The sequence below is a fragment of the Entelurus aequoreus genome, linkage group LG19, assembly GCF_033978785.1.
Source record: "Entelurus aequoreus isolate RoL-2023_Sb linkage group LG19, RoL_Eaeq_v1.1, whole genome shotgun sequence".
NCBI lineage: Eukaryota > Metazoa > Chordata > Actinopteri > Syngnathiformes > Syngnathidae > Entelurus > Entelurus aequoreus.
The window spans coordinates 34,332,877-34,404,965 of NC_084749.1; the positions used below are offsets into that span (position 1 = coordinate 34,332,877).

At 38.9% G+C, this 72,089-nt stretch overlaps 4 protein-coding genes across 5 annotated transcripts in view; 2 read left to right on the forward strand and 2 right to left on the reverse strand.

Annotated features, from left to right (window-relative positions):
- The first annotated feature begins 8,797 nt into the window (after positions 1-8,797).
- On the forward strand, positions 8,798-9,495 carry LOC133634957 (cornifelin-like). The gene is made up of 3 exons (XM_062027621.1): positions 8,798-8,864; positions 8,946-9,133; positions 9,208-9,495. Exons 1-3 carry the CDS (start codon positions 8,798-8,800, stop codon positions 9,493-9,495), a joined length of 543 nt encoding a protein of 180 aa, XP_061883605.1.
- A 20,086-nt stretch (positions 9,496-29,581) lies between these two features.
- LOC133635312 (cornifelin homolog B-like) lies at positions 29,582-36,482 on the forward strand. Its single transcript, XM_062028387.1, has 4 exons — positions 29,582-29,644; positions 34,964-35,033; positions 35,104-35,291; positions 35,360-36,482. The coding sequence occupies exons 2-4, from the start codon at positions 34,967-34,969 to the stop codon at positions 35,549-35,551; spliced, it is 447 nt and encodes a 148-aa protein (XP_061884371.1). The 5' UTR covers positions 29,582-29,644; positions 34,964-34,966; the 3' UTR covers positions 35,552-36,482.
- A 3,212-nt stretch (positions 36,483-39,694) lies between these two features.
- LOC133635311 (tetratricopeptide repeat protein 4-like) lies at positions 39,695-59,843 on the reverse strand. 2 transcript variants are annotated; one of them, XM_062028385.1, is made up of 10 exons: positions 59,507-59,843; positions 56,691-56,808; positions 54,803-54,964; positions 54,581-54,658; positions 53,109-53,233; positions 50,839-50,925; positions 50,498-50,730; positions 48,172-48,256; positions 40,287-40,369; positions 39,695-39,936 (listed from the first exon to the last, which is right to left on the reverse strand). In XM_062028385.1, exons 1-10 carry the CDS (start codon positions 59,609-59,611, stop codon positions 39,837-39,839), a joined length of 1,176 nt encoding a protein of 391 aa, XP_061884369.1. In that variant the 5' UTR covers positions 59,612-59,843; the 3' UTR covers positions 39,695-39,836. The 2 variants fall into 2 exon arrangements, with proteins under 2 accessions (XP_061884369.1, XP_061884370.1); XM_062028386.1 differs by lacking the exon at positions 48,172-48,256 and having other exon boundaries at positions 39,733-39,936.
- A 5,667-nt stretch (positions 59,844-65,510) lies between these two features.
- LOC133634912 (probable proline--tRNA ligase, mitochondrial) overlaps positions 65,511-72,089 on the reverse strand; it is a 19,187-nt gene continuing 12,608 nt past the window's right edge. The window contains exons 3-4 of the mRNA XM_062027568.1: positions 70,799-71,044; positions 65,511-67,765 (exon numbers count right to left, since the gene is read on the reverse strand). Coding sequence (XP_061883552.1) covers positions 66,884-67,765; positions 70,799-71,044 — 1,128 coding nt within the window. The 3' untranslated portion in view covers positions 65,511-66,883. The remainder of the gene's footprint in view (positions 67,766-70,798; positions 71,045-72,089) is intronic.

Sequence of the window (72,089 nt, forward strand, 5' to 3'; positions counted from 1 at the left end):
CTCATCTTTAAAACTCATTTACACACTCTAGCCTTTAAATAGACCCATTTTTAGAACAGTTGACCTGCCGCTTCTCTTTTCTGCTCCGACCCCCTCTCCTGCATTGAAAAGTTTTTCAGGTGGCCACGGATCAGTTTTCACAGAGGAGCGCTAGCTGTTCCAAGGCAGGACCTGGGGTGGACCACTCCTCTATACATCAGTTGGTAACGTCTCTGCACTGCTGACTCTTCCCCTCGCTACATCATCCAAATATCGTGACTGCATTCACATTGCGTGTTTAAAATGTTTTAAATTGAAAAATGTATATATATATATATATATATATATATATATATATATATATATAAATACACTTTTGTTATTTTTAGAGCATACTATACATATTTTCGTGCCTAAATCAAGGGTTGATTTAAGCCTTATTTATGTATCCTATATATTACAGTGCAGTATTTGTTTTATTTTGTTGTGGCAGCGGGACTTCTATTTCCGAGTTAAGTGTGAACACTGCTAACAACAACTACAACCATAGTTGATGTGTGTGCGTGTGTGAGTGGGCGGGTGCGTGTGTGTGAGTGTGAGCGTGAGTGTGTGTGTGTGTGTGTGTTTGTGTGTGTGTGGGAGCGAGAGAGAGACAGTGACACACAGACCCTACTGCAGCACATACTACTTTTCGACATTATTCACGTTCTTCTAATGAACAGTCAGTGGCCAGGACTTTCTTGAAAGATTCAACACCAGCGAGCTACGACTGAGCAAAATGAGCTTTGATCAATAATACTTTGTTCTTTTAATAGTCCAGGCAAAACAAAGTCCACCTGGGCCAGACAAACACGCTCATGGCCGCATGAAGGTGGAGGCGAGGCCAAGGAATAATTGCCCAGGTGGCTTTGGTACATCAAGGCGATCATGGGCCACCATGAGTGATGCCATTGACTGATGATAAGGAATTTGTGTAACTACCGTATTTTCCGGACTATAAGGCGCACCAGTATAGAAGGTGCACCCACTAATTTTTAGAAGTAAGAAAGATTTTTAATATATTAGCCGTACCAACTATAAACCGCAGATATATTCAGACAGGTTGTGAAATGAGATATTTAAATAGAAAAGATTTTGTGAATGTTTATTTACATACCTTAATTGTTTCCATCCATCCATCCATCCATTTTCTACCGCTTGTCCTTTTCGGGGTCGCGGGGGGTGCTGGAGCCTATCTCAGCTGCATCGGGGCGGTAGGCGGGGTACACCCTGGACAAGTCGCCACCTCATCACAGGGCCAACACAAATGGCAGTAAAACAGCTGATCAAACAAAACATAAAAGTCATTGATGTCTTTATTCATCCTCCATGAGATGAATACGATTTTCTCCTTTTTAAATAAAGTTCAAGATGTTTATCGGGATTCTTCTTCCTTGTAATTTGTAAACACTTTGAGTTTGAACAGTTTTTTAAAGTGGATCATTTTAGTACATAGTTTGATTTATTTGCATAATCCAATCCATAATTTAGCTGTTAGCAAAGAAAAAATCATAGATTAGCCACACCTTTGTATAAACCACAGAATCCGGAAAAAAAGTAGCGGTTTATAGTCCAGAAAAGACGGTATTTAAAACTATAGGATGTGTTGCTAGCTAAAATCATTATATTAACATTAATATCTGAAGTTAGTTTTTATTTTACAGTTTGAGTTTTTGTTCCAGATTAAAACACTCGAAGTCAGCATTCTGACGGCTGTTGTTGCGTCCGACCAGTCTTCCTCTCAGGGAATAAAACACACTGGTCAATCCCAAATTATTTTGGATGACATATATGTTGAGTAAGAAGGACCACCGAAACAGAATAGTATTTGGCCAAGTTTTACTAAAGCTTTAGGAGACCAGCCCTTACAATGCAACAATAGCAGCACCAAGAAGTGGCCTAAACTCAAACTAAAAGAGTCATCTTATTTAGTGCGAAAACAGCTTCTCTCACCCAGAAAGAAATACAGCTTTTGTTCTAAACAGATAAGGCTTTCTCCACAGAAAAGGAGTACTTTATACTCCCAGCGCCTTCAAGGCGAAACACAGAGTTCACTAACAAACATAATGTAAAAACTCAAAGTGTACATATGGGAAAATATTAGCTGCTTTAAACATGACTATGGATGAAGAAAGAACACTTAAAAATATATGCATTCTCCACACCGTATGCAGTGATTAAGAAAAGCCATAACAGTTTCATGATGAATCCTAGCTAGGAGTCAGCTTGACAGGTCATTAGACCCGTAAAGACAGACAGCATGTCGCCAGCTTTGAATTTGAAACTGTATCGAGTGTATTTAAATGTATATTTGCAAGTTGCAACAATATTCTAACACTACAAAAGATGCACATTTTACAGTCACTTACAATGTTACAACAGGGCTGTTAATGTTAGCATATGCGCAGCTAAAATATAAAAAAAAACATCTCCAATTCCCCGCAACATTTTTTGCCTAGTTGAAAGTGGAATTATTGTAGGCTGAAATGTGAACATTTCTACTGACGCAGAAAAAAGTAGCTATTCAAATAGTTAATTATTCAGTTAAAAAACTACTCAAGTACTGATTAATTGGTGACTAACTTCTGATTTATTTAGTAGATATTGTCACGGCTCGGCATGGTGTTGAGGTTTGGGATTCCAAGATGCAGAGGAGCAGCAGGCTAGGCAGAAGCAGAGTGCAGGCAAAGAAAGTGTTGAATCCCCAGAAGCACCGTAAAACACAAAGGTATTTTGTCGAAGGGATCCGCACGAGAAGTACAGCAAAAGTCAGTGGCGGGCTGTGTATTTCACACCTAGGCCTTAAGTGATGCCCTATTTTGATCGACTTCAAGAAATACCTCTCATGATACCATCATTTATGATGGGAAAATACTATACAGAAACACACTTGTGCACTACTGCATATTGAAACACCTCAATAATGTACAAAACAAACTATTTTCCGGCACATCAAAAAATCAATAAACCTGCATCAGCAAGTAAGACATATCTCTATGTGGTGCTGTCAAAATGAAAATAAGTGTAAAAACATTAAATATGAAAAAATACAATATTTAAACTCACAATTTGCAGCACACGGCGGAATTCGGAGGCAAGGTGTAGCACTCATAGTTGGTTGATTCAATTGGAAGTGGCGGACATACTGTACACTTTCACCGGCTGGGACTGGTTTGTTAGATTGGGGGTCAGCCGACCTCGTCTCACGAGATTTAGCTTCTCTTGAAATGTCCTTCTTGAAAATGGCCTTGCGAGTATATCTGCAATTTAATCAACTATTTGCTCTCCTTCTGCCATTTTAAGTTAAAAAAAAAACCGAGTAGATATCAGATTCATTCATTCAGCGTTTGCAAAACAAGCTGGCTGATTTCTGATTGGATAAAAGCAAACATAAAAACAGCAACACCGGAGCCTAAAATGACATGAAGAGAATATGACGAATACTTTTAGATATTTAGGGGAAGTTCATTAAAAATGAAATGAACTTTTATCAATTTATGATTATTATTTATGTTAGGCCAGCAGAGAAGGCCTTGCTGGGCCTGATGGCCCACCACTGGCAAAAGTTAACGAGGAGCGTGAGCAGTAGCGAAAAAACAACAATCAACCAGCCCTGAATGAACGGTGAGACTGGTTATAAAACCCTCTGATTAGTCCTTTGCAGCAGGTGAGAATAATAACCCCTAATCTTTAGCAGGTGGTGAAAGAGTGCTTAGAAACCAGGGTGTAGTCCCTGAGAGACAATGCACACAGAACAGGAAGTGGGAACATAAAATAACAGTGCCAAACAGGAAATAAGCAAAAAAACTATAACAAAACTAGAATCACCAAAGGTCATCACAAATATTTTTTTAATGGTACTTGCACTACAAACATTGTTGTTGTGTGTTTGACAGAGACACTACTACAGCATGTACTGTAACACAGTGTTTTTCAACCACTGTGCCGTGGCACGATAGTGTGCCATGAGATACAGTCTGGTGTGCCGTGGGAGATTATTTAATTTCATTTATTTGGGTTAAAAATATTTTTTGCAAACCAGTAATTATAATCCGCAAATAATGTGCCGTTGTTGAATGTCTGTGCTGTCTAGAGCTCGGCGGAGTAACCGTGTAATACTCTTCCATATCAGTAGGTGGCAGCAGGTAGCTAATTGCTTTGTAGACGTCGGGAACATGGTTTGTAATGATCACAATATGAAGACGACAGCTGGAGGCAGTGTGAAAAGGCATCTAATGCTTAAACCAAAAATAAACAAAACGTGATTGCCCCTAAAAAAAGGAATTGAAGCTTAGGCATGGCTATGCAGAACGAAACTACAACTGAACTGGCTACAAAGTAAAAAAAAACAGAATGCTGGACGACAGCAAAGACTTACAGCCTGTGGAGCAGATATGGTGTCCACAATGTACAGCCGAACATGACATGACAATCAACAATGTCCACACAAAGAAGGATAGCAACAACTGAAATAGTCTTGATTGCTAAAACAAAGCAGGTGCGGGGAATATCGTTTAAAGGAAGACATGAAACTGCCACAGGAAAATACCGACAAAAGAGGAAAAGCCACCAAAATAGGAGTTCAAGACAAGAACTAAAACACTACACACAGGAAAACACCAAAAAACTCAAAATACAGTTCTTTGAGACAGTATAGTGATGCATGGTTGGTTATGGATTAAATTAATATTCAACAATTGCGACGGCGACTTTTTGTTGTCAATATCGAGTTAAATTTTTCAATGATTTCTGCTGGTGGTATGCCTTCGTATTTTTTAAATGAAAAAATGTGCCTTGGCTCAAAAAAGGTTGAAAAACACTGCTGTAACATATGCATGGTCCTAGCAGGCAAATATTAGCATATGTGCGGCTGAAAAAAAGAAAAAACAAACATCTACAACTTACAGCAACATGTTTTCTCGAGTTAGAAGTGGAATTCTTGTAGGCTGAATAGCAACGTGAACATTTCCTTCATACCGACAGCCATCAGACTGTATAATGCATATCTTCCTTTTGACTGTACATGTACTGTAAATGTATAATGTATTTATATTATTCACATGTGAATAATGCTGTATAATAGACTGTATTTATGTTATTCACATGTGAATAATGCTGTATAATAGACTGTATTTATATTATTCACATGTGAATAATGCTGTATAATTGACTGTATTTATGTTATTCACATGTGAATAATGCTGTATAATAGACTGTATTTATGTTATTCACATGTGAATAATGCTGTATAATAGACTGTATTTATATTATTCACATGTGAATAATGCTGTATAATTGACTGTATTTATGTTATTCACATGTGAATAATGCTGTATAATAGACTGTATTTATGTTATTCACATGTGAATAATGCTGTATAATAGACTGTATTTATATTATCCACGTGTAAATAATGCTGTATAATAGACTGTATTTATATTATTCACATCTGAATAATGCTGTATAATAGACTGTATTTATATTATCCACATGTAAATAATGCTGTATAATGGACTGTATTTATATTATTCACATGTAAAAAAAGTGTTTATTGTCTATTGTAAGCGATCTGTGGTGCTGAATTTCCCCCAGGGATCAATAAAGTACTTTCTATTCTATTCTATTCTATTTCTACTGACACAGATGAAAGCGCATGATGTTAATGTTCTTTGAAATACTTTGTAAGTAAACGTTGAATAGTCGCGCTGGCTCGTCCGACATCATGTTACTTTTTACCTTGTGGAAAGCCACAGATATTGTATGAAGGGATTCAAATCGTGGCTAAAAGTAGCGGTTTGTAGTCCAAAGTACAGGAAGTGACCAAAACTATTAGTTTCTTAATATATTATGCACTGCCATACAAATAAAATGCCATGCATTTCCTCATATTGAATAGTTGTTATAGTAGGTCACTCTTTAAATCTCATACTTTTGACTACATAAAACTTTCCTACAGAAAGAATGGTCAGATTTGCAATATTCTATTATGGTTTAAGTTTATTTCGAACATGCATACAGTTACAACATGATGCATCACTGTTTTTTTTTTGTTTCTCATTACAACATGTTCGTAGAGGAGTAGGAAGAAGCCGAGCTTATTTAATCCTACCTCTCTTCTATTTCATAGCAGTTACTAACACTTTTATTAACTGCCTGTTCTCCAATAATACACAATTTACTCCACAATTAAATAATATAGTTGTCAATAAACAATTAAATCATTTGATTAAGTCATCATGATGAGATGACTGAGATGATCTAATTTTTAATAGGGGCTCAAATAAGTCCCCTCCCCCCCATTGTCAAATAAGTCCCCCCCCCCTCCCCATTGTTTACCTGTATCTCACCTTTTTGTAAGGGATCATTTTTGCGACTACTCGGCTGCAGAAGAAGTGACAACAAGCAGCAACAGTTAGCGATCGTTTATTTTTTCCTCTCGCCTGGACTTTTACCATGGAGGATTACATATCTAAAATAAAACCGTTTTCTAAACTGGACTTTCAATCGAAGCAGGAGGTAATAATTAAAGGAAGATCTCCATCAAGACAGAGAGACTTTTAAAACTGAAGAAAGATAAGGAAGACTTCTATAAACAAGTTATCGATGCTTTTGTTCAGAAGGAGCGGCGCATGGACTTCATTTATAAGTAAAGGTAAGTCCATAATTTTTTTTTTTATTAAATGTGATTTTTTGTGTGCTACAGTTTGTATGTGTAATGTTAAAGTTAAGTTAAAGTACCAATGATTGTCACACACACTAGGTGTAATGAAATTTGTCCTCTGCATTTGACACATCCCCTTGTTCACCCCCTGGGAGGTGAGGGGAGCAGCGGGCAGCAGCGGCGCCGCGCCTGGGGAATCATTTTTGGTGATTTAACCCCCAATTCCAACCCTTGATGCTGAGTGCCAAGCAGGGAAGAATGCTGGTATGAGCTTTTAAATATAACCGTTAACTGCTGCCAATGAAATGGTGAATAAGATACTCTTTAGGGTTCATATGTTTGTAAATCTGACTGTGATGAAGTCAGTTCCTCACCAGCCATGAACCTCACCGCACGTCACTGGTGCAAACAGATTCCTGTTTGGCAGCATGTTATTAGTTAAGTGTGTGCACCTAATTTAATGTGTGCACTCCTTCCATCACTTATTTCAACTTCACCAGCAACAAGACCGCATCCACCTGTATAAGGTAAGAGTCTGCAAATAAAGACTATATTATTCTCATATAACTGCGATAAATACAATGACGGTAGTCGTTCATATGTTAGTATAGAGCCAGCATTCTACAAATTGAATGTTTCTTCACCCCTCTAAATATTTATTTTGATTTAAAACTAATTTGACAACAAACAACCCTGATTACTATGCATGAAGCAGGCAATTTTCCAATCGTTTATTTATTTATTGGTATTTTATATTTTCTAATATTTGGAAGGAATATAAGAAAGGGATATTCAACTAAATTGTTTAAGGGGCCACATTTCCAGAAAGCTATGGACCGTAGGGCCGGACTTCACCCGTCATTATTATTCTTATTTTGTATATTCCAGAGAACCAGTGTCTTCTGCAGTGGATATTTGATTTTTGTCAAATTATTATTTGAAGAATTGATTAATGCATTTTGTGCAGGAGCACTCTACTGTTTTTTAAGGACCTTCTGCAAAAAGCTCGTCATAGATCATTTTTTGTGAGAGCACTCTAGTGTTTTGAAGAATGTGTTGCAAATTTTTTTTTTAACTTAGCGCCACCAGTTGAATAGCCTAAATGATAAAAACAAAAAAAAGAGAGAGAACCTAAAATAGAACCTTTAGGTACAACACTAGAATAGCTAAAGAAGTTGAAGAAATGACTACTGACTGCATCCAAAGTAAACAAGCGACAATATTCTGACTTAAAGGTGTGCCTTGAGGAAGGCTGCAGCTATGCAAACCACAAGTTTGGCAAGCAAGGTTAAAATGTCAAAGCAAGGACCTGCCAATGTATTTACAATGTTAAAGTGAACGTACCAATGATTGTCACACACACACTAGGTGTGGTGAAATGTGTCCCCTGCATTTGACCCATCCCCTTGATCACCCCCTGGGAGGTGAGGAGAGCAGTGAGCAGCAGCGGTGGCTGCGCCCGGGAATAATTTTTGGTGATTCAACCCACAATTCCAACCCTTGATGCTGAGTGCCAAGCAGGGAGGTAATGGGTCCCATTTTTATAGTCTTTGGTATGACTCGGCCGGGGTTTGAAGTCACAACCTACCGATCTCAGGGCGGACACTCTAACCACTAGGCCACTGAGTAGGTTGGTCCAATGTCCAATGGTCCAAGTTCCTCAATACAACAGGGCTAATCCTAATGTTTTCAGGAATTTGCTGCAAAAAATGTCGGTCTCCCGTGTTTTGAACTGAACTGCTGCTATGGTGTCAGTTGAAAAGCCCTGCTCTAAGGTCCATCCATCCATTTTCTACTGCTTGTCCCGCGGGGGGGCTGGAGCCTATCTCAGCTACATTCAGGCGGAAGGCGGGGTACACCCTGGACAAGTCGCCACCTCATCACAGGGCCAACACAGATAGACAGACAACGTTCACACTCACATTCACACACTAGGGCCAATTTTAGTGTTGCCAATCAACCTATCCCCAGGTGCGTGTCTTTGGAGTTGGGAGGAAACCGGAGTACCCGGAGGGAACCCACGCAGTCACGGGGAGAACATGCAAACTCCTAAGTGTTTTTGAAAATTGTGATTGTATCAATATTAATGTCAGTTTTGTTCTCGTTCAAGTTGCGAACATGGTCTCTCTCCCTCTCAAAGACTGGAATAGTGGTCTCTGTGATTGCCTTGATGATGCACATACATGTAAGAGACCAACAACACCCGTCAATGACAAGATTGGCTCCGCTTCACACTGATAATAATTTGTCTCCATGTGTCGTTCAGGCTGCTATGGATTCTGGTGCTGCCCCTGCATGGCTTGTTCAATTTCAGCGAAACATGGAGAGAACACATGTCTACCACTGTGTGACATCCTCAGCCCTGCCATATTGTCAACTTGTGGGATCCCAATGTGTGTGCCTCCTGCAGCCTTGTCCTTGAGAACATCCATTCGTAAAACCTACAATATCAAGGTGTGACGCATAAAGATTGCAGCCATGTTCTAAATAAATGCATTGACGACTCAAATACATTTTTCCCCCCACAGGGGTCCCTCTGTAAGGACATTATTGTTTCCTGTTTCTGCATGTGGTGCAGCTGGTGTCAGATGCATCACGAGGTTAAACAACGATCAACGCCTGTCGTCAATGTTAATATTCACCAAACTGTTATCCAACAACCTGCTCCTATGATGGAGCAAAGCCCACCTGGCTATTATGTAGGTCACCAGAAAAACTTTGCCCAAATGCAAAGCCCAGAGGTCTATTATGTTGGTCATCAGGAAGAACTTGCACCTGTGCAAAGCCCACCTGAGTATTATGTCGCTCAGCAGTGAGACATTGCCCAAGTGTTAAGCCCACCTGCTTATTAAGTTGATGACTGAGACAATTAACTTAACTTACCCCTGTGCTTTTCTAGAATTGTATTGGGCTCGAAAGTGGGACGTGGAAACGCAATGCATTGTGGTTCATGCTGGCCTCTGAAAAGCTTATTTACATGGCTAAAGTCCGAAAGTTATTTTCTTTTCTTGAACAAGTTCAAAACATAGTGCGAACACTGCGACATCATTAAATGTCACAATGGTTGTCATGATTGTAGTGGATTGTCCGAAGCTTAAACAGCAACAAAAGTGAATTTAGTACAAAAAGTTTATTTACCCATTGTCAAAAGTGCATAAGTTGGATTGTTTTGTCCATGCAAACAAACAGACGTCCTCCGGAGGACACACGGATCAAGCAATCTCTCCGAGTCCTGGTCTCCTGGCCATTTGTATCTGTTTCCCCATGCCCCAAGGTCCCGTTGTTTTCGACATGTTTGTTTTGCAACATCCTTGAATCCCTTAGTCATGCTTAGACAATCAAAACATTTTGTAGACTGGTCGGCACGACTTCATATTGAACTTTGTCCTACATCTGGTCTATTCAATGGTATAGAATAGAAGAGAAATTAAATGAGCAGACATTCTTAATAGACACGAAATATAGTTCAAAGGTCAGAAATTCTACTACATGATCGCGTCAAGAAAAAAAAATATTTTGTGAGATTTTTCTCAATGCCAGAGTAGAAGTAAAGCCAAATAAGTTGGGTGAGTGAGCTAACCTACTCAGTGGCCTAGTGGTTAGAGCAGGCCTGGGCAATTATTTTGAGTCGGGGGCCAAATTTAGAGAAAAACATGTGTCTGGGGGCCGGTATATCTATTTTTAGGAACACTAATCCAAAACCTCACAATATTGTCTGATTGAATGCTAAAAACTTTATGACAGACCGTCTTAAAAAACGGACTGGAATTTTACTTCTTTTTACTGAATGAGACACCCAGAATGTACATGACAATAAAGAATGTGGAATTTACAATATTAACTATGAACGATAAAAACATTGATAACTTATGAACGTCACACCCCCTCTCCGTCGACATATTTTGCCATCAAGCGAAACGCAACAAAAACATGAATGCAAAAGGTAAAAAAAAACCACCTACAATTTGATTTATCATTAAGCTTCAGAACTTTGTTGTAAAAATGTCCTTCCGCGTCTGTCCCTGACACCCGCATTTCAGGCTGGCCGCTCTGGAAACACTCTGTGGAAACGCTCCCCACCCACACTGCTTGGTGCCTCGTCTGAGCTGTTGTGACTTAGATTACCATAGTAACTAATTAGATTGAAAAGCTTAACGGGCCGCATGTGGCCCCCGGGCCTTAATTTGCCCAGGGTTAGAGTGTCCACCCTGAGATCGGTAGGTTGTGAGTTCAAACCCCGGCCGAGTCATACCAAAGACTATAAAAATGGGACCCATTACCTCCCTGCTTGGCACTCAGCATCAAGGGTTGGAATTGGGGGTTAAATCACCAAAAAATTATTCCCGGGCGCGGTCACCACTGCTGCTCATTGCTCCCCTCACCTCCCAGGGGGTGATCAAGGGTGATGGGTCAAATGCAGAGAATATTTTCGCCACACCTAGCGTGTGTGTGACAATCATTGGCACTTTAACTTTAATAAAGAGATGATGAATAGTCTGGAGAGCAGCCATAAGGTGATCAAACATTAATTTTAACGCCATCACCTGGTGCAGGTTGGTGTGTTCACGGCATTTTCACACCGGTAAGTTTTAATCAAAGCCTGTTTCGTTCTGTTGCACACACAGCATTTAGTAGCTAAGCTAAGCTAGCTGCGGGTTAGAAACAACGAACGGTATTTGGGGAAAAAGCTATACCCCTGTTCATCGGTCAATAACTGAGAAGACTTTAAATGTTTCCCACATTAATGCACAGTGTATTTCAGACTTGAAATATATTTAGTTTGAAACTAATTTCTCTAGGAGACCCCCCACTGTGACAAGTCCTGTTGACTTACCTCTGAAATGACGACAGTCTTCTCTTTCTGACGTAAAATTATAAGGTCTTGCACACACCCAAAGTTGGTTTGTCCATGATCCTTTACCGATTTTGCATTGCGAAATATTTGGCCCGTATACAAACTGACTCTGTTGACGGCCGAGTTCAGCACCTTGCTCAAATCTCGTCTATTGGACTTGCTCATTTGGATCAATTCCACCAATTTACTTTTTTTTTTATTCAGTTTGTTGCTCTCTCTCAAAATACAGCTGGTTGAGTACAGCCATGTAAACACAAACTTTGTCCAGCAACGATGGCTACCCAGCCCCCACAATGCATTGCAAAATGAGGTGCGCTTTCTCGAGCCCTATGGTAATTATTGGTGATGGAAAAATTTGGAATTTTACAAAATCTATGTCCTGTATATCTTTGCAAGAGCTGATTACAGGAAGTATCAAAAAAAGCAATACCTTTCCACCAAAAGCGCAGGAACCTCTAGTTCCTGGAACTATAAGTTCCTGCAGAAGTGTTGAGTTGAGATTGAGTTGAGTTTGAGTTTATTTGGAACATGCAAGCATACAACACGATACATCACAATTTCCAGTTTCTCTTTTCAACATATTCGAAAATGAGTAAGAAGAAGCAGAGCTTATTTAATCCTAGCTCCTTTTCTTTTAAATAACAGTTGCTAAAACTTTTGTTCACTTCCTGTTCTCAATTTATTCACAATATACTCCATAAGTAATCACAAAAAAAAAATTAAAAAAAATAAATAAATACTCGGTGAAGTAAGTTACTTTTCATATAGTGAGATGAGTAAGATTATTTTGAAAATGAATGGATGGATGAAATACATTCAGAATGTTTATCATGGTTCTTCTTCTTTGTACTTTGTAAACACTTTAAGTTTGAATTTAAGTGGTTTGTGTTTTCCACGGATGACGTATGGAGGAGTGGTTTAGTATATTTCTACACTGATACCATGTAAATAAACAGACCATGTTAGAACAGATTTACTTTATTAAAGTGTAAGTAAATTAAATACAAAGCAATGATATACATAGCGATATGATTTATAAAATAAAGTGTACCGACCCGTTCATAAAAAGTCAGGCTTTTGTCCGCAATGTCCAACAGTCAGAAATTCGTCCTCTCAATAAATGGAGAATTCATGAGGGTCAGTCGATTCTTTTTGGTCCATTTGGTCCTAAAGGTTCCTAAAGAACTAAATCTACCCGGGTAGTTGGAGAAGGGCCTATTCACAGAACTAGAAAAGATAACTAATTGTGGAATGCACATTGTTCTCTATTTTATATATATTTCAGAGAACCAGTGTTAATTACAGTGGGCATTTGTTGTTGGAGTTATTTTTTTTTACTTTTACCTTTACAATGTCAAATGTTTCTTTCTTGTTTAATATTGCATCCAGAATGATGAGCCGTTCACCAAAATGATGAAGCTTGGTGTGCCTGCCTTGACAAAAAACAACACCAAGAGAATGCATCATCAAGGCTCTCAAGGAAGCTGGGTCGAAAAATGTTTACCTTGTCACCGGTTTGAAAAGACAAAATGTTTTGTGGTTTACTAAATGTAATTGCAGGGGATGACACACCTTAAGAAACAAAGCCTGAACAATCTAAATTATTTAGAACTTATTTTAAACTTCCTGCTACATGTCTCTGGCAATGTGACTCATTCAAGTCACCTTCATAATATGTGTTCAACTATACCTAACACACCTTAAAAAAAGAGATTCCAACAGCAAAAATATAAACAACACTTTTGTGGGCAGCCTAAGGCACACCTGTGCAATATCCATGCCGTTTAATCGGAACACTTGATATGGCACACCTGTGCGGATTATCCTGGAAGTGAACACAGATTTAGACAGATTTGTGAACAACATTTGAGAGGAATAGGTATTTTGTGTGTATAGTAAAAGTTTTAGATCTTTGAGTTCAACTCATGAAAAATGAGAGCAAAGAGTGTTGTGTTTAGATTTTTGTTCAGTGTATGTTGCCAGGCTGTTGAGATCTACCAGTGCACATATGAAGCTGCATTGTTAGAAATATAATAGCAAATGTACACTTAAACTCACACATTTGAACGTCTTTGGAAAGAACAGCGGACCTCAGCAGCCTGTTGTTTTGGAGATATTGATGTGTGTTGTAGTAAGTCTAATCCGTGGGTCCGCAACCCGCGTCTCTGAAGCCGCATGCAACTCTTCTGCTTCTTTGTTGTGGCTCAGATTTTTTTTTCTCACAAGTTTGCGTTTTTAAAAAAAGTTTTTATAATTTCCCACTGTCTGTGAGGCCATGAACGCGCCCACAGCCTGAGTCTTGAGGGGCACGGTGAGCAAGTCAAAGAGACTGGAAGTCAGTTCAGTTTATAGAGTGTGCAACCTTTTGGTAAAGCTCACCATGAATACCAAAAAAGAACAGAGAAAATACCTTAATATCATAAAGACAGATTGCCTTTTCTGCTAAATAAAAGATAAAAGGGTATAAAAGTTTATAGGCCGCGTTGCGTTCTGCGGCTCTATACTATTTTTACTTAGTGGAAGAGGCAACAAAACGTCTCTTTTGATAGTGTTACGGCTCGGACTCCTGCCGCCGCTCATCCATCTGTGCGCTCCAGTGAGAGCACCGCGGGCCACGCCCACGGGCGTTCCCTATCCGCTGCGGGCGCGCCTTCGCATGGCTGCAGGAGATCTGCAATCAGCGCACCTGCCTGTGATGAGCGAGCTGCCTTCTTAAGCCTGCACAACCTGCCATCCCTCGCCGGAATATAATCTTCTGTTGGCGTACAGTAAGCGATCATCTTATGCTTGATGCAATCTTGCTCTCTCTCTGTTTTCCCCTCCGTGTTTCATTGTCGTGTCGATCCTACTGCAGACCTCCGTTCCCGTGTCGACGTTGCTGTGTGTCTCGTCATTCCTCGTCGTCGTTCCCGTGCTTCCCGGACTGCCTCTTCGATCTCAACCTCCCACTTGGACACGGAACTCTCGACGCCTCTCTCTCGCCCTGGATCATCTGCCTGCCCAACGGACCGTCTTCCTGCCTTGTCCCTCCTCTCGCCCAACACAACACTAGGTAACACACACTACAGATAATCACACACATAGCCACACACCACGTACACTTTTGGATCTAGTTCACACTCCATTTCCTTAGTTTATATTATTATTGTTTTATTATATATATATATATATATATATATATATATATATATATATATATATATATATATATATATATATATATATATATATATATATATATATATATATATATATATATATAAATATATATATATATATTAGTGACTATATATAATAAATACATAGAGCTATACTGCCCCCTGGTGTCTGTGCCGTCTCAACTCCCTCCAATCCACAACAGATAGTAAAGGTTGCAGACTCCTGGTCTAATCACTTGTAAAGAATAATGTCTCCGAATGTAACCTCAAGTTTTAAACTGTCTTCAATGTCTAAAGAATGGCACAAAGGTTAAAATCTTAAAAAGGAGGAACAAGCCTTAGATGTGATTTTTTTTATTTTTTATTATAATAATTTTAATAAGCTGCACATCCTTTTGACAAAAATTCCCCTTATCGATGGATGGAACCACTCACCACCCTTTTTATCTCTGCTTTTTCCTTGGACTGGCCCCACCATGGTCTTGTCGACCCATTTGACTTATCGTCTCTTTTTCTATAAAGAGAGTAAAGGATTCTTCACCGGGGCTCACTTTTGCAGAACTTTGCTTGTACAGGCACCCACTCGTGGTGTTTACGTACACAATCGACAATGCTCTTTCGGGAGTGAGACCAACGCTGTAAAATTGACCTATTTTACTAAATACTTCGGAAATCTTCTCAAAGACCCGACCTCTTATAGTTCAATAAAAGAACGTGGGTATAGTCTAACACAGGGGTGTCCAAACATTTTGACTTGGGGGCCGCGCATTGGGCTAAAGAAATGTGGTTGAGGGCCGAAAGGTGACTGCATGTAAACTAATATATATATCAGGGTTTCCCGCCTAAACTAAAGTCTTAACAAGCTGCTCAGCTTAGTTCTGCCTCTGCCTCTGTCAGTACGTCTCTGCAGCATTGTCCCACCCACACAACCATCTGATTGGTTACACGCAGAGCGGTAACAGCCAATCAGCAGTGCGTATTCAGAGCGCATGTAACAGCCAATCAGCAGTGCGTATTCAGAGCGCATGGAGTCAGTGCTCAGGCAGGCAGACAGGAGAGACGGTGGGATGAGCAGAAAGGTGTTTAGCAGGTGAGCATAATGCAGCGGACTCTCCCCAAATTACAAACCCCGTTTCCATATGAGTTGGGAAATTGTGTTAGATGTAAAAATAAACTGAATACAATGATTTGCAAATCCTTTTCAACCCATATTAAATTGAATGCACTACAAAGACAAGATATTTGATGTTCAAACTCCATCCATCCATCCATCGATTTTCTACCGCTTATTCCCTTCGGGGTCGCGGGGGGCGCTGTAGCCTATCTCAGCTACAATCGGGCGGAAGGCGGGGTACACCCTGGACAAGTCGCCACCTCATCGCAGGGCCAACACAGATAGACAGACAACATTCACACTCACATTCACACACTAGGGACCATTTAGTGTTGCCAATCAGCCTATCCCCAGGTGCATGTCTTTGGAGATGGGAGGAAGCCGGAGTACCCGGAGGGAACCCACGCAGTCACGGGGAGAACATGCAAACTCCACACAGAAAGATCCCGAGGCCGGGATTGAACTCACGACTACTCAGGACCTTCGTATTGTGAGGCAGATGCACTAACCCCTCTTCCACCGTGCTGCCCATGTTCAAACTCATAAACTTTTTTTTTTTTTTTGCAAATAATAATCAACTTAGAATTTCATGGCTGCAACACGTGCCAAAGTAGTTGGGAAAGGGCATGTTCACCACAGTGTTACATGGCCTTTCCTTTTAACAACACTCAGTAAACGTTTGGGAACTGAGGAGACACATTTTTTAAGCTTCTCAGGTGGAATTCTTTCCTATTCTTGCTTGATGTACAGCTTAAGTTGTTCAACAGTCCGGGGGTCTCCGTTGTGGTATTTTAGGCTTCATAATGCGCCACACATTTTCAATGGGGGACAGGTCTGGACTACAGGCAGGCCAGTCTAGTACCCGCAATCTTTTACTATGAAGCCACGTTGATGTAACACGTGGCTTGGCATTGTCTTGCTGAAATAAGCAGGGGCGTCCATGGTAACGTTGCTTGGATGGCAACATATGTTGCTCCAAAACCTGTATGTACCTCTCAGCATTAATGGTGCCTTCACAGATGTGTAAGTTACCCATGTCTTGGGCACTAATACACCCCCATACCATCACAGATGCTGGCTTTTCAACTTTGCACCTATAACAATCTGGATGGTTCTTTTCCTCTTTGGTCCGGAGGACACGACTTCCACAGTTTCCAAAAATAATTTGAAATGTGGACTCGTCAAACCACAGAACACTTTTCCACTTCGTATCAGTTCGTCTTAGATGAGCTCAGGCCCAGCGAAGCCGACGGCGTTTCTGGGTGTTGTTGATAAACGGTTTTTGCCTTGCTTAGGAGAGTTTTAACTTGCACTTACAGATGTAGCGACCAACTGTAGTTACTGACAGTGGGTTTCTGAAGTGTTCCTGAGCCCATGTGGTGATATCCTTTACACACTGATGTCGCTTGTTGATGCAGTACAGCCTGAGGGATCGAAGGTCACGGGCTTAGCTGCTTACGTGCAGTGATTTGTCCAGATTTTCTGAACCCTTTGATGATATTACAGACCGTAGATGGTGAAATCCCTAAATTCCTTGCAATAGCTGGTTGAGAAAGGTTTTTCTTAAACTGTTCAACAATTTGCTCACGCATTTGTTGACAAAGTGGTGACCCTCGCCCCATCCTTGTTTGTGAATGACTGAGCATTTCATGGAATCTACTTTTATACCCAATCATGGCACCCACCTGTTCCCAATTTGCCTGTTCACCTGTGGGATGTTCCACATAAGTGTTTGATGAGCATTCCTCAACTTTAACAGTATTTATTGCCACCTTTCCCAACTTATTTGTCATGTGTTGCTGGCATCAAATTCTAAAGTTAATGATTATTTGCAAAAAAAAAATGTTTATCAGTTTGAACATCAAATATGTTGTCTTTGTAGCATATTCAACTGAATATGGGATGATTTGCAAATCATTGTATTCCGTTTATATTTATATCCAACACAATTTCCCAACTCATATGGAAACGGGGTTTGTATAATAAACACAAGTCAACTACTAGTAACATCACTATGAGCCCATTGACGTTCTAGAAACATAAGCGGCAGCTCAGCTCGCTCGCAGTCCTTGAGGTGAAGGCTAATTAGATTTTAGCGTAACGTTAGCTCACTGTGCAGTGTGCGTGCGTGCGTGCATGCATGCGTGCGTGCGTGCGTGCGTGTGTGCGTTACAGACAGCAAAGCCCTGTCTGTCTGAGAGAAAAACAAGCATTATTGACCTACAGTTAACAACTAAGTTATTTCACTTGACCTTTTTCTGTGTTGATTGAGCTGTGTTGAAGCAGCAAAAAAGGACATTAGGTTAAATGAAGAGTTTCCTGAAGCTGTCTCTGATAGTTGATATAATAATGTAACTGCATCAACTACATGAACTCCATGGTGTTCAGGGATGAATAGTCTCTCCTATTGCTATTGTACTATTTTTTCAGCTATATTTAAAGTAATCAATAGTAATGTACCAGCTTAGTTTCAATTGCAGGGTCCCTGCTATCACATGTTGATAAAAATATAACATTTACATAATAAAAATCAACTACAGGCTTCCCAAATGCTGTAATAAATTAAGCATGATGAGTTGAACATATGTCAGCATGTGGCCCCACTTTTAACTCTTTTTTTCAAACGCTTATTGCAAACGCTTACTTAGAGTAAATCATTAATTTGACTTTGTAAGTCATTATTTTGACTTAGTAAGCCATTATTTTGTCATTATTTTGACTTAGTAAATTACTAAGTCATAATAATGACGTACTTAGTATCTCAGGTAACTCGGACTGTTTTGTTTTTACTTTACGGAAAAAATATCGAGATATATATCGTATATCGCCATTCAGCAAATGGAGCGGAAAACACAACCAAAAGTTGTAGGCTTCTTCACGCGACGAAGTCGGCCTACTTCACCGCAGTCTGTAGTCTATTGCCCCCCCAGGCTGTGGTGGCAGCGACGAGGTGGAGACGTGATGGCCGAGTTACAACGATCCTTACACCCGCCAACCCCCTTTCCCGGTCCCCTCCCCCTGGAGAGTCACCACCTTAACTAACACATTTTCTGGGGGAAACACTGTATATATATATATATATATATACATATATATATATATATATATACAGTATATATATATATATATATTAGGGCTGTGAATCTTTGGGTGTCCCACGATTCAATTCAATATCGATTCTTGGGGTCACGATTCGATTCAAAATCGATTTTTTTTTTCAATTCAACACGATTCTCGATTCAAAAACGATTTTTTTTCCCGATTCAAAACGATTCTCTATTCATTCAATACATAAGATTTCAGCAGGATCTACCCCAGTCTGCTGACATGCAAGCAGAGTAGTAGATTTTTGTAAAAAGCTTTTATAATTGTAAAGGACAATGTTTTATCAACTGATTGCAATAATGTAAATTTGTTTTAACTATTAAATGAACCAAAAATATGACTTATTTGATCTTTGTGAAAATATTGGACACAGTGTGTTGTCAAGCTTATGAGATGCGATGCAAGTGTAAGCCACTGTGACACTATTGTTCTTTTTTTTTTATTTTTTATAAATGTCTAATGATAATGTCAATGAGGGATTTTTAATCACTGCTATGTTGAAATTGTAACTAATATTGATACTGTTGTTGATAATATTCATTTTTGTTTCACTACTTTTGGTTTGTTCTGTGTCGCGTTTGTGTCTCCTCTCAATTGCTCTGTTTATTGCAATTCTGAGTGTTGCTGGGTCGGGTTTGGTTTTGGAATTGGATTGCATTGTTATGGTATTGCTGTGTATTGTTTTGTTGGATTGATTAATTAAAAAAAATTTAAAAAAATAAATATATATATATATATATAAATAAAAAATCGATTTTTTAAAAAATGAGACCCGATTCTGAAACGCACAACGTGAGAATCGCGATTCGAATTCGAATCGATTTTTTCCCACACCCCTAATATATATATATATACTGTATATACACCATATATAAAGAGAACATTATTCTGGAAAGAGCAAGCCTAGGATTCTAAACCTGTACACTTCATTGACCACCATACAAACGGGAGGGAATGAGACTGTGACTGATTATATGATAAGGGCTGAGAATATAGTTTCAGCTCTTCGTGATGCAGGAGAGAACATGAGTGACGGGCTGCATGTGGCCACCATTTTGAATGGACTGCCACACTCATTCAGACCACTGGCTGTCCACGTTACACAAAATGAGGACAACGTGACATTCAAGGACTTCAAGAGAAGACTGAGGGTCTATGGAGAATCTGAGAAGATGAGGACAACCGGACCTGCAGACAGTGTGATGAAGACCATGATGAAGACTAGAACAAAGCAAAGCAAACAAGGCACCAAGACACACTGGAAGGAAGGGGAAGCCACTCCGACATGTTACAAATGTGGAGAAAAAGGACATATCAGAACCAGGTGTACCAAGAAAGTGTGGTGCAGTCACTGCAAGAGTAACACACACGCAGAGTCTCTATGCAGGAAAAAGGGAAAAGACGGAGCCAGAAAAGTTGCAGAAGAAGAAGAGGACATCGACGATGGGGATGCAACAGACGAGAGGCCATCTGTCAATGTGAAGAAGAAAGGGATAATGGTGGACGCCATCTCATATTGTGAACAACATCGCCAAGTTCAAGAGCTTTGATAACACATTCCAGCCCGACACCCATTCCATTCCAGCCCGACACCCATTCTATCGAGCTGGCGGATGGGACCAAGTGCAGTGGGATGGCGCAACGTAGAGGGACGACGCTGATCTATCTGCTAGACAACGAGGTACGACAACCAAGAGCGCAGCTACAGAAGACACTATATATGCCAACCCATCCACACGTCATCTTTTCAGTGGCAAGGGCAACAAACGGTGGAGCGACAGTGACATTCAAGAAGGGAGACAGCCACATGATCACCAAGAAAGGGGACAGGTTCGACTTCCATGAGAATGGTAATCTGTTTTACTTACCAACTGTTCAGAAAAATGTTGATAAATGCAATATGTGCCTTGACATGCAAACCTGGCATGAAATATTGGGTCACTGCAATTATGAGGATGTACAAAATTAATGAGTGTGGTAAGAGGTATGGAAATCAGAGGCAGTGCAGCCAGGCCAGCACAGCTGTGTGAAATACTGTATGTGCAAAGGGTAAATTCACACAGACAAGAAATAGAGAGCCATACAGAAAGGCTACAGAGCCCTTACAACTGGTCCATACTGATTTAGCCGGTCCTATGAGAACCCCAAGCTTAGAAGGTCACAAGTATGCACAGTCCTTTACGGACGACTATTCAGGTGCCATGACTGTATATTTTCTCAAATGCAAAAGTGATGCGGTACACGCCACAGAGAGGTTCTTAGCAGACTCCGCCCCTCTTGGGGAAGTTAAATGTCTACGCTCGGATAATGGTACTGAATTTACGAGCAAGGAATTCAAAGCACTGTTAACCAAAAATAAGATTAAGCACGAGACATCTGCACCCTATTCGCCTCACCAAAATGGCACGGCAGAGAGAAGTTGGAGAACCCTCTATGAGATGGGCAGGTGTATGCTTTTTGACAGTAAACTCCCAGACAAAATGTGGAATTATGCTGTACAGACAGCTGCCTATGTGCGAAACAGATGTTACAGTAAACGTACAAATAAAATACCTTATGAGATGCTCACTGGCAAGAAGCCAGACATGTCCAAACTTCAGAAATTCGGATCTGTGTGCTTTGCATACACACAAGAGAAAGGGAAGTTAGATCCTAGATGTGAGCAGGGTCGTTTTATCGGGTACGACAAGAACAGCCAAGCTTATCGTGTGTATTATCCAGACACAGAAAAGGTCCAAAAACACAGGCTAGTGAAATTCACAAACAAGACAGTCAACGAAAAAGAAACACAAACACATGGACCACACACTCAGTATCAGGACAGAGAGGTACACCCCAGGGTCCTTGACAATGAGGAAAATGATGATGTAAAAATGGGAAATGCATCAGGTCAAAGTGTTCAAGATGATGTTTCTGTTTCTGAGATTGAAGGTGAACAGTCTAGCGCTGGGGGTCAGAGAAGAAAGAACCCACCTAGAGTTAGGAGAAGGCCTGTGCGCCTACAGGAATATGACATGGAAGACACAGTAGACAGGCTGGTAACTATTGTAGACTCATGTTATAGAGCAGTTTGCGACATACCCCAAAATTACCAGGATGCCATACGATCAACCAGGTCACGGCAGTGGATAAGTGCAATGAATGACGAAATGCAGTCACTAAAAGAGAATGATACATTCAAAATCACCCAGTTACCACCAGGCAAAAAGGCAGTGGGGGGTAGGTGGGTGTATACCTGTACACTCAAGAGTAATACAGATGGGTCAGATAAGTGTAAAGCAAGATTTGTTGCAAAAGGTTATAGCCAAAAACAAGGCATCGATTATGAGGAAACATTCTCGCCTACTGCTGACATGACAACTGTCAGAGTAGTCATGCAAAAAGCAGTGCAGCAAGATCTAGTTTTACATCAAATGGATGTTAAAACCGCATACCTACACGCACCAATTGACTGTGAGGTCTATCTCGAACAACCTGAAGGTTATGAGAAAAAGTCAAAAACAGGAGAGAAGCTAGTATGCAAATTAGAGAAGTCCTTATATGGTCTCAAGCAGTCAGGTCGAAACTGGAATTCTCTGTTGCATGCATATCTCACTGAAAACGGTTTTGATAAAAATCTTGCTGATAACTGCCAATACACAAGGAAAAAAGAAAATGAAAAAGTGAATTTGATTGTGTGGGCTGATGATCTGATAATTGCTGCTAACAATGAGGAGATTGGGAAAAATGTCAACGTGATGCTCACTTGTAATTGTATTGAATTGTGGACCCCAGGAAGACTAGCGGGTTGTTGAGGCAACCAGCTAATGGGGATCCTTATTAAAAAAAAGAAAGACAAAAAAAGGGTAAAAGAAACAAGATTTTTGGGAGTATTAATAGATGATCAAATGAACTGGAAATCTCATATACAAAACATACAATATAAGGTGGGGCGGGGGGCGTGGTTGGGGCGTGGCTAATGGCGTGGTTAAGAAGAGAGTATATTTACAGCTAGAATTCACCAAATCAAGTATTTCATATATATATATATAAAATATATTTATATGTATGAAATACTTGACTTTCAGTGAATTCTAGCTATATATATATATATATATATATATATATTTTTTTTTTTTAAATTTAATTTAATTTTATTATACATATAAATAAAATACTTGAATTTCAGTGTTCTGCAGGCTATCCAGTAGATGACAGTATTGTCCTGTTTAAGAGTGTCACAACATTGCGGTTTACTGCAGACGAACTGCTTTACGGTAGACTAAACGTGACTGCTGTTGTTGTGTGTTGGTACCCGCGCTGGGAGGACGTTAATGAAACTGCCTAACAATAAACCCACATAAGAAACCAAGAACTCTCTCTCCTTGTTGTGCACTCTACTCTCTAAAAGCCGTAGATGTTATGACGTCATTGGGCAGGCAAGCTGTTTATATTGTGGGAAAGCGGACGTGAGAACGGCTGTCCCCACTCAGGTCCGCATTGAGCTGGAGGGGGGGTGGCCTCCAGCTCCGGCTGAATACCGGGAGTTTGTCGGGAGAAAATCTCTGCCGGGAGGTTGTCGGGAGAGGCGCTGAATACCGGGATTCTCCCGCTAAAAACGGGAGGGTTGGCAAGTATGGGCTGAAATAAAAAAGAAATGTTAGGGTCAGGAAGAAGGTGAAGAAGAAGTTAGATGTGCGTGGCCAAAACTGACACCCTTCACCCCGTTTGAAAAGATAGTTGCTGCAATGATACGGAAAACTTTAGAAGGAGGTGGGTGACTCTGATGACCCCCGATATAAATATAACTTATGTAGCTTACAACACAATGTGTTTATACAGTAGCCTGCTCACAGCCAGATTAGAATTTCATGCGAAAACTATGTAATATGGATCGGCTAATGTTAGCATATTAAACCATTACAAAAAAAACATATTTTTCTCTTATTGGAAGTGGAATTCTTGTAGGGTGAAATGTGAACATTTCTATTGACACAGAAAAAGAAGTCCTCCAAATTACTTGAGTAAGACTATATATTTATATTTTTCTTGGCTCAAGGCAAAGGCGGTCGCATTCCCTCCCTCTCCGTATCTGCCCTGCTTGCCTCGGTCTTGTAAATCTTAATTGCGATTTCCATGTCGTAACATGTGTATATGTTCTTATCATGGCTAGCAAGTTGTTTTTTTTTCCTGGGCACAAACTGAGCCCCTTCCCTCCCATAAGAGCCTAGTCTGGGATCCACTTATTTTTTTAACTCATCCTCCCGATGCACATTCACTTATGACATTTTAACGACTAATGTTCGCATAATGTTAGCCAAAACATTAAAAAAACCCATCTACAACTTATCGCAACATGCTTTCTCGAGCTGGAAGTGGAATTCTTGTCGGCTGAAATTAGAACATTTCTACTGACACAGATGACAGCGCTTGATATAAATGTTATTTTTTCTTGTGTGTAACTAAACATTGAAAAGTTGTGCTATTATCATGTCACTTTCTACAGTGCGTGGTTTGACTGTGGTTATGTGACTGCCAGACTCTGATTGATTGGTGAAATGGAGTCAAACATCACTAGTGCTTAAGTTGGATTGGTACAACAGTCATGTGACAGTGCACACAGCAAAAAGTCTCTCTAATCCCAAAACCAGTGAAGTTGGCACGTTGTGTAAATCGTAAATAAAAACAAAATACAATGATTTGCAAATCATTTTCAACTTATATTCAATTGAATAGACTGCAAAGACGAGATTATTAAAGTTCGAACCTGAAAACGTAGTTATTTTTTGCAAATATTAGCTCATTTGGAATTGAATGCCTGCAACATGTTTCAAAAAAGCTGGCACAAGTGGCAAAAAAGACTGAGAAAGTTGAGGAATGCTCATCACTTATTTGGAACATCCCACAGGTGAAAAGGCTAATTGGGAACAGGTGGGTGCCACGATTGGGTATAAAAGCAGCTTCCATGAAATGCTCAGTCATTCACAAACAAGGATGGGGCGAGGGTCACCACTTTGTGAACAAATGCGTGAGCAAATTGTTGAACAGTTCGTTCAGGAACATCATTTCTTAATGAGCTATTGCAAGGAATTTAGGGATTTCACCATCTACGGTCCGTACTATCATCCAAAGGTTCAGAGTATCTGGAGAAATCACTGCGCGTAAGCGATGATATTCTGGACCTTCGATCCCTCAGGCAGTACCGCATGAAAAAGAGACATCAGTGTGTAAAGGATATCACCACATGGCCTCAGGAACACTTCAGAAAACCACTGTCAGTAACTACAGTGTGTCGCTACATCTGTAAGTGCAAGTTAAAACTCTCCTATGCAAAGCGAAAGCCATTTATCAACAACACCCAGAAACGCCCCCGATTTGCTGGGCCCGAGATCATCTAGATGGACTGATGCAAAGTGGAAAAGTGTTCTGAAGAGTCCACATTTCAAATTGTTTTAGGAAACTGTGGACGTTGTGTCCTCTGGACCAAAGAGGAAAAGAACCATCCGGATTGTTATAGGCGCAAAGTTGAAAAGCCAGCATCTGTGATGGTATGGGGGTGTATTAGTGCCCAAGGCATGTGTGAAGATAATACATGTAGTGCGTTACTACCCACCTCTGACAATTTTGAACTCTGAAATGATTCTACTTTTATGATATTCTGAATTAGTTTTTTTTGGTTAGCTGTAAACTATAATCATAAAAACTATTGAGAAATACAATCTTGAACTATTTCACACTGGGTCTAGGGATGACGTATTTGGGCGGCCACTTGTCAGTTAAGGGGCCACGCACTGACACACACATTGTGTTTTAAGATAACGTGTGTTTTAAGGTGGAGACAACAATTAAATCTGTTGACTGAGTGATTTTGTCAACAAGTAGTTGATCCTGTTACTCACCCAACCCTTATATACTGTAGATCTTTTAAAGGGGAACTGCACTTTCTTAACTGTGCCTACTATTCAGAATCCCTGTGTAAGACAAGAGCACACGTTTTTCTTTTTTTATGCATTCTAGTTTGTAATATACGGCAAGTATGAGGGGGCTAACAATGCAGCTCATGGGAACACTTTATTGTGCCTATAAAATCCACTAAAAAAGCTGCCAACAATACGCCATTTACATCTCCTGACCTGAACATTAACCAAGGGTAAGCGCTATTATTACTATAAGCCCTAATGTCACCTGGATAGTACAAAACTCAAAACCAGTGAAGTTGGCACATTGTGTAAATCGTAAATAAAAACAGAATAGAATGATTTTCAAATCCTTGTCAACTTATATTCAATTGAATAGACTGCAAAGACAAGATATTTAATGTTCGAACTGAGAAACTTTTTTTTTTTTTTTTGCAAATAATCATTAACTACAATTTTAATGGCAGCAACACATCGCAAAAAAATTGTCACAGGGGCATTTTTACCACTGTGTTACATGGCCTTTCCTTTTAACAACACTCAGTAAACGATTGGGAACTGAGGAGACCAATTTTTTAAGCTTTTCAGGTGGAATTGTTTCCCATTCTTGTTTGATGTACAGCTTAAGTTGTTCAACATTCCGGTTGTGATATTTTACACTTCATAATGCGCTACACATTTTCAATGGGAGACAGGTCTGGACTACAGGCAGGCCAGTCTAGTACCCGCACTCTTTTACTATGAAGCCACGTTGATGTAACACGTGGCTTGGCATTGTCTTGCTGAAATAAGCAGGGGCGTCCATGATAAAGACTCTGCTTGGATGGCAACATATGTTGCTCCAAAACCTGTATGTACCTTTCAGCATTAATGGTGCCTTGACAGATGTGTAAGTTACCCATGCCTTAGGCACTAATACACCCCCATACCATCACAGATGCTGGCTTTTCAACTTTGCGCCTATAACAATCCGGATGGTTCTTTTCCTCTTAAGTCCGGAGGACACGACGTCCACATTTTCCAAAAACTATTTGAAATGTGGACTCGTCAGACCACAGAACACTTTTCCACTTTGTATCAGTCCATCTTAGATGAGCTCAGGCCCAGCGAAGCCGACAGCGTTTCTGGGTGTTGTTGATAAATGGTTTTCGCCTTGCATAGGAGAGTTTTAATTTGCACTTACAGATGTAGCGACCAACTGTAGTTACTGACAGTGGGTTTCTGAAGTGTTCTTGAGCCCATGCGGTGATATCCTTTACACACTGATGTCGCTTGTTGATGCAGTACAGCCAGAGGGATCAAAGGTCACGGGCTTAGCTGCTTACGTGCAGTGATTTCTCCAGATTCTCTGAACCCTTTCATGATATTACGGACCGTAGATGGTGAAATCCCTAAATTCCTTGCAATAGCTGGTTGAGAAAGGTTTTTCTTAAACTGTTCAACAATTTGCTCATGCATTTGTTTACAAAGTGGTGACCCTCGCCCCATCCTTGTTTGTGAATGACTGAGCATTTCATGGAATCTACTTTTATACCCAATCATGGCACCCACCTGTTCCCAATTTGACTGTTCACCTGTGGGATGTTCCAAATAAGTGTTTGATGAGCATTTCTCAACTTTATCATTATTTATTGCCACCTTTCCCAACTTCTTTATCACGTGTTGCTGGCATCAAATTCTAAAGTTAATGACTATTTGCAAAAAAAAAAAAGTTTATCAGTTTGAACATCAAATATGTTGTCTTTGTAGCATATTCAATTGAATATGGGTTGAGAATGATTTGCAAATCATTGTATTCCGTTTATATTTACATCTAACACAATTTCCCAACTCATATGAAAACAGGGTTTGTACTATAAAGCCACGCTGTTATAACGCGTGGCTTGGTATTGTCTTGCTGAAATAAGCAGGGGCGTCCATGATAAAGACTGCTTGGATGGCAACATATGTTGCTCCAAAACCTGTATGTACCTTTCAGCATTAATGGCACCTTCACAGATGTGTAAGTTACCCATGTCTTGGGCACTAATACACCCCCATACCATCACAGATGCTGGCTTTTCAACTTTGCGCCTATAACAATCCGGATGGTTCTTTTCCTCTTTGATCCGGAGGACACGACGTCCACATTTTCCAAAAACAATTTGAAATGTGGACTCGTCAGACCACAGAACACTTTTCCACTTTGCATCAGTCCATCTTAGATGAGCTCGGGCCCAGCGAAGCCGGCGGCGTTTCTGGGTGTTGTTGATAAATGGCTTTTGCTTTGCATAGTAGAGTTTTAACTTGCACTTACAGATGTAGCAACAAACTATTACTGACAGTAGTTTTCTGAAGTGTTCCTGAGCCCATGTGGTGATATCCTTTACACACTGATGACGCTGTACCGTCTGAGGGATCGAAGGTCACGGGCATTGCGGCTTACGTGCAGTGATTTCTCCAGATTCTCTGAACCTTTTGATGATATTAGGGACCGTAGATGGTGAAATCCCTAAATTCCTTGCACTAGCTCGTTGAGAAATGTTTTTAAACTGTTTGACAATTTGCTCACGCATTTGTTCACAGAGTGGTGACCCTCGCCCCATCCTTGTTTGTGAATGACTGAGCATTTCATAGAAGCTACTTTTATACCCAATCATGGCACCCATCTGTTCCCAATTAGCCTGTTCACCTGTGGGATAATAATAATAATAATAATAATACATTACAGAGAGTTCTAGAGGGTGGGAGCAGCGATGGAGAAGGCTCTATCACCCCAGGTCCGGAGCTTGGTTCTGAGTGATAGGGAGAGGAGGTTGGCGTCGGAGGAGCGGAGGCTGCGTGAAGGGGTATGGCGGTGAAGCAGGTTGGTGAGGTAGCAGGGGGCCTGGTTGTGGAGGGCTTTGTGGGTGAGGAGGAGGATGTTCCAAATAAGTGTTTGATGAGCATTCCTCAACGTTCTCATTTTTTTTTGCCACTTGTGCCAGCTTTTTTTGAAACATGTTGCAGGCATCAAATTCCAAATGAGCTAATATTTGCAAAAAATAACAAAGTTTACCAGTTCGAACGTTAAGTATCTTGTCTTTGCAGTTTATTCAATTGAATATAGGTTGAAAAGGATTTTCTAATCATTGTATTCTGTTTTTGTTCACGATTTACACAACGTACCAACTTTACAGGTTTTGGGTTTTGTAGAAGGATGTGGCCATAAACCAGGATATTAAAATATAATTGTTTAAGGGAATCACAGTGTTTTTCCAGTTTGGTGGGTCGTAGATGTGCATGATTCATAAAAGCAGGCATAACAAAAGGAAGATAATGCACTGTCATACTAACTTAACAATACTTGGTGGGCATTTTGGTATAGCTCGGTTGGTAGAGCGGCCGTGCCAGCAACTTGAGGGTTGCAGGTTCGATCCCCGATTCCGCCATCCTAGTCACTGCCGTTGTGTCCTTGGGCAAGACACTTTACCCACCTGCTCCCAGTGCCACCCACACTGGTTTAAATGTAACTTAGATATTGGGTTTCACAATGTAAAGCGCTTTGAGTCACTTGAGAAAAAGCGCTATATAAATGTAATTCACTTCACTTCACTTCACATTTTAGGTCACTTTTTATTTGATCACATTTTGACTATAAATTTAAAAATCCTCTCCTAAAAATGGTCAGACTTTGACTTATTAGTTCATATTAACAGTGACTTTTAGTTTACCTTATCTTATCTTTCTTTCATTTCCAAATCCACGTGAATTCCGGTTTGGCAGCATTTTTTTCCGTCCTTGGTAGTCCAACAAACTGTGCACTCCATTGTTAATTTCCATTTCACCGGTAACACGACCGGACCCCACCTGCATCAGGTAAGACTCTACAATTCAACAAATCTGTCCATTTAAAATAGAGCCTGGAAAAACATAACAATTAGTGTACCGTAATCATCTTTGTTTGTTCTTCATCCACACAATAAGGCATGATAGATATTTAATGTGTTTTTAAACCCTGGGCTGTAATTGCTCACATTGTGATAAACACAATGAATAATAAAATGTATACTTATTTGAATAGCTAAAAAACAGTGCTGGTCTTTAAAGTTGGGGAAGATCATTTTCAGCTACTCTCTAAACCAGGGGTGCCCAAATTGGGACCTGGCCAAATTTGGCATGTCGAGTCTTTTGTTTTGGCCAAAGGGTGGCTCTCCAAAATAAGATTTATATCCATACTGACCTTCTTTTAAGCTCACTAGGGGTGTCCAAAACCACTAATGATATCAGACATGAGTCCAACATCAACAACAAAATACAAGCTTGCATCTAAACTTTGTGATTTTATCTCCAACACAAGCAGTCATGCAGCGCGTTTTCTTGAACAGAGCTGGACAGGTTGCATAAGGTTGGTCTTTTCTTGTATCTTAGTGAAGTCATTTACAAAAGTTAAACATTGTAGGTTACTAGATGGTTTGCAGCTACGCAACAGCTATGCACACAAGCTAAAAACACGTGTCCTTAATTGAACAATACTGTACACTGTAAAAAGTCAGTGTTCAAAAACAAGAAAAAAAAATACAAAAATTAGGGGTATTTTATTTGAACTAAGCAAAATTATCTGCCAATACAACAAGAAAATTTGGCTTGTCAAGACTTTCCAAAACAAGTAAAATTAGCCAACTTCAATGAACCCCAAAATACCTTAAAATAAGTATATTCTCACTAATAACAACTGTACTACTATATGAGTACGCATTTTCTATTGTTTCATTGAAAATAAAACAGCAAAGTCCATTTGGCTGTCATCTGTTTTAATTATGAGACACAATTGCGTCAAAGTCATGATTTTTTTTTTACATGCTTGAAATAAGAAATTATTACTTTAAAAAAAGTAGTTTTATACTTGTGAGTGTTGATGACACAGCTTTGCATCAGTTGATATTCTAGTTTCAAGCATGTTTTACTCAATATAGGTCATAAAATCTCAGCAACAAGCTGTAATATCTTACTGAGATAATTTAGGACCAAAACCCTTAAAACAAGTAAAACACTCTAACATAAAATCTGCTTAGTGAGAAGAATTATCTTTTCAGACAGAAAATAAGCAAATATCCCCCTTATTTGAGATATTTAATCTTACTTAGATTTCAGTTTTTGCAGTGTAGTGTCATGTTCTGTGGTCATGTTTTGTTTGGTTGTGTTCTGTTGGTTTTTGGACTCTTTTATTTCCTGTTTGCACTCCCTGGTTTGTTTTAGTTTCCATGACAACTCATTAGTTTCACCTGCCTCATTTGTTTGGACTCACGCGCCTATTGTTAATCAAGACACTTTTATTTAAGCCTGTAGTTGCCAGGCCTGGCGACATTGCTCACTTCATGCCATAGTTACTGACTTTCAATGCTTGTTCATAGCTTATGCTGCTCGTTTCACGCCACAGTAAATGTTTTTTGTTTCATGTCCTTAGTCTGTTTATAAGTGTTAGTTTTTGTACCCTGCGCCAAGTTTGTGACTCCGCCTTGTGTGCGCCTTTTGTTTTTGTAGTACTTTTGAGTAAGAATAAATCATGTATTTACCTGCAAGCCTTGTCCAGTCAAGTCCGTTTGCACCACGGGAAAACATTCCTCGCAGCAAGCTGCGAAAGCCTTGCAGTAAGCTGCATCATAGTCCTCGTCTTGACATGTAGTCTGAAATCAATTTTCAGTATAAACAAGTATGAAATCATTCTATTTACATGTTACTAATGTATATAAAGTCTCGAACACAGAAGTGTATTAGAAAGTTTCCAGTAACAAACGTGTCTGCATCATTATTTCACCACTAGGTAACCACAAAAAACATTATTACTCCACTTCAACCTAAAGACAGCCTAAGTCGGGGGTCGGCAACGTGCGGCTTTCGAGCAGCAAGCGGCTCATTAGCGCCGCCCTAGTGGCTCCCTGGAGCTTTTTCAAAAATGTATGAAAATGGAAAAAGATGAGGAAAAAATATATTTTTGTTTTAATATGGTTTCTGTAGGACAAACATGACACAAACCTTCCTAATTGTTAAAAATCCCACTGTTTACATTAAACATGCTTTTCTGATGAGTATTTGGCGCGCGCCATCTTGTCCTAATTTTGTAAGTCCTTGAATGCACCGTAGTTTGTTTACATGTACAACTTAAGACGTGTTTTATGCCACTCCTTCTTTGTCTCATTTTGTCCATCAAACGTTTTATGCTGTGCGTGAATCCACAAAGGTGAGCTTTGTTGATGTTATTGACTTTTGTGTAGAGCTAATCAATTTGGTCATTGCATGACTGCAAGCTAATTGATGCTAACATGCTATTTATGCTCGCTGTATGTACATAATGCATCATTATGCCCCCTATTTTAGGTATATTTGAGCTCATTTTATGCGTACTTTCCATTTTCTTCAACTTGAACACACACATTTTTACATTTGGCCATTCTAAACCAGTAATTTCCAGGAGTTATCACACCCTCTGAAAAGCCTCCATTTTAGTAATGTTTTCTAATGTTGTAAAAATGTGTAGAATAAATATTACATTTCAACATTTCTGTCAATGAAGATTTGCATCAGCCTGCGACACATAGTCATTTTGATAGTAGGCTAATATAGCCAATATAGACACTTATATCATGTGTTGCCTTCATACTAACACTTATATAAGGCTTTACATTTTTTGCGGCTCCAGACAGATTTTTTTTTTGTATTTTTGTTCCAATATGGCTTTTCAAGTCCATTCCAGGTGGTAAATAATAAATATATGAATGTTTTTCATATCTACCCAGGTTTTTGGTTTGTCTAATTTCACTTGATCAAACATATTCTTAAAATTTCACTCTACAAAATAAAAGTATGTGTGATTCCTGCTGGTATCGTATCGGAAGAGAAAAGGTTGCATTAGGACAACCTTAAAGCTAACACAATTATCTGCAAGGCTAACTAGTTATCATCTGGCATTGTTACTGGCATTAATTATTAGAACTATGTTATTAATGTATAAAAAATGGGTAAAAATAAAGATTTGTAATTTTCATCACAAATCAGCTTAAAATTTAAAAAAATAAACATAGTGTCTTTAACCACTGAGCTACACTACAACAGCGTGTTTCATATAATACGATATATTATACTGGTATATGTTATGAGGATTTCTACTGGGAAAACCTGTTATATTGCGTAAATAAAAATAATGCTGGGCTATTTATTAAATATATTCAAAACCAAACACAACATAAAAGTCCTGATGTTTTTTTGAGAGCGTACAAACATTTTGATTACAGTTTTTTTTGGCCAAATTTTGGAATAAACTTCAGTCCTAAACAAAAATATCGAACATTATGACCCTTTTCATGTTAGTTAATGTCACCGGTTTAAATTAGTTAATTTATACTAATTGACAACTGTGACATTATTTCATCAAAAACCTTCGAAGGGTTGAAAAAACATTATTTGGTATTGGTGTTTATGGCTGAAGTTTGAGATTTGAGAAATAATAAAAATAAATAAAGGACTTTATGTCCTGTTGGCTTTGAGGTATTGTTGAATACCCGCCAGTGTGTTCTACACCTGGCAAAGAATTGAACAGACATTTAAAATAAAATAAAAACCTCCTAGGAAAAAAAAAATCATGTATAATTGAAGAAGTGAGGAACACAACAAAAAATACAGAAATTACTGAAATGACAAACAAGTCTGCATTTGTGCCCCTGAGGATTAATGAGGTATATCAAATATAAGAATAATATTTGCCTTGTCACCTATAACTAATATAATGTAGATTTTTTAAATAGCTTATACTCACGTATACATAGAATTTTTTTTACAACTTCTTTTTTTGTAATTGGAAAATGCAAAATATGAAATAGATCTAAATTGCAGAGTGGATTATTATATGTTTGTTATATAAAACTGCCCCAGATGACATTCATCGTATTTCAGCGGTTTAATGGCAGTTTAAGTCTTTACACTCATCAAAGCCCTGAGAATTATGTTCGCGGTTTTCTGCCGTCATATATTTTGATTTATTATTTAACCAGGAAAAAATCCCATTGAGATTAAAAATCTATTTTTCAAGGGAGCTCTGGCCAAGAGGCAGCAAAGTTACACATAACATTCACATTACACAATAAAATGACAGAATGGACATCAAGTAAAACAGTTACAGGTAACTGAGGCTCCTTCAGATGCTCTCAGTTTAGATTTAAAAGCATTTAAGGATAACAATTCATTCAGCTTCCAGTCTCTTTGTAACATGTTCCAAGCACAAGGAGCTGCATAGACAAAAGCTGTTTTCCCCAGCTCAGTGCACGCAAAAGGGACAGAGAGCAACAGCTGATCGTTGGATCGCAGTGCATAAGAGTCCGTACTTCTCTGTGTAATTAGTGTACAAATGTAATCGGGCAAAGTTCAAGTTAAAGTACCAAAATGTTGATTAGGTGGCAGATAGATATTTGAAAGGCCATTTTCAAGAAGGATATTTAAAGAAAAACTACATCTTGTGAGACGACGTCGGCCAACCCCACAAGTTAGCTCAGCGTACGATTTCCACTCGAATAAGCAGACTACGAGCGGCACCACTGGCTTATACGGCGTCGAATAGGTGCTACAAATTGGGAGTTCAAATATTAAAAATTTTCACTTTTAATTTTGACAGTACCACATAAGATATGTTTTAATTGCTGATGCGTTTTAATTGATTTTTAAAGGCACCAGAAAATAACCCGTACAATGTTGATGTGTTCAATGCCTAGTAGGGGATAAATGTGTTCCTGTATAGTATTTCTCCAGCAATAGTCATGTGGTGACATCAATGATGGTATTTTGAGAGGTAATCTTTGAAGTCGGACATCACTGAAGGCCTAGGTGGGAAACGCATGGCCCGCCACTGGGTTAATGTACAAAGTGCATTCTTTCATTTTTTAGTATGCGGCCCTCGGTGGAAAAAATTTGGACACCCCTGTTATAGAGCATACTGTCTAGTCACAACTGCCTCACATTTCTCACAATGTTTTCATTCAAAACTGCACTGACAACGAAGACTTATTACACATACATCCTGTCTCTCCTCAATTATTGATTTCTTGTAGTCTCATTTTGGTAATTAATATTTGAGGCATTGTTTTATTTGCTGTAATGTGTTTAGTGAAGCAAATTGTTTTTTCTTCCTTGTTCATGTTGTCTAACCAGAAAATGAACTCCCGACCTCTCGCAGCCTGGCACAGTGGTGTCTGCGATTGCTTTGAAAACGCAAGCACATGTAAGAGATAATAAAAGCGTCATTAGAGCGGTTTCACACTGCTGATCAAAAATGTTTATCTGCCGTTCAGGCTGCTATGGTTTCTGGTGCTGCCCCTGCCTGGCCTGCACAGTTTCAGGGCGACATGGCGAGAACACATGCCTACCATTGTGTGACATCTTCGGCTCTGGTGTGTGCGCAGCTGTTGGGATACCAGCCTGTGTGCCTCCTGCAGGTTTGTCCATGAGGACATCCATTCGTAAAACATACAATATCAAGGTAGGATGCATTATCCATATTATTGTTTTTTAAAAAGGCATTGACGACTCACCCCCCACTCCCCACAGGGGTCGCTCTGTAAGGACATTCTTGTTTCCTGTTTCTGCGTCTGGTGCAGCTGGTGTCAGTTGCACCGTGAGCTGAAACACCAAAACAAAACGACGGCTGTCGTCAACGTCATTAATCAAACGGTCATCCAGCAGCCTGCTCCTATGATGATGATGCAAACACAACCCACTGTTTATGTTGCTCAACATTAAAATACTGCAAATGTGAACTTTTATGAATATTTGCCAATATTTACATTGACTTAAGATAACCCAGATTATATTTCTACACATCAGTCTGATCACTAATACTGTTGTGGCTGCTAATTGAAACCGTGAATAAACAGTACAGGCCAAAAGTTTGGACACACCTTCTCATTTCAATGTGTTTTCTTTATTTTCATGACTATTTACATTGTAGATTGTCACTGAAGGCATCAAGTGGTTAGAGTGGCCGCCCTGAGATCGGTAGGTTGTGAGTTCAAACCCCGGCCAAGTCATACCAAAGACTATAACAATGGGACCCATTACCTCCCTACTTGGCACTCAGCATCAAGGGTTGGAATTGGGGGTTAAATCACCAAAAATAATTTCCGGGCGCGGCCACCGCTGCTGCCCATTGCTCCCCTCACCTCCCAGGGGGTGATCAAGGGTGATGGGTCAAATGCAGAGAATAATTTCTATGATTGTGTGTGACAATCATAGGCACTTTAAAACTTTAACTTTTAAAACTATGACACCTGTGAAGTGACAACCATTTCAGGTGACTACCTCTTGAAGCTTATCGAGAGAATGCTAAGAGTGTGCAAAGCAGTAATCGGAGCAAAGGGTGGCTATTTTGAAGAAACTAGATTATAAAACATGTTTTCAGTCATTTCACTTTTTTTTTGTTAAGTACATAACTCCACTTGTGTTCATTCATAGTTTTGATGCCTTCAGTGACAATCTACAAAAAAGAAAACACATTGAATGAGAAGGTGTGCCCAAACTTTTGGCCTGTACTGTATATGAATTTTCATGAATAATCACCTTGTATCATAATTTCCTATGCATTATACATTTCTTACAAACCTTGCTTTGAAATGAGGATGACAAAGAGATATTTAAGTTTTTTTAACAATATGAAATGTTTGGAATAGATGATAATAAAAAGTATGTTGCATGATCAAATATTAAAGTCTAAAGACAATTCAAAACATGAAATTTTTCTGTCAAATTGTATTGCCGCATATTATTTCCAGGCTTTTTAGTGCTCCTTGTGCACTAAAGTAATGATTACTAGGGGTTTCCCGACCCAATATTGAGATTGGTCTGATAGCAACCAAATTACGATACATATGGCCTCTTCTTAATGCACAGAATCAAATTGGCCCCCAACATAGAATTTGCATTTATTCCCCTTGTTGTATCGGAAATACACTTGTTTCCTTCATGTTCTTGTACATTGTAGCCAGTATGAATCTAAAAAAGCTCTTAAATGTTATTCATCTTGGTGTTAAGTCTTAAAATGTCTTAAACTTGGACTTGTTGAAAGCTGCCGAGACCCTGACTACTACAGAAGAAAAAAGTATGCATGATTTGTGATGATACTGTATAGGATTGATATCGGTATCGGCCAATATGCAAGGCTGCAATATTGGTGAAGAAGTTGTATCAGGACAACCCTAATAATGTGCGTACATCAAACACAGGAACTCAACACCTTTCCTGGTGGGGTAGGATTAAATAAACCCTCTTTCTTTTTAACTCTTTCGTACATGCTGAATTGTGTAAATGTCATCCAGTGTAGCCTTTTGTGTATGTTTGAAATAAACTCAACTCAATTATGCTTATGAACAAGTTTCAGTTTAGGTTTATCAACAATCACAAACTACAGAAGAGCAGAGCAGCATAAAAACATCTGCTTTACCAGCTTCTATCACAGTGCCCATCGCACGTCTGTGAAATTGTGCACATGGTTTGATTGGATATAAATAATACTTTATCCTACATTCAAAATGGGAAAAATGACAAAAAATCTTTGAAGTCTTTTAGTAAAAACGTAGAAGTAATGCCTTTTTTGTCAGAGTTTAGTGGCTCATCCAACTTTACAATGGCCAAAGTTGACAAAAAAGTCCTAGTAAAATTTAGTGGATAAATAAACAAGTATTTATTTCATAGACATCAGAGCAGGCGGGAGGGCATGAAATGGGTACGTCCGGTACACTTTGACATTACAGTGTGACCACTGTTTTTAAGAAAAAAAAAAAAGACTAAACAGCGTTCAGAGGCATCCACAAATGTGATGAATCTTACGATTTGATGCTTTTGCTTTGTTTAACACGAGTATCCAACATTGTGACAACGTTTACCAGTCTAAAAAGAGGGCATTGATCATAGGTCCCCCTTTAAAACTAATTGTGTGAATAAATAGCATTTATACTGTTTATCTTCATAATAAAGCCACATTTCTGTCACATGTTTTTTTTAGGTTATTCAAATGTTTATAAAATATGAAGACTATCAAAAAAAAAGCAGTAAATTTAAACATTATATTTTTGGACATTTTATCGCATGCACATTATGACAAGCCACACCACACCTGTTATGATGATTGGCCAAAGTATAGCATACAGGTACAACGGATATAGATGAATTTCATTACAAACAGAACAATGACAAATCAGTCAAACAAAAAATGATTTGCAAAGACTTTCAGTTTCACCGAAACAAAAGGTATCAGGTTAGCGTGCTATATCCGGGCATTTGGCATTGCGCCAGACTGCGATTACATCTTTGCAGGTGCAGTCAAAGAATCTTTACAAAATCTAAAAGCAAGCTCACTACAAACATAAAAGTATGAACAAAAACATGGAAGCACGATTAACGCCCAGTGGAAACTTAAATTAATGTGCATAATGAGGTGTCAAGCAAGAAGAAAACATAGAAGGATGCAACAGGAGGCATCCACCAAAAGAGTTAAAACAATCTAGAACAGAAATGTCAACATGGTTTACGTAGCATAGCAAAGACACATCCACACTATCCAGCGATCAGTACGGATGGGTATCGTTTACATTAATACCGAAATCGGTACTTCAGAAACAAAGCCAGAACTGATACCAAAAACAAATGTAATCATGGGTTTTTATTTTAAAATATTTTGTGGTAATGCACGTTGAACTGAATTGTAATTTTAACACTTAAATAATGTTAATAAATTCAACAAATAGAATACAAAACGCTGCATATTGTAATGATCATCACAGTGAATGTGCAAAAAAATGCTCATGTATGCTGTTTCACCGAGATCCTTTTGTCAGACAGGATTTTATTGTGAAGGCCGGAGTGTGCTGTGGGTCTATAGAGCGCTTTATGTTTTGAAGAGACACGAGGCTATGTTCAGATAAAACGGTCGACTTCCTGCCTGCCGTCCTTTCGTCACATTGAGTCTGCTCAACATTGTCTAACTAAACCCTCATCACACTTGTTAAAGATGTTAAAGTCAACAATTACGATGTTTGTAATTCAACTTGTTCACTTTAACCATGATTGGTGCATAAAGAAATGTGTTGTTGTGATGAGCGCTGTGGTGTAATGTGTGGTGCGGTGGTGGATCTGATGACCGCTGTTGTGAAGAGGGACAATAACATTTAAAAAAAGCATCAGACTTTGTGTCTTGGTTTTAGAATCGATAGTTGTTTAATTTTTGGGTCCGGTTACTACCATGTGTGCACGCTGCCACCGGTGCCATTTTCCAACCTAGTTTTCGGTACACATCCCTAGTAATTAGCAAACGCCGCAGCTAAATTTTAAATAGCGCTGATGACTAATTCCATGCAGCTGTGTGACCACCAGTGCAAAGCAAAACTGCTGCCAATGGTCTAAACGAGAAAATGGTCAATACAAAATAAGAGCTTGAAAGGACATTATACACAACGGAAAACAAGATTTTAAGTCCAAAATGTATATTATGGTGAGTAGTATGTTTTAGCTTGATTTGAATTATTATGTTATTTGGAGCTGTTAAAAAACAAATGCATAATGAATATGATGATGAATGAATAATCATGATACATAATTCATTTAAAAACTGTGACTGGTCTGAATAGAAATGTTCATCATATTAATTAAGGGACGGCGTGGCGTAGTGGGTAGAGCAACCGTGCCAGAAACCTGAGGGTTGCAGGTTCGCTCCCCGCCTCTTACCATCCAAAAAATCGCTGCCGTTGTGTCCTTGGGCAGGACACTTCACCCTTTGCCCCTGGTGCCGCTCACACCGGTGAAATTAATGATGAATGAATTGTAGGTGGTGGCAAACTGGCAGCCTCACTTCCGTCAGTCTACCCCAGGGCAGCTGTGGCTACAAATGTAGCTTACCACCACCAGGTGTGAATGAATGATGGGTTCCCACTTCTCTGTGAGCGCTTTGAGTATCTAACAATAGAAAAAGCGCGATATAAATCTAATCCATTATTATTATTATTATCATATGACAGCCATAATAAAATGGTTAAATTCACAAAGTGCGTATTTTCCTCCCTGTTAAATATTGCTTGTAGAATGGTGAGCCATTCACCAAAATGATGAAGTTGGGTGTACCCGCCTTGACAAAAAACCTGCAACAGAAACAGTGTATCAGGAATAATGTCAAGTACCGGTAAGTAATTATTCCATTTATTATTAGGCTGAATTTTGGCAAGACAATGTATTCTATGGTTATACTGTGACTGCTGCAAGGAATGTTTTCCCTCATGCAAGGTGAGACAAAATTATATTAAAAAAAATTCAGATAGGATAGATAGCATACACAGTAATAGATACAAAGCACTAATATAGACATTGTTTAATGTGAATAGGTAATTTCATAAATATATGTGCATAAGTCATTAGTAGAATCAGTAGTTTGAGAATTTAAAATGATGTGTGTCTGAATACTTACGGAGAGCTACATTTTGGACATGTTTACCTTTTATGTTGTAACACACACAAAAGTGTTGTTTCTGGGTTAAGTTTGTAGAGCACCTCTGTCTCCTCATCCTCAAAGAACACCTACGAAGTAAAAAGATGAATAGTAATCAAATCAAATATGGTTAAATTGCCACTTAGTGGAGGCCCTTAGGGATATTTTCGTTCACTTTGGTCTAAAAGCGGCAAATTTGGCACAGGTGTAGCTCAGGGCATACTTATAAATAATAATGATAAATGGGTTATACTTGTATAGCGCTTTTCTACCTTCAAGGTACTCAAAGCGCTTTGACACTATTTCCACATTCATCCATTCACACACACATTCACACACTGATAGCGGGAGCTGCCATGCAAGGCGCTAACCAGCAGCCTTCAGGAACAAGGGTGAAGTGTCTTGCCCAAGGACACAACGGATGTGACTAGGATAGTAGAAGGTGGGGATTGAACCCCAGTAACCAGCAACCCTCCGATTGCTGGCACGGCCACTCTACCAACTTCGCCACGCCGTCCCCGATGATTTAGCTGGGGCGCCCGCGCCGGTGACCTTTGGGGTCGCCACAGCGGCCAATCAAATATGGCCGCCACTTGTAATAGCTTTTGTCTCTAACATTTGAAACAGATGAGCTACAAATGTAAACTTGGTGTATATTTCATGTGTCTTGACTATTAGAAATGTGTTGGAATGCTCATTTTTATTTTTGGGTGTGTCTAGACACCTAATTAGCATATTTCCAAGTGGCATTTTGCTATTCTGAAGACACTGGACGTATCTTGGCCATTGTTATGAGTAAAACCTGGTGCAACATGCATGATTCCTTTCTAATGTTTATATGACATTTTTTAAATTATTATTATTATTATATTTTTTATTTTTTTTATTTTTTTTGGGGGGGTGGGGTTGTTTTTTTTTTTACCCAATTACTGGACAAAAGCTGCTCCAAGTGTGCGCATCCAGGTTAGTGTGCTGCTGGACCCTCATAGGCTTTGAGGAGTCCTGGTCCTTGAAGGACAATGTCATTGAATACTCTGAAAGGTTCAGGAACAGATACCGTAAGACAGTTGGAAGGTAAGGTGCCATCAAATTTGTCTCCTGGTTGTAAACAATACTTGTGTAAAACCAAGGCAGCCCTTGTCAACAAAAGTGCCTCATCTTGATCAATCTGATAGGAATCATGGCCTCTAGCTACACTGTCTGCCACTTTTTGCTTGCTTGCAATGTATGTCTCTCTCCCTTTCTGGTGTTCACTCCAGTCAGGCAGAAAAGAGAGGAGATGTGTCTTGAATCTTGTTGTGTGAGGTTCATTATAACAACAGACATGCCCACGTTAATTCATAAGGGTTCTATAGAGTTGCCTTCAATTTGAAATTGTGAAGGAGCAATCTGAATCCTCAACTAGGGCAACAATTTGCGCTATAGTCAGAGGGTCAAAGGTTTCCCTGGATTCACTGGTAGACGCTTCTTCTTCTGATAAGCTGGAAGATGATTTATGTTGTGCAACTTGTGCTGCATATCTCAAGTTCAGATTACATTTGGTATCCTAGTACACACCTGCTGCGTGCACATCAGACGCTTGAGTAACTACTCTCCCAAGAAGTTTAAAATCTTTACTAGATTCTGCCCAGCCTTTCATTTTGGAATCAACATTTTTTGTTAATGCCTTGTGCAGATCTTTCATATCCTCCCCTTCACATATCACACAATGAATACCACTGGTTGGGGGATGACTTGATCGAAGCTTTTTAGGACTTAATAAGGAGGGGACAGCATGATCCTCATGCTTTCGAGCCCTTTTAACACGAGAACTACTACAGTAGCTTCTGCAGCGTTTGTGGTATTTGGCCTTATTTAATACAAGTGTTGATGCGATACCTGAACCATCATTCAATTGATCAATTGTGACATTTATACATGAAGGTATAGCATTCGCAATTTCAATGAAATATTTGAGATCCTTTTCTAGCGACAAAAGTCCTTCGCTTTTGGGTGTTTGTAAGGGGTCATCAGACTGTAATTGCCAGAGACAACATAAGTCTCAATTGATGCTGCTGCTGCTACTATCACTATCAGATGAATGGAGGCTATATTGTTTGATAATAGCTACATTGAAAAAAGTTGATGATTTTCACAGTGTTCGATTAGGCAGTAGAATGACTGTACATAGATAAGCTCTTCTGTATGATTTTCACATCAGGAGAAGTCAGGAGACACAACAATAGCCTGTCGAGGGACCAAACTATTATCACACTGTGTGGATAACAGTCTTCTCTGTAAGATACGTTTCTGTTTCTGTTGAAACAGAAACCTATAATACAGGGGTGGGGGGGGGGACACTGACTTTCTCTACTTTTAGGTTTCTGTTTCTGTTGAAACAGAAACCTATATTACAGGCGGGAGGGGGGGTAACACTGACTTTCTCTACTTTTACTAATGTTATATATCTGTAGCTTAACATTCTATCTGCGTTGAAATATATGTGCAATACATTTTGGTAGATAATGACTATGTTGTTAATATCGAAATCAAAGAGCTCTAATAAATAAATGATCATAAATCTGATCAGTCCAGTATGTTTCTCATGCTCAAAAAACCTAAAATAGTTTGCCAAAAGTATCAAAAGTTAAGGTACACCTAATTTTTACATAGCCGCCATCTTGGAAATATGCTAATTAGGTGTCCAGACACACCCAATCATAAAGATGATTTTTCCATCATATTTCTAATTGTCAAAAAACATGAAATAGACACCAATTTTGGATTTGTAGCTCATCTGGTTCAAATGTAGAGGCAAAAGCGTGTTCAGGTGGTGGCCATATTGGATCAGCTGCTGTGGCGACCCCAAAGGTCACTGGCGCGGGCGCCCTAGCCAAATCATTTAAGTATGCCCTGAGCTACACCTGTGCCAAATTTAGCGCTTTTAGACAAAAGTGAACAAACACACCCTAAAATCTCCCTAAGGGCCCCCACTAACTGTTTACAATATTATCCAACTGTGGCCACAAATGGGTGTACTCGTGCTGGTGAGGTTTTCCATATTTAAAAATGCTGATTGGCCGTTCTGACTAAAACATCCAGGCCACAGCTGGACCCTTCTTTGTGAGGACTACCTAAGTTACTAAAAACAGCAACAGTGGTCACTAAAGCATACAATCTCATTGCAGTCAGTAAGAAAAACACAATAGCAATACTGTCCGATTGTTCTTATGATTTTTTTGTAAGTAATGATTTTCCTCTTTTCTGATTTAAATGTTGTTACAATGTTGGATACTCGTGTTAAACAATGCCAAAGCGTGAAATCATAAGGTTCGTGCATTTGGGCGTGAGCTTTCACGCAGTTTATGATGCCTCCGAACGCTGAGTTTCGCAGTCTTTTTTCAAACAGTGGTCCATTTGTGGCATACTTACGTGGACCTCCTAGTACAGGGGTCGGCAACCCGCGGCTCCGGAGCCGCATGCGGCTCTTTGACCACTCTGATGCGGCTCAGCTGCATACTTGCCAACCCTCCCGATTTTCCCAGGAGACTTACAGATCTCACTGCCCCTCCTAGAAATCTCCCGGGGCGAATATTCTCCGATTTACACCTTAACAACTAAATTCAGGGCGTGCCTTAATGGCACTGCATTTATTGTCCTCTATAACCTGTACAAACAGCGTGCCAGCCCGGCCACATGTTGTATGTAGCTTTTACTTGCTTACGTAGGAGACAGCAAGGCATACTTGCTCAACAGCCACACAGCTTACACTGACGGTGACCGTGTAAAACAACTTTAACACTGTTACATTACAAATATGAGCCACACTGTGAACCCACACCAAAAAAGAATGACAAATACATTTCTGGAGAACCTCCGCACCGTAGCACAACATAAGCACAACACAACAAATACCCAGAATCCCATGCAGCCCTAACTCTCCCAGTCTACATTATACACCCCCGCTACCACCAGCGTAGCGGGGGTGTATAATGTAGACTGGGAGAGTTAGGGCTGCATGGGATTCTGGGTATTTGTTGTGTTGTGTTTATGTTGTGTTACGGTGCGGAGGTTCTCCAGAATTGTATTTGTCATTATTTTTTGGTGTGGGTTCACAGTGTGGCGCATATTTGTAACGTAACAGTGTTAAAGTGGTTTTATACGGCCACCGTCAGTGTAGGCTGTGTGGTTGTTGAACAAGTATGCATTGCTGTCGCTTACGTGTGCAAGCAGAAGCTGCATTCAGCATGTGGCCGAGCAGGTACGCTGTTTGAGCAGACTGTAGAGGGCGCTAAAAGCAGTGCCCTCACGCCCTGAAATTCGGGAGACTCCCGGAAAAATTGGAAGAGTTGGTAAGTATGACGCTGTCATGTGCCATTCATTTAAAACTTGCGGGCCGCACTTACATTAAATTTTCATATCAAGGTGCGGGCCGGGGCGTGTGTCTGAGACCCATGGTTAAAACATAGCACAAAGCAAAAAAAGCTTTGTATGCAGTGTTATTTCATTTCACATTTTCAATAGAGTTTTGTGGCTCCCATTGTTTTTTTTAATTTGTGAAACTTGTCAAAATGGCTCGTTGAGTGGTAAAGGTTGCCGACCCCTGTCCTAGTACATGCTGTATGCCTGTACTCTATGCCTGCAACCTTGTGTGACATACCTTCTCATCTCTTGTCCTGCCAACTGCTCCGATGTCTAAAAAATGTATATTTCCTTGTTCGTCTACAATATCTTAAATGGGACAGTTTTGTCAACATTAGCCACTACAGAGTTGGATTAGCCGCTAGCCTCCAACGAAAAAGACATCACCATTTGCTTTGAGAAAACCGAAGTGAAGGTAGGATTAAGTATTATTTTTCTTTAATCGTGGCAATAACACTGATATGTGAATGTTTCAGCTTTTTAAATAATATCGTTTTTGAAATATCTTTTTGTCCTCCATGTTCCTGTCCTTGTAGTTTCCATCATATATTGACAAACCTCGCAAATGATCACTAATGTCAGGTATAAGTAGACCACTTGTGGTGTGTGAGGGCAGCACGGTAGTGCATGTGCCTCACAATACGAAGGTCCTGGGTTCGATCCCCGGGCTTGGGATCTTTCTGTTTGGAGTTTGCATGTTCTCCCCGTGACTGCGTGGGTTCCCTCCGGGTACTCCGGCTTCCTACAGAATGCAGCACCAGCCCCCCCCCGTGACCCCGAAAGGGACAAGCGGAAGAAAATGGATGGATGGATACTTTTGTATTAATCCAAGAATGAGCTGGTGTGCCTAAAGTTGAGACCGGTAAATTGATATACGGTTTATTTTCGATTGTGTTTGAAAAAGAAAATAGTGGTAATGTTCGTCTTCACATTTTGAAAAGATAAATTCTGGTACTTTTGGAAAGGGCGGGCCGTAAAGGGTTTCAATTGCAATCGAAAGGGACACTTACACACACTAATCGTTTACAAACTCAGAAAGTAGGTCAAAATGGGACTGTGGAGTAAAATTTACGCAGAATTTACTCCTAAGCATATCTGATACATATTATCTAGACCACAAGGAAGTACGTTAAATGAACATTAGAATCATCTTGAGCTGCAGCTATTGAATATTTTAGTAATCGAGTATTCTATCGAATATCCCGATCGATTAATCGAGTAATCGAATAAATCATATCTTTGCTTAATTAAGGTTGAAATATACATGTTAAGCCCTCAATTATTGCGTTTGGCCTAATTGTCTTTTATTTCCTAAATGCCTGTTTTCATTATTGAAAGCTGACACACACAGCTGAAATGCATCTGTGGTTGATTGTACCAATTTGTGTGTGCTAATAAAAACAAGTGCGCTCACAGCCCTATGTGCTGTGTGGTGTGACCGCATAAACAAAGTTCTTGTCTCTCACACGTTTTTGATGATTATTATACGGTGCCGTTAAAACATTGGTTTCTCCACGGAAATTGACTTAGTTGTGATTTCCCTCTCTGCATGAAAGTTTAAAATTAGCATGTATTAATGCAGTAGGAACAAGAATGTTTTAATGTAGACACATAGAATCGTCATACTGGTGTGATTATATGAATCAAGTGTTAATTCAAGGCTAAGGCAAAATATCGAGATAAATATTGTGTATTGTGACATGGCCAAAAAATATTGAGATATTAATAAAAAGTCATATCGCCCAGCCCTACATACACATCTAATAAATACACGCCATCATTATTGAAATTGTACTTTTAACACATGTGCATTACAAAAAAATAGCAACTGTCCTCTGTTTTCCCTCACACAGATCACGGCACCCACACACCACAGCTCTCATGTGCCCTCTATTGTAGCAGTCGTGCAGAAACTTTTTTCTTACTAGTTAAACTCAATAAACAATTAATCGAAGAAACAGAATATAAATAAAAGCTTGATGTTTTTATTTTCTGTTGTTTGGACTATTAAAAAGCCCTGTTCTTTAGTCTTGCTACCAAAATATTACAAATCTAAAATTGTTATTAAACACAACCACACCAGTTTTGAAGTTGTTGCATTGTCTCTCTGTCCGCTTCAGGGTTGATTTTTTAATTTTCTATTATTAGTTTTTAAATAATAATGACCTTGAGCCTTTTATCTATCTGACCTGCTTTTACCATATCGACCATCACGGATCCTGAAGTCCCCTGACTTTCAACTTCCAACAATATTAACAAAACACCAAGAAAAAGAACAATGTTGAGGTGACATTTAGCTACTATGGCCCCCACCTGTAAAACAGCCTACCAGAAAGCCTTAGGAAAGCAGAGACTTTTGATATTCTTGAAAAAAGGTTAAAAGGTTTTTAATCAGGCTTTTACTGATCATTTTAAACTCTTCTTAGGTTCTTAATTTGTATTCTGTTATTTTCCATATTACGTATTAATACAACTACTACTATTATTTTCAATGATTAGTTTTCATTCATTAATTTATATTTTGTTCTTTACATATATTCAATATTAGGCTGCAGCCCCCCCGTACCCCAAGAGGGACAGGCAATAGAAAATAGATGGATCCATCCCATCCATCCATTTTATTCAAAATTATTTTATAGATGAAATAAAATGTTGAGTTATTCTTCATTGATTTTCCCCATCCTTATTGCCATGCCATGTCTTAATATTGTCAATAGTGCTGTGAGTTTTGTTTTCATTCTTTAAACTGCTGTAAATCATCCATCCATTTTCTACCGCTTGTCCCTTTCGAAGTCGCGGGGGGGGCTGGAGCCTATCTCAGCACTGTGTTGCAATTTGCCTGTGCATGAAAAGTGCTATATAAATAAAGTCTGGTCTATTTAAATATGTATCATTTTATGGATTGTGTTTCATTTCCACAGTCCTGACTGCATCGTTGAAAAATGTGAAGATATGTTCAAAATAAATGTCTGTTACACAAAAGAATGAGTTGGACATCAAGGGTAATAAAATTAACGGGCAGGGCTTTCATGCTTCCATGTTACTATAAATCAAGTGTCTGCAACTTCTGCTATCAAAAGGAGTCATTTTACAGCCTTTTCCACTAAAAAAAAATAGTATAGAGCTGCAAAACGTAACACAGCTTATATATATATATATATTTTTTTTTTTATAGTAGAACCAATGTGAAATTAAACTTGTTTTTCTTTTTTCTTTTTGAAACTATTAATGGTTAGCTAACTAAACTGAAGCTGAACTGAACGCACAGACTTCCAGTCTTTTTTACTTGCCTTCCCTGCACCACAGAACTCAGCCTGTGAGCCTTCACGGCCTCACAGTCAATCAGAAATTATAGAACTCTTTTTAAAAATGCAAACTTTTCTCATTCTGGGGTTAAAAAAAAATCTGAGGGAGCCACAAGGAGGCAAAATTGCTGCGGGTTGCAGACCCCTGCTATTAATCAATCTGTTAAGAATTAGAGGACACAAACCTGCAAATTCTGCAGGTGGTATTTTCTGTCAACATCCCAAGGTGGAAGTTCTTCCCCAAACATGACAGCAAAGTGCTCTGAAAAACTAACACAAGAAAAGGACATCATTGATTTTGTAAAAACATTTTTTTTTAAAGTAAATACGGGTTTTCCGATAGCATATATATATATTTATATATATATATATATATATATATATATATATATATATATATATATATATATATATATATATATATATATATATATATATATATATATATTTTTTTTTTTTTTTACATACAATAAAATACTAATATTGGAGGCTTAAGTATAGGCCAGACCTGGGCATTCTGCGGCCCGCGGGCCACATCCGGCCCTTTGTGCGTCCCTGTCCGGCCCGCGTGAGGCCAATTATAAATTACAAAATACATTTTAAAAAGTATCTATGTCGAGTGTGCAATACAACGGTGCTGCTTTTGTTTTGAAAATCGTTATTTGTATTACTTCCGTGTGGACGTATGCGTGTGCGTGATTGTGAGTGAATGTGAACAGCTGCAATCATTAATTACAAAATAAAGTTGAAAAAACATCTATGTCGTGCGCGCAATACAACTGTGCTGCTTTTATTTTGAAAAGTATTATTTATGGGCGTGTGTCCGTGTGTAACCTGCGAGTGAAGGTGCACATGCAGCGACAAGTGACGCACGGTTTACACCCGAGACGCTAAAAAGAGAAAAGTTGATGAAGAATGACGTGTTTCCAACAAGACATGGACTGCCATGCAACGTTCCCTCGAAGGTGCGTGCCTGCGCGATTGCGCACTGCTAGCGTCTGCTGCGCGCAGCAAATATATGCCGCGCACCAAATCAAATCCCATCTGAATTCTAAACAAAATAAACATATTTATTCTATGTAATTTTGCAATGCAACTTTGAGTGACAGTGACAACAAGCGGCCCTAACGGTGTTCGTCAACACCATTCAATTGAACACCGTTCAATTATTGTAACGTCTATCGAGATGCTTCGAGGCCAGGAATTATATCGATCACTTTATTGAGCAAAACTGTTTATATTCGGCCAGAACCACACCAAAAACATAAGTAAAACACTTCTATCTCGAAAAACTAGTCATTTTCTGCCGTACAAACCAGGCCAAAACCAACTTGTCATCTGTCACCAACACGCATAGCACTAAACCACTGGTGCGTTTATGGCCACACAAAAAGTCGGACAACTCAAACACCACACAAAGTTACACTATGACTCCTCAGTCCTACGTGTGCTTATTTTACTGTCATTTATTATTAATGTTAATTTATTTATATTAGTCATGGAATGCTGTTACACACACTATGTTGAAGTATTACTATTATTATTAATTATTATTATTATTATTATTTATCTTACGGTATATATCAAAAATAATATTGAGCAAAATTTAATTGAAATATTGTCGATGTGGCCCTCCAGCAGTGCTCGGGTTGCTCATGCGGCCCCCGGTAAAAATTAATTGCCCACCCCTGGTATAGGCTGATACCAATATGAAGCCTCTATATCAGCATCAATCATACTTTTATCAATTAATATTGTACTCATAGACCAATGGTAAGTATGACAAACACTAACCTGAAGACAAATATATGCTTTTGTCGTCGAGTGTTATTTGCTTTTTTGTCAACACCAAGTGGCCACAATAATTAAGCTAGGATCATGTTGCAAAACGTTGAATGATGAAAAAGTGTTTGTTAATGGATACTTTAACACATTTCTGCCTTGGAGACTTTGTATGTGTAACTATATGCAACTATAATTTTTTGATACTTCTTTATATTGACAAATTGTTGTGTTAGACTGCAATATTGTTCAATTAAGGACACTTACAATGTATGTTCTAGCTTGTGTGCTATCATGTGCTTAGCGGTTGTGTAGGTGCTAGCTTCTAGTAGCCTATGATTAATTTTTGTAAATGACTTCACTAAAATACAAGAAAAGATCAAACTTGCGCGTTTATTGGAGGACATTTAGCTGTTAAGTGGCTATCCAACTTTGCACAAGTAAATGTGCAGCATGACTGGTTGCGTCGGTGCTAATATCGGAGATTTTAGATGCATGTCGATGTCATCCATTTTTTTGCTGATATCCGGTGTCAATATCGGCTTGGGACACCCTGTAAAATAAAATAAAGTAGGCAAACCATGGGTCTGCATCAGATTATTGAACTAAGCGTAACCATTTTTATTTTTTTGTCACATCTGTTTATTTTCTAAGGGATAATGCGTATTTTAAATAGTACCAGCCTCCAAAATGTAATGTGTTCAACCATGCTTAATTCTAATGGTTTACCTGCTGCTTTCACTGAAAGCAGAGATGAAATCACTCTGCTGATGTTCAGGATACAGGAACAGTACAGGCCAGTGCATGGAGCCGTGCTCGTCCAGGAAGACTTGAGCCCCTGTTGCCTCATGTGAGTTGAGACCGTCCAAACTCAAGTTGGCTAACATGTCTGAAGTTTCCTCGTCTTCATCCGAACCAGACTGACGAGGCTTTGCAGATTGTCGGAGTTTGATGCCCCGTTCCTGCAAGAAAATGTGACACACTTGTCTGAGAGGCACCCTTTTACAGATTTCCTCCTCATCAAGGAATAAGTATTGCTTTAAAGATGGTGTAATATTTAATTGAATCACCTTTATAGCAGCCATAAGAGCCTCTTTCTCATTATGTAACTTCTTTTCCTTGACCTTGGCCTTTCTGGAATCTCTATCTGCTGCTCTCTGTGATGGAAAACAAGCATGACAAAATGTATGGTTAGAAACAGAATATTCAACAATGACAAGGCTTTAATCAGCATTTAAGCTTATGTCCTCATTTCCCTCTCGCAGTGTGTGCAGGACTGTGGGGATCACTTTGTATTTTACTAGCAAACATACATCTGAAAAATATCAGCTGCTCAGAAGTACAAACTGTGGCTCCAAATTGTCTGTTAGCTGATGGGGTACAGTCTACAGCAGGGGTGTCAAACTCAAATACAGAGTGGGCCAAAATTTAAAACTGAACATGCACAAACATGTGAATGCAATTCATACTTAATCAACAGCGATACAGGTTACACTGAGGGTGCCCGTATAAACAACTTTTACACTGTTAGAAATATACGCCACACTGTGTGAACCCACACCAAACAAGAATGACAAACACATTTTGAGAGAACATCCGCACCGTAACACAACATAAACACAACAGAACAAATACCCAGAACCCTTTGCAGCACTAACTCATCCAGGACGCTACAATATACACCCCCCGCTACCACCAAACCCCCCACCCCCCACACACAAACCTTGTAGCGTCCCGGAAGAGTTAGTGCAGCAAAGGGTATTTGTTCTGTTGTGTTTATGTTGTGTTACGGTGCGGATGTTCTTCCGAAATGTGTTTGTCATTCTTGTTTGGTGTGGGTTCACAGTGTGGTGTACATTTCTAACAGTGTAAAAGTTGTTTATACGGGCACCCTCAGTGTAACCTGTATCGCTGTTGATTAAGTATGCATTGCATTCACTTGTGTGTGTGCAGAAGCCGCACACATCATGTGACTGGGCCAGCACTCGTTGGACTGGATGAAAAGCAGACGTGACTATTATTGGGAGGGGCAGTGAAATTGGGAGTCTCCCGGGAGGGTTGGCAAGTATGAGAATTAGCAGTGAATGAGGTGTTAACCCGGCACCGCCGCTGTATATAATCGGCGGGCCAGCTCCAGTGTTAATTTGATATCGCCTCAAGGGCCAAGTGAAATAACACGGCGGGCCAAATTTGGCCCGCGGGCCAGAGTTTGACACCCATGGTCTACAGCAACGGTGGGGATCAAGGCCTTCTGCATCACTACCCCATTTCAGAAACAATCCAGTTTGTGTGGTGCTTTTCTGACGGTGTCCATGATTGACAGTTTAGCATGCTCGACTGTGGAACACAAATGAGAAGGTCCCACTATATGCTCACCTGAGCAGGCGAGCGAGGAACACCGAGGCTAGCTCTGTAACTCTTATTTGCAATCATTTCAGTTCCATGAGGAAATAGCAGATTTCCCACCAGGGTCATCTCTGGTGGGCTTTTTGCACTTTTCCGACGCAGTGGCGGTGAGAACAGACAACGGCTTTTTTTTGTTTTGGAGGTTGGCATTGGGAAGCTTCTTTGCTGGCGCGGGCGTCTTCATGGGCTTTTAAGGCATTGCTGCTTGCGGCGTTTCAGGGTGGCAAGTTAGGTATTTGTCAAAGCCAAGTGTTTTTTTTCCTTCCTCGCGGAGTGTTTGCATGCATTTGGTCCGCGCAGCATGTGAGATGTCTTCCTCTTACGAAGTAAAGAAGTACCGCACGGCTGATGCCATGTTTGTTTACACTGTGAAGTCCGGTGACCGTAAGGGAAGTTGGGACCTCCTACAAGGTAGGGGTGCTTGATTTGTACACCCCAAATCACTTACAGCACAATATTAGTAATCTTGCCTCATTTTATTTTTTTTATCGGTTATCGGAGCTATTTTTTAAGTTTTCAGCTTATCGTGTTAGAACAAAATTCCTAATATCAACCCAATAATTATTGGCTCATCCTACCAAAAATAAATAAATAATCAAATGGCATGAGTGTTTACCACAAATACATTCTGACCAACACTATTAGATTTTGTGCCACCTGTTACACCCTTGCTCATAAAAACATTGTAATGTTGTAATCCTTGGGCTGGAGGAGTTCTCTGGACTTCTGTCTTCATGAATATTAAAGATAAAATATTGACCATTGTGTCCTTTTTACATATAACAAAAGTCAGCGGCCGCAATTTGTTTAATTCTCCAAAAGCAGTGATGTGGGCAAACAGAGACTGTTTGACTGACACAAATCCTTAATACCGAATAAGAACTTGAAAGGCCTGTAATGATTTTAAGGTATTTCGATTTGTGAGTACCGCTACCTTTTGTTTGTCTGCTGCAGCTCTCAGCTCCTGCAACTTCTTGTCTGAAGGATGAGCATTAAGCCCATCTTCACACCACTGAATGGCTGCCACAAAGTTACACAGTTCAATGCAACACTGAGCACCTGCAAACATAACCACGGTTGAAAAAAAACTTTACAACTACAAATGAAACATCAAGTATTCTTCAATTATATATGATACTGTATGTGTACAGTGTGTGTTGCCATTTCTGGTCCATGTTCAGAACACACAACTGGAACATGGTCCAATAACAATAGTGACCTGTTAACTGTGTACAAACAAATTACAGCAGTAGAAAAGGCATGATAAAGGCATAAGACCCCAAATTAAGATGCACATTATAACCTGAAGTTAATAATAACAAAAATAGAGATTTAAATGACAATGAAAAATCCTCCGTCCATTCATTAATTTTCTACCGCGTGTCCCTCTCGGGGTAGCAGGGGTGCTGGAGCCTATCCCAGCTGCACTCGGGCAGAAGGCGGGGTACACCCTGGACAAGTTATCACCTCACCACGGGGCCAACACAGAGAGACAGAATGAATACAAAACCGTAGATTTAAGACTCTTTGAAATAGAGACATGATGACAATTATGTACTTTTATTTTTTTGGGGGGCATAGTAATTTGGGTGCCACATCCGACCGACTCAAATTTAAAGATCATTGAATGATTCAATTGGTTATTACAATTATAAATCAAACAAAAACCGGATCGGGGCTCAATATTAAATACATATTTATTTAAAATACATTTATTTTGAATGCCCTTTTTTCATATACAATGTTCTGAAAAAAAAAAAAAGTCAACAGTACAAAATAACATAAGCAAAACCAACCAGACTATTTCCTGAGTTTTTAAATAACAATGACAAAAAATATTATATGATCATATTGATTTAATTACTCTAGTATAGATTGCATATTGTTACTATACTTGGTTTATTGTAACAATCCTCCTACCCCTGTTTACGTACAAGAGCTCCAGCTTAGGGGTTAGCTGGCTAGTTAGTTGGCTTCTTGTACCCTCCTACAGAGCGTAGTGTAACATGTTTAGCCATTCTTCATCCTCAAGTGATATTACTTGTAAGAAACAGTTTATTTTCTGCCATGGAGGCAAGAATTAGTGACTTAGGAGCGGCTTCGCATTGTGGAGGGACGTTAGTTTCTTTGCGTTGAGGACGTGGTTGTCAATTGCCGCGGACAAATGCATTACCACAATATGACGACAGTATTAAAAGCTCTATCGTCTGCCAAATTTATATCACGTATATTATATATTGTCTATATCACACAACCCTAATCACGATGATTCAAAGAGTGCACCAATTGCAACCAATCAACCAAAAGGGTGCAAAGAAAGTGAAAATTGAGGGCCTGGTTTTGGCACAACAATTTATACTATTAATCTCTGCAATGTATTTCATACCCATTTAATGTACAACATACCTCTAATCAAGGCCTTAAGATGCTTTGGTTTGATCTTCTTTGCAGCTGTAGTGTCATTCAGTGCAGAGCGCATGTTGCCTGTATATAAAAACGTATATACATAAAAATTATTAAAACTCACATCATCTGCGGCACTGGTCTATGAGACATGTCCGTGTCATTTTATCCCGCCATTTTCTAAATACAGATTTTCACTGTAATGTTTAAAGGGGGACACTATACCGATATGAAAGTGTGCCGCCGCTCGGTTGGTAAGAAGAACCGTATCCAGCTCTTGGTCACCACAATTCCTCTTTAAAGCAGCCGTGTATGCCACGATAGCCTTTAGGTAGTTCTTCTCTTTGAAGAAAGCATTTCCTTCATCCTTTAAACTCTTCGCTTGTTCTGGAAGAGAACATTAAAAAGTGTTATCATCTCTATCTGAGTTTGACACATCAGCAACATCACTCACTCAATCAAGTTTAATTACAGATGTCTCAAAGGGCTGCACAAGCCACAACGACATCCTTGGCTAAGATCCCACATCAAGGCAAGAAAAACATCATTTTTAGAATTAAAGGCCTACTGAAACCCACTACTACCGACGACGCAGTCTGATAGTTTATATATCAATGATGAAATCTTAACATTGCAACACATGCCAATACGGCCGGGTTAACTTATAAAGTGCAATTTTAAATTTCCCGCTAAACTTCCGGTTGAAAACGTCTATGTATGATGACGTATGCGTGTGACGTCAGTAGTTAACGGAAGTATTCGGACACCATTGAATCCAATACAAAAAAGCTCTGTTTTCATCTAAAAATTCCACAGTATTCTGGACATCTGTGTTGGTGAATCTTTTGCAATTTGTTTAATGAACAATGAAGACTGCAAAGAAGAAAGTTGTAGGTGGGATCGGTGTATTAGCGGCTGGCTGTAGCAACACAACCAGGAGGACTTTGACTTGAATAGTAGACGCGCTAGCCAACGCTAGCCGCCGACCGCACGGATGATCGGGTGAAGTCCTTCGTCCTTCCGTCGATCGCTGGAACGCAGGTGAGCACGGGTGTTGATGATCGGGTGAAGTCCTTCGTCCTTCCGTCGATCGCTGGAACGCAGGTGAGCACGGGTGTTGATGAGCAGATGAGGGCTGGCTGGCGCAGGTGGAGCGCTAATGTTTTTAATCATAGCTCTGTGAGGTCCCGTTGGTAAGTTAGCTTCAATGGCGTCATTAGCAACAGCATTGTTAAGCTTCGCCAAGCTGGAAAGCATTAACCGTGTATTAACAGGTCCATGGTTTAATAGTATTGTTGATTTTCTGTCTATCCTTCCAGTCAGGGGTTTATTTCTTTTGTTTCTATCTGCATTTAAGCACAATGCTATCACGTTAGCTCCGTAGCTAAAGTGCTTCACCGATGTATTGTCGTGGGGATAAAAGTCACTGTGAAAGTCCATTTCGCGTTCTCAACTCTCATTTTCAAGAGGATATAGTATCCGAGGTGGTTTAAAATACAAATCCGTGATCCACAATAGAAAAAGGAGAAAGTGTGGAATCCAATGAGCCAGCTTGTACCTAAGTTACGGTCAGAGCAAAAAAAGATGCGTCCTGCACTGCACTCTAATCCTTCACTCTCACTTTCCTCATCCACGAATCTTTCATCCTGGCTCAAATTAATGGGGTAATCGTTGCTTTCTCAGTCCGAATCGCTCTCGCTGCATTGTAAACAATGGGGAAATGTGAGGAGCCCTTCAGCCTGTGACGTCACGCTACTTCCGGTACTGGCAAGGCTTTTTTTATCAGCGACCAAAAGTTGCGAACTTTATCGTCGATGTTCTCTACTATGGGGGTTAAATCACCAAAATGATTCCCGGGCGCGGCGCCGCTGCTGCCCACTGCTCCCCAAGGGAATGGGACAAATGCAGAGGACAAATTTCACCACATCTAGTGTGTGTGTGACAATCATTGGTACTTTAATCTTTAAATCCTTTCAGCAAAAATATGGCAATATCGCGAAATGATCAAGTATGACACATAAAATGGATCTTCTATCCCCATTTAAATTTAAAAAATTCATTTCAGTAGGCCTTTAAGAAACCACAAAAACCTACATTTTTGTGGTACGCCTACCTTCTGGACTTCTGTCTTCATCATGGATAATAGCCTGGAGGCAAGCTAACTCTGGATATTCCATGGGGTCAATCTCTTCTGGGGCTGTTTTCATGAACATGGGAATTTTGTCAAACTCCTGCATGACAACAGAGCAAATGGCTTAGATTCAGTGTTAATTTCCTTGACCAATAATTTTCGTCTTAGTCTTCATCAAAAATGTATTTTCCCCTGATGAAAATAAGACAATAACGAATCAAAACAAAATGTATGATGACTACGACAATAATAAAACTGACATTTTTGTCAAAGACAAATGAATACAAGACGAAAATGTGACAGAAACTAAATTAAATCATTTTTGATTTTGTCCTTTAGATGAGTGGGACCAGTTTGGAATATTTCTAATCACAGCGCTTTAACAGTGTACACATGAGGGAGGGGCCAACTGTTAGTTACGAAGGAGAGCCAATCAGATGCTGTTCTTTGTTAGATGAGGAAGTTGAATTTCTCACTACAAAAAGAATATTGTGCGGATTTAATATGTTCCACATTGTAAATGTGTACACGTGAGAGAAAGTGAAGAGGACACATTTTATTTTTGATGCTATATGATGTCATCATCGTGACATCTACACAACTGTAACTTAAAGCTACTTGCTGCTCCTGGTTCTCCCGCATTCATGAACAAATTATAATGAAGTAACTCCGTTTCACAACATACATACATACCTGCTTTGACAGAGACGTAACATAAAAAACACAAAAAAGTGCCTGAAAGATATTTATTGGCATTCGCTATTGTAAGAATTATTACTGACCATAAATCATGCTACTTTTGTGTTAAACAAATGCTTTGCAGGTAGTCTAAGTAAATGTGCTTTCAAATAAACTTAAAAGAGGCCCTATTCCTTATATTTTAGTCAAATAAATGTACTGTAATTTTGTTGACTAAAACTACACTAACACTAAATCAATATAGATGACTAAAATTAGACTAAAACTAAAATACATTTTTGTCAAGAGACTATGACTAGAACTAAATTAAAACTGCTGTCAAAATGAACACTGCCCAAATTGAACCCAATGTTGACACATTTTCAAAGTCATGCAGCAGATTCTTCATTCATCATCACACTTGTGAAAACTGACACAGGTAGCGATCACATAATACGTAACGTAACTATTGTCAAAATACATCCACTGAACAGGTGTATAGCAGCAGATATAAATGTCTGATTTGTTTACGTTTTCCTAGTTGAAGACGTATTGTGTTACTCATATCATATTTACATTTAGTAGTTGCAAATTACATTATCTGGAAAACACAATCATAATACAAGTTCACTAGAAGAGAAAGTCAAACACAAATACAAATAGATGGAATAGAAATTGAAAGAGTAAATGAAACCACATTTCTAGGTATAATGATTGATGATAAATTGAACTGGAAACCTCATGTAAAAAATATACAACATAAAGTAGCAAGAAACACGTCAATAATGAATAAAGCCAAACATGTTCTAGATCAAAAATCACTCCATATTCTCTACTACTCGCTAGTGTTACCATATCTGAGTTATTGTGTAAAAATATGGGGAAATAACTACAAAAGTACACTTCATTCATTAATGGTGTTACAAAAAAGATCAGTTAGAATAATACATAATGCTGGATGTAGAGAACATACCACACCCTTTATTCATTTAATCAAAAATACTGAAATTCCACGACATAGTGAATTTGCAAACAACTAAAATTATACACAAAGCCAACTATAATCTGCTACCCAAGAATATACAACAATTCTTGTCAACAAAAGGAGAGAAATATAATCTTAGAGACAAATATAATTTAAAACATTTGTACGCACGTACAACACTTAAGACCTTCGGTATATCAGTATGTGGAATTAAATTATGGAATGGATTAAGCAAAGAAATCAAACAATGCACTAATATGATCCACTTCAAGGAACTCTTCAAACTTAAAGTATTTACAAAGTACAAAGAAGAATAACCACGATACACATTCTCAATGTAATTCATCCAACCATTCATTTTCAAGATAATTTTACTCATCTCACCATATGAAATATAACTTACTTCACCAATTATTATTTATGTATTTATTATTACTTATGGAGTATATTGTGAATAAATTGAGAAAAGGGAGTGAACAAAAGTTTTAGCAACTCTTATGTAAAGGAATTGATTGATTGATTGTAGATTGCACAGTACAGTACATATTCTGTACAATTGACCGCTAAATGGTAACACCCGAATAAGTTTTTCAACTTGTTTAAGTCGGTGTCCACGTTAATCAATTCATGGTAAGGGGTAGGATTAAATAAACTCTGCTTCTTCCTACTCCTTTTCGAACATGTTGAATAGAGAAACTGGAAATTGTGATGTATCATGTTGTGTGCATGCATGTGTGATGTATCACGTTGTATGCATCCATTTTTTACCGCTTGTCCCTTTTGGGGTCGCAGGGGGTTCTGGAGCCTATCTCAGCTGCATTCGGGCGGAAGGTGGGGTACACCCTGGACAAGTCGCCACCTCATCACAGGGCCAACACAGATAGACAGACAACATTCACACCCACATTCACACACTAGGGCCAATTATGCATGTTTGAAATAAACTCAAACTCAACTCACAAAATAGCTGGCTAGCACTGGAAATAAACCGGCTGAGATAGGCTCCAGCGTCCCCGAAAGGGACAAGCGGTAGAAATGGATGGATGGACTAGCTTTACTGGCTAACCACAATAGTACGCAAATATAACATCATTCGTAAATATAAAAACACCATTAATATATGTTACGTTCGAACCTGTTCCCATTTGTCCTCGCTGAAGGCATTTTTGTATTTATAGCGCTTGAACGCTTCTCCGAAGTCCTCGTCGTCGGAGTCATTCTGGAGAGCGGAGGACGCCATGAGTGGTCAAATCTGTCAAGTCAACAACCACTGTCAGTATTAATTCTTAACATAGGCATATGATATCCGTAATAACAATGTCAGACGTATGCCGTAAGATTATTTTGTTGTTAATACTGCGACTGATACGTGATCAATTTTCAATAAACAACAAAAATAATTGCACGTGTATATGTGGCACGACGGAGCAAATAATCCGTGTGGAAACACGGTAGAGTAGGAGTGTGTTCCATCCCCGTCCAAACGGTGGTAAAAAGGTCAGTCGCTATGTCTTGGTCGTTGGATAGTATTTTCATAAATAGGAATTGTAAACAATTTTTTATTGGTGTATATGAATGTCATTTTAAAATGAAAATAGAATTGGAAAAACAACGCATACTTCTTCAATTTCTGTATTAAGGAGCAATAACAAGATAAAAAAAAAAACCGGTTTGATTGTATGTTGGTATTTTATACAGCCAAAATAAAAACACCCCAGTCATCAGAAACGAAAAAAACGGACCCAAACAGATGTTTTTTTTAATATCCCGACACTGGAACCGGAAGTTGCTATTTGTTGCTATTTGAAGTATCTCGTTGAGTCGCGGACTGACCTGGAGGAAAAAACATATGTTTTTTTTTTTTATTTAAACTTTTATTAGTAGATTGCACAGTTCAGTACATATTCCGTACAACTGACCACTATATGGTAACACCCGAATAAGTTTTTCAACTTGTTTAAGTCGGGGTTGTAACCTGCGTCAGTAATACCAGATGATAGTAACAATAATGACGATTTTATATAAAAACGTAGGATACATCAATAACGACACCCCGTTTTTTCCACCAAGGCCGTCTGCGGCATAGACATCTTATAAGTAGATGCAGCATTGGCTGCTGTGACGCGAGAAATCCGGCCGCCATCTTGAAGTGGTGATGAGGAGCCGGCGAGCAGCCTAAACTGACAGTTGACTGGTAGAAAACAAAGATGCCGGCATCTTCGTTTTCTACCAGTCTACGCTGGTGTTCAGCGTTTTCCTGCTCAAATGAGCGGACTGTTGAAAATAGGAATCGGGGCATTACTTTTCACAAGTAAGATTTAACATTAACGTACTAGTGTATTTTGTGAAAAGAATATTACCACAGTGTTGAGAAGGAGCAAAGATCTTCAATAGTACTGAAACCGTATAGCCGCTAGCAAACAAGAGTATGACCACAATAGAATTGCTTGTCATTGAAATTAATTACATTTAAAAAATGTCATACTTGAATAACATAAAAATGAAATAAATGATGAAGATAAAGATTATAAAAGCCAACAAGGGTAAAAGTTAGGAACAAAGTCCAGATTGTGTAGGGGGGGGGTGTAATATACGTTAGCTAACTAGACAATCAGATGGACAGTGGCTATACAGTATTATACAAGTCTAAATTGAGTCTAGCTTTCCAACCCAATTTTGTGTAGCCCACCTTCGGGAAATGTGTGGGACAAAATATGTGATATTTTTTTTCGTTTTTTCCCCCTTCTCTGGGATTATATTCCCAGGTTTGATCTCAGACGTCTGGTCACTATAGCATATACGAATATTCTATTACTGTTAAGCAAACTATGAATAATAAAACACACCAAAACATGTGTCCTTTATCATAGCTACACGTATGACAAAAAAAAGCGTGAAAATCAGTGGTATTCAGTGAGGTAAGATTAATTAAATGCGCTGACAGTTCATTGCTCCTGCCAAATGAATTGCACTGAGTGGAGTGGATCACCACTCTAAGATGGCGGCCCCGCGTCTCGTCAGCGGCAGTATGCAGTAGCGGTCGATGCTGCTTCTACTTATAAGATGTGGGGTGGATGGTATTACATCTGAATTCTATAAAATATTTTCAAAAGAGCTAGCTCCTTTCTTACTAGAAGTGTTTTGTGAAAGTATTGATACAGGTGCCCTTCCTCCAACTTTAACACAAGGCCTCATTACCCTTATACCCAAACCAAACAAAGATTTACTGATTATTGATAATTGGCATCCAATTAGCCTCCTAAACAATGACTATAAGATTGTAGCTATTATTTTTGCTAAACGTTTAAAATTGGTTCTGGATGACATAATTGATGAGACACAGTCAGGATTTATGAGAGGGAGACACATTTCGAATAATATCAGGCTTGTACTTGACATACTGGATTACCCAGAGGTCATTAATGATGAAGGCTTCCTGCTTTTCCTGGACTTCTACAAAGCTTTTGACTCGATCGAACATGAATTTATCTTCCGGACACTTGACAAATTTGGCTTCAGCAATTTTTTCCGCAAAACAATCAAGACTTTGTACTGCAATGGCAATAGTTTAATAAAGCTAAAATCTGGTACATCCCCAAGATTCGAATTAAAACGTGGGATACGGCAAGGTTGTCCTATTTCTCCATATTTATTTTTGTTAGCCACCCAATTGCTATCGGTTCATATAAAATCTAGCTGTTTAAAGGGGATCTCTATATTAGACAGAGAAATAACTATCAGCCAAATGGCTGATGACACAACACTCTTTTTGAAGGACTCTTCTCAAATTCCTCTTGCCTTGGATGTAATTCATGTTTTTTCCTTGGCTTCTGGTCTCCGTCTGAATGTGAATAAGTGTGAACTAATGGCTGTGAAGAGATGTGAAATGATGTCTATATGTCAAATTCCAGTTAAGGATAGTATTAATTACCTAGGAATACTTATCACTAAAAATCAGAGTTCTAGATCGGTCTTGAACTTTAATCCAATAGTAGAAAAAACTAAGAAAAGATTTAACCAATGGCTACAGAGAGATTTATCCTTAAAAGGCAGAACCTTGCTTTCCAAAGAAGAAGGTATCTCCAGGCTTACGTATGCGGCTATTTCTTTAGATGTTAACCAAAAAATATGTAAAACTATTGACAAAATACTTGTTGACTTTGTTTGGAAAAACAAAATTCATTATATTAAGAAATCTGTTATAATGAACAATTATAATCAGGGTGGTCTAAACTTTCTGGATTTCACTACACTAAACAACACCTTCAAGATTAATTGGATACGACACTATTTGAAAGACCCTACCTCAATTTGGAACTTCATTTCTCATCATGTATTTTCTAACCTTGGAGGCCTAAAATTTTTGCTATTGTGTAACTACAGCATTGATAGGATTCCTGTTGCTCTTTCAAACTTCCACAAACAAGCCCTTCTGGCATGGTCTCTTATATACAAGCACAATTTCTCACCTACCAAATACTTCATTTGGAACAATAAAGATATATGTTACAAAAGGAAATCTCTTTTCCTCAACAATTGGTTCAACAATGATATTATTTTAGTGAGTCAGCTTTTCAATAAGGAAGGTCAACTTTTTAATTACCAAGAATTTCTCAACCACTTTAAGGTCCCTGTAACTCCCAAACAATTTGCCATTGTATTTGATGCCATTCCAACGGGTGTTGTTATGTTGTACAGGGCTTACTCATCTCCTCTTTCTGCTGTAAAAATTGTGAATGATCCACTTGACACTCCTGTGGGGAAACTTTGCTTTGATCAGAAAAATAACAGAAAAATCCGCAGCTTATTCCAAAATGATTGTGTGTCTGTCTCCTATGTAATTGCGCTCTGGAATAATATTGTGAATGACATCTGCTGGGTCAAAACATGGTCCCTTCCTAACAGGTATTTACTTACCAACAAAGTCAAAGAGATATCTTTTAAAATCATTCATCGTTATTACCCTGTAAAGACTGTGATGGTTAGATACAAGAAGGACATTGATGTTACCTGCACCTTATGTAACATGCATCCGGAGACTGTTTACCACCTGTTTTGGACTTGTGAAAGCACTCGATCACTATGGCAGGGCATCTGTCGCTTCATCCTGGACAATATTCACGACACATTTGTGCTTTGTTTTAAAGATGTGATATTTGGTTTTACACTATATGAACAAAAATTTGAAAAGGAATTTTACCTTTGCAACCTCATTATACTATTGGCTAAGTTTTATATTCATAAATGTAAGTTTCTCAATACCCGACCTGTCTTTTGTGCCTTTAAAAAAGAGTTAGAACTGTACATTAAGACACTCTCTACCTCTAGCAACCAGAAAGCTGTGAAGACGATTATGCTGTGTTCCAAATTTGAGTCGTTTACTGAAATTGAGTGAGCCTATGGCTTTGCACTTTGTTTATATTATATATATGTTTTTTTTTGCATTCTATTTTAGTTACTTTGAATTTATAACCCCCTGGCGCTGCTTTGTATTCTTTTTGTACTGTTTTGTACTACTTTTGTACTTATTTGATTGTTGAAATGTATATAAAAAAATAAAAAAAAACTTATAAGATGTCTAATTGTCTGCGGTCTTGTCTTTTAAATAGCAACTTCCGGTTCCGGTGTCGTAACGCGAGAAAACACGAGTTATGTCATTAAAGTTGTTCTACAGCTTCTGAGTGGCACTATTCGTACTGTAATTCAATATAATAATGAATTCCATGTTTTTGTCTTCTAAGAGAAACAAGAAGTGTGATATAAAAGGTTGGCTATCCATTCCTTCCATCCATTTCTACCGCTTATTCCCCTAATGAATCCAAATGCTGTTATATATTAGGGTTATTATATTACAAAGTTAGAAAATAAGTTATTGGACAAGGGAGGGCTTTACCTGCAATACAATAGAATTGAATAACTGCCAATAATATGGTTTGCTTTTGATCATTTTGTTTTGCTCATTCGTATGTAATGAACACAATTTTATTATTCTAACATTGTTGTATCACATACTGTTCACAAACGTGTTAGGGCAAATATTTGCACCCTGCAGGTCATTTTTATTGGCCTGCGGCACATACTAAGAATACAAACAAAAATGTGAATAAAGCCCAAAAAGGTGTAACATGAGAAAAAGGTGATACAACTAATCTGTCCCACAGGAAACATTTTCCGTGAATATATAAAGCTTCTTAGCACGTTAGATTGTTTTCAGAAAATGAAAAATAAAGGAATGGTCCCCTGAAGCCTTTGTGAAAAATGTTTGGACAGAGTGTCCTGGCCTAGATCTTTTTTAAATAATTCAATATTTTGTCTTATTAAAGATACTTCATAGGGAAAATGACAATTATTTTGGTCTAACTTTATAAGGCCCAAAACCAATGTGTGTATGCAACATGTACACGTGTATTTACTGTGTAAAATGATCTGTTCAGTACAGTATTTACAATTGGTAGTCCATCAGATTCAGCAAAGGATCCAACCATAACAACCAGACGAGATTAAGATCCAGCTTTCTCAGAAAAACTGAACACGGTAAGTGGTATTTCAGTATGTCTGCGTTTACTAAAACCCATGTTGCTATTATCAAAATTAAGATAGAAAGACAACAGCATCATCTCTTATGTATGCAGAGCACCATGACCGCGGTGACAACATGGGTTCTGGCGAGACATTGTTCCACATTGGAATTCATTCACCCCCTGCATCTGTGCATGTGTATGAATCTAGGAAATGCATAAACATAATTGTGTATTGAAAGACTCTTTTCACGCGAGTACAATCATTATGCTAAATAATGCTTTGTGTTTGTACATGTTATATACATGATTCACACTACAATCAAAAGGTATAATAAGGTCAGGCATTATGTGTCTAAATGATGACGTACGGATTACCCAACAGAACTCGCATGTTTTTTTAATGGCCCTGAAAAATAGAATGGTTAAATAGAACAAAGCATTTATGTAATAAGAAAATAGATTAAATGTCAATACTAATAATGAACAAAAACAAATATTTATCTTTAAATACATGGTTAACATTTATTTAGCATTTTTATTAAACTATTTCATTACAAATTACATGATGTCAATTCACTTAGGGCTAGGCGATATAGTAGAAAAATTATCACAATTTATTTGTTCATCCAAAATTGATTAATACCACCATTTTTTATATTTTTTTCAACTAGTCAGTTTTAAACTATCTGTACTAAAAATTAAATAAACAAAAGGTTAGACATTTGTTTATTAACACACTGAGTAAATAAAGCAAATTAAATACGATAAACATAGAAAAATATTTAAATGTTAACTTAACAGTAAGACAAATGTAAAAAATATAAAAAAAAACATTTTTAAGTTTTGAGTGTTTACGCATTGATACAAGACTCGAAATAAACAAATTGCCCCGTCCAACACCATTGCTACTTTCAAATGATCATCTTTAATAATAATAGCGATACCAGTAGTTTCAAGTTAAAACACTGGTCACATTGCTAGTAGCAGCTAAACTGCTAATCTGCTACATGTGCTGTTTGCAGGAAGAAGTTGTACAGAATCAGCTCACAATTTCCGTACAATCAGTTGGGTGGTACTTTTTCAAATGATTGCATGTGTTGTGTTGCCGGTTGTGTTGTGCATACTATGTGCATTTGCCGGATTTTCTCCATATCACTTTGGCGACAACTGGAATAGAGTTAGCTCTTTTTCTGAACAATAGCCTCGTCTTCTGAGTACACCTCCAAGTCATGGCTGGCATTCATTTTGCTGCCCCATGAACAATAGCAAGATCTGATAGCTCAGTTACAGCTCATGTTATTCTATTCTGTGTTACATGTGTTTTATGTTGCACGCTTGCACCAAGTAAAATTCCTAGTTTGTGAACCCGTTCTCAAACAATGGCAATAAAAACTATTCTGATTCTGATTCTCAGCTGCGCAAATGGCTGCAACTTCGCTCATTCCTACTTATTTCTGCAGCAAATTGCAACCGGAAGTGAGCGGGAAAATGTCTACTCATGATTGGCTGTTGTTGCGTACGTTTGTGCAATGTTTGAGCAGGTTATTATTTTACATCATCATGATCATACATACATTCACCAATTGACATCATTACTGTAAGTCAATTGCTGACCTGTGTAAAAAAGTAGGTTTTACCTAACACAATGACTACAGTATTTTCCGGACTACTTTTTCCCACGCATTGAACCCTGCAGCTTTTAAAACATTGCAGCAAATTTATGGATTTTTGTTAATTTCATAATGTTTTGTATTCAACAGTTTTCGTAGAAAACCGACAGACACTGAAAAGGTGTGTTATGGTTTGTGCTATGGCGCCATCCTTTGGACGAGTTTGCTCACTGCAGGTGCTGCCGATTGAAATTGTACTTCCTGTTTTAGTTCTTGAACCGGAAATGTTCGTCCAGAGTGTTTAAAATTGTGATTATTATTCTGGCCATAATCGTGCAGCCCTAAATTGAACATTAAATACAATGTACACCTTATTTTTACTTAAATGGTTTCCAGTTTCCCCAAAAGTTGTAGGACTTCCTCCTTACTAAGAAACATTGTCTCATCTGTTTGCTGACAGATGACCTCGAACTTGGGATTGTGATCTAGCGCCCCCTGCCCGACCACAATGACATAAGGGTAACCCTGTCGGCTGGCGTCCTTTTGCCTCTTCCCAATGGTCATCTGGGTGCGGTCATCAAGAACGACCTCACCTCTCAAATGAGGCAAAGTCTCTCCTAAAGTGTGAAGGAGCTCCTCAGTCACGGCCGTCGCCTCATCAGCCTTGCTGCCCTTCTTGGGGGGTAAAACACACACCTGGTAGGGTGCGAGAAGACCTGGCCAGCGAATACATTCATCAGTCGACATCACCTCAATGGCCGCAGCGAGAATACGCGTCACTCCGAGGCCGTAGCAGCCCATTTCCGCAACACTCGCTTTGTTCTGGGCATTGATGAAGGTGGCGTTGAACGCATTAGAGTACTTTTTTCCCAGGTAAAAAGTGTGGCCCACCTCAATGCCCTTGGACTCAATGAGTGTATTCTTTTTGCACCGGGGACATTCAGTTCTGTCCGACACCATGGTCTCTACGTTAGCTGAGAAGGAGCAGCTGCCACACACCAGAAGCCTGTCCTCGCCAATGTCCGCAGGCAACTGGAACTCATGGGAGAGTTTTCCACCTATGTTCCCAGTGTCGGCCTGTACTTGAACGCACCGCAGGCCCAGTCGTGCGAAGACCTGAGTGTACGCGTGGCACACGGACTCGTACGTTTCATAAGCAGCGTCCTCACTCACATCAAAAGAGTACATGTCCTTCATGTAGAACTCCCGTCCACGTAGAAGACCAAACCTTGGCTTTGGCTCGTCTCGGAATTTACGAGTGATCTGTTTGAGGCAAAAAGAACAAGTCAATTACCAAAGTTTGGAGCCGGAATTTGTATATTTTTGTTGATTTGTTTTTCTAAATAAGACCAAAACTAAAAAAATTAAACACCAGTTACTTGTTTCCATATTTGTTTCTAGACCCAAAATATTAAAATGGAAAACAAAGTTTTTCAGATTTTACTATCCATTCTCGTTTTGGGTCTAGAAACAAATACTGAAAAAACAAGTTATTTGGGTTTTTATTTTACATTGAAAAATGAATGAACGAATGGTACACGGATTTGGCAGCTATTAATGGACATGATTTATTCATTATGGATGAATGGATATGTTATGTTGCCTTTGTAATTAATTGAACCAGTAACTCTGCCATCCTCTTTCTTTCACTGTGGTTGTTTTTAAAGGGCTTTATCAATAAAGTTGGTATGGTTTATAGCGTCTTAGTTATCATACAGCCAAACATTGAGCGTAACAAATTAGTCTGTTTGTCCATGTGTCATTCTGCATAATTGAGTGCCAAACCAAAAAAAAAATCGCATGCATAGATGACTTGGTCTCTCTTTTTTTATTGAGCATGACTGCAAAATAACCCACCATGGGGCCACTGAACGCTGTGAGTGCCAGTACTTTGATAAGGACGGTGAGAAATACTATTGAATTCAGAGTTTCCCCTTAATGTAACGGAATGTGGCGCACCACCGCGGCAATTGCATGGCCACCACATCTTAAAAAAAGGTAAAAAGTAATATAATGTATTGTAGCCTCCAGAAGAAGTCACACAAGTCTGACGCTATTTTTAAATTGTATTGACAATCTTATGTTAACAAACGTCACAATTCCAACAAGTTTGACCTCCCTTGCAAATGTTTGCGTTTCAGTGCTTTCCCAGACACACAAGACATCCTCACTCTCCGCCAATTCGCTGTGTTTTCAGGCACGGACGGTGTGTTTGTGATCATGGGAAAATTTATATCAAATCAAAACCACACAAACATAAAACATTACCACTAGCAGAACCTTACAGTATGAATGGATATAATGCCTATTGTGTGTGCACTATGGTCTAGTGATGCACCGAAAAATGACTTTGATCATGTAAGCAGCGCTGCTGAAACTGGATGTAAACAAGACACACGCGATTGTCTGGAGCGTAGTTCAGCATGTCTGTGATGTGGATGTTACTTTAATATATCCCAGATATAACCGCAGACAGTAATCTACAAAATGTGCAAGTATAAAGAGGACAGTGGCGGCTTTCAAGGTGAGAAAGTTCAACTGGCGCAGTAGCGCCAAGCAAGTGTGATGTCATGCTCGATGCAGCTCGCTTTTCGTCGGGAAAATTGAGGGACAAAAGTAAACACGAATACGTTGAACATTCTATAACAACACCAGAAAAAGCTGCTCGATTTGTTGCTAGTTGCTTTAAATAAAAAAGACATTAAAAGTTTGACAAAGTACATTTGCAATATTGGCAATTGTCGCTGTTTATTGTACAAATGATATTAAAAGCTATGTTAATACTAATTAATAATAACAGATTTATTTTTAAATGTACATACCGTATTTTTCGGACTATAAGTCGCAGTTTTTTTCATAGTTTGGCCGGGGGTGCGACTTATACTCAGGAGCGACTTATGTGTGAAATTATTAACACATTACCGTAAAATATCAAATAATATTATTTATCTCATTCACGTAAGAGACTAGACGTATAAGATTTCATGGGATTTAGCGATTAGGAGTGACAGATTGTTTGGTAAACGTATAGCATGTTCTATATGTTATAGTTATTTGAATGACTCCTACCATAATATGTTACATTAACATACCAGGCACGTTCTCAGTTGGTTATTTATGCGTCATATAACGTACACTTATTCAGCCTGTTCTTCACTATTCTTTATTTTTAAATTGCCTTTCAAATGTCTATTCTTGGTGTTGGGTTTTATCAAATACATTTCCCCCAAAAATGCGACTTATACTCCAGTGCGACTTATATATGTTTTTTTCCTTCTTTATTATGCATTTTCGGCCGGTGCGATTTATACTCCGGAGCGATTTATACTCCGGAGCGACTTATACTCCGAAAAATACGGTATATATTTTTGAGCCTTTTTTAAAGAAAATCATATCGTCATAGCATATTATGCAAATTAAGCCCCAAGATGCAATCTAGCGTTTTTGTGTTGATCCTTGTAATGTCTCCGGGGCTAAATTCAATGCCCATGTTGACCAACTACTCAGTTTATGGCCACAACCTCTTACTACACAGGTGAGAAGCATGATTTATAATCTAGAATTAACTTGTACCAACTCAAAGGCGATGCAGAAGCTCATTGGCTCAGTGCATCAATCATCGCATAAGCTAGTTACCTCTACTTAATCAAGGAGCTTTTAAAAGTAGTTCCTCTGCATTAGCTATTATAATAACAATGCTGCTAATACTTGGTAAATGGAGTACCATTGGCAATTTTTGGAATGTCATTTTAAAGGGCTTTATGGGCAGGATAGATTAATCTGATTAGCTGCATTAATCACTGTGTCTTACAAGCCAAATATTAGTGAAGTGTGAAGTGAAGTGAATTATATTTATATAGCGCTTTTCTCTAGTGACTCAAAGCGCTTTACATAGTGAAACCCAATATCTAAGTTACATTTAAACCAGTGTGGGTGGCACTGGGAGCAGGTGGGTAAAGTGTCTTGCCCAAGGACACAACGGCAGTGACTAGAATGGCGGAAGCGGGGATCGAACCTGGAACCCTCAAGTTGCTGGTACGGCCGCTCTACCAACCAAGCTATACCGCCCCCCTGTATTACTACTATTACAAATTAAAATGCATAAAAAACAGAAAAACACATGTTCTTGTCTTACAAGGTGGGATTGTGAATGATGGGAAAAATTCCCCCCAAAAATGCAGTTCCTCTTTAAAGATAAGAAAGGAACATATTTTCCTAATTGAATTATTTATTCATTCTACTGAATACCCATCACTAGTCCTACTAAATAATGGTTACAACAGGTGGAGTGTTAACCTGGTACAGCAGCAGAGGGAGTTGTCTGTAGGACTGGGTGGTCTGGTGAGCCACCAGAGTGGTCACGGCCTCCTCATGCGTGGGACCCAAACAGTAGTCAACATCATGGCGATCTTTCAGACGGAAGAGCTCCTTTCCCATTAGGTCCCAACGCTCACTGGTTCTCCAGAGATCCGCTGAGCACAAACTGGGCATGTCTATCTTTTGCCCACCGATCTGCTGCATCTCCTGGTCAATCACTCTCACCTGGTGGATAGAAGGCAGGTGTAACAGACCCTTGACATTACTTTATTTTGTTATTTTTTAATAAAGCAATCAAAATGTAAATACTGGATACATTACAATCCTAGGAATGGGCGATATGGTCTAAAATGTAAATTGAGATATATATTTCAGCCTCTAACGATATACAATTTGGTATGTGAATCACAATACAACCACTACGTTACAAATGTCCTTGATTTAGCTTCTAACATATGCAGCAACATATTGCGTCATTTCCAGTTGTATTATTTGTTAAAACTATTATCAATCTATTTGATAATTTACTGTTATTAGCTGGATAATTTCTGTTGCAACATGACTCCATCTACACTTTTCTTTTGATATAAACTGGGTGTCCAGCTTTGTACAAGTAAATGCACTGCAGGACTGCTTGTAGCAGAGCTTATATCAGAGATTTTAGATGCAAGCCTTGTTACTTGTTTTTTTTGCTGAGATTGGACCAATATCCAATATAAATATCAGATCGAGAAGCCCCCATTGGCTATAACAATGCTAATACTGAGCATTTTCATTTTCATTGAATATTTTCATTTTTGATCACAATTATAATTAGACAAAAACACTGGATGGCGGTGTAACAGTATCAACTAAATATTTAAATTATTTCCTAGTATTGGTTCTGATTTTGCCCTTTAAACACTCCTGTGTCAAGGGGCTTATTTTCCGAGTTTGTAAACAATAACAAAAACGCCAAAAGATTTTCTAATAATGAAAATAAAGGAACCTAGTATTGACCGTATACTGATAATATTAGGGGTGTGGGAAAAAAATCGATTCAAATTCAAATCGCCATTCTCACGTTGCACGATTCAGTATTGATTCTCACTTTTCAATCATCGATTTAATTTTTAATTTTTTATTAATCAATCCAACAAACCAATACACAGCAATACCATAACAATGCAATCCAATTCCAAAACCAAACCCGACCCAGCAACACTCAGAACGGCAATAAACAGAGCAATTCAGGGGAGACACAAACACGACACAGAACAATCCAAAAGTA

Coding starts and splice junctions, on each gene's coding strand:
- LOC133634957 (XM_062027621.1), top strand. CDS start 8,798: ATGGTCTCTCTCCCTCTCAAAGACTGGAATAGTGGTCTCTGTGATTGC. Junction 8,865..8,945: donor CCTTGATGATGCACATACAT/GTAAGAGACCAA, acceptor TGTGTCGTTCAG/GCTGCTATGGATTCTGGTGC. Junction 9,134..9,207: donor GTAAAACCTACAATATCAAG/GTGTGACGCATA, acceptor TTCCCCCCACAG/GGGTCCCTCTGTAAGGACAT.
- LOC133635312 (XM_062028387.1), top strand. CDS start 34,967: ATGAACTCCCGACCTCTCGCAGCCTGGCACAGTGGTGTCTGCGATTGC. Junction 35,034..35,103: donor CTTTGAAAACGCAAGCACAT/GTAAGAGATAAT, acceptor TCTGCCGTTCAG/GCTGCTATGGTTTCTGGTGC. Junction 35,292..35,359: donor GTAAAACATACAATATCAAG/GTAGGATGCATT, acceptor CACTCCCCACAG/GGGTCGCTCTGTAAGGACAT.
- LOC133635311 (XM_062028385.1), bottom strand. CDS start 59,611: ATGGCGTCCTCCGCTCTCCAGAATGACTCCGACGACGAGGACTTCGGA. Junction 54,965..56,690: donor TGAAGACAGAAGTCCAGAAG/GTAGGCGTACCA, acceptor GTTCTCTTCCAG/AACAAGCGAAGAGTTTAAAG. Junction 50,926..53,108: donor CTGCAGCAGACAAACAAAAG/GTAGCGGTACTC, acceptor TTTCCATCACAG/AGAGCAGCAGATAGAGATTC.